The sequence below is a fragment of the Saccostrea cucullata genome, unplaced genomic scaffold (assembly GCF_032062105.1).
Source record: "Saccostrea cucullata isolate Sc308-1 unplaced genomic scaffold, CSIRO_AGI_Scuc_v1 ctg117, whole genome shotgun sequence".
Taxonomy (NCBI): domain Eukaryota; kingdom Metazoa; phylum Mollusca; class Bivalvia; order Ostreida; family Ostreidae; genus Saccostrea; species Saccostrea cuccullata.
This window is the reverse complement of record NW_026932623.1, coordinates 339782-411870: the sequence shown is the minus strand read 5'-3', so window position 1 is coordinate 411870 and position 72089 is coordinate 339782. Positions and strand designations below refer to the sequence as shown.

Genomic DNA, 72089 nt, shown 5'->3' with positions numbered 1-72089 from the left:
AAAGAACTGATTTCTTGCAGACCATATTAGCTATCTCTCAGCAATTTATACATCATTTGTGGCACATTTTTTGCCACTTTATCAATAAGCTGAGGTGGTGGTCCATTCCTGATTACTCAGGTAAAAAACAACGGTGCACTGGCACTGCAGCTCAAGAGCTTCCAACATTTGGCACATCAGGCAGTGCAAGAGCTTTACTTGCTATGAAACCTGGCCGGGTTATATTTCACGGAAAAAATGCATGCAACTTGAATCAAAAGGAGGAGATTTGTATCACGTTTTCGACAAACTTATCAGTAATTGCAGTAACAGACACTGCTAATATAAAACATATTTTGGAGAATTCCTCTAGTTAATGGATTCAAACTTTAATTGGGTGTGTAGAGTTCCAGGCGGGATGTTGATTCTGATTATGAATGAAAACATTGAAGTGATGCCATGTGCTGCAGAGTGATGCTTTCTGATTGGTTACATGTAACGTTTCATTCACTTGTCAATCAATTTCACATTTTCAAGGTGAATAGTTCGTATTTTTGAAGAGGGAAAAATTTAGCAACATTTATCATTGGAAAAACCACAAGGAAGTCTTACTCCAGTTTGAATTTAACCTCGCTTGACAGGATATATCTTGGCAATGGTTTGGAGATGATGGGAATCAATTTTGATAAAACAGCTCACATATTTTCTATCCACATCTTATATCTATATTAATGAAGCGCTGTTGTGGTAAACCGACACAAAAAGAGCAATATAAAAGGTCCTTATGAAAAACTAACCAATTAAAAGAACTACAGCCAACCAATTAAAACAAGCTCTACTTAGACTGGCTTTGTTTATTTGTTCCTAGAATTATATTTTCAGTGTCCTCATCATTTGAAAACATTGGTATCATATATCAAATATAAATGTCTCTGTAAGCTACTATTTCATTTAGTTTTCACCTAATCTATCTTTAGGTTGTAATGTAGACATGAAAATAAAAAAGAAGTGCTATCAATAAGGCGACCTAATGACAGATGAGCTGCTAGTCTCTCACCTGATCAGGTGTGTGTTGTTTGTTTCAGGCTGATGAGGAGAGCAGGAGAAACCAGTTAATGAGGGATATGGCTCAGCTTCGGCTTCAGGTAAACCTCCCCATAAAAAGGGGAACCAGTCCAGTTCTTACACTGAACATCCAGAGGTTGATTATAATATTTAAGAAATAAACAACGTTATTCAGTGAACATGGCGTTATGAATAGCAATTGCTCTGCTGGCATATTCCATGATGCGCGCTAGCGCATCATGGAAAATATGCCAGCAGAGTTATGCTATTCATAATGCCATGTTCACTGAATAATCGTTGTTTATTACTTATATTTGCATTCTTTGATTTTTTTTTCAAGAGTATCAGAGGAAATCCTTACTTACATAACGATGCAGCTTCTTTTCTTCAGTAAAGAAAAACATACGGCTTTAAAATCAGTAAACCTGATTAATGCTCCTTTTCTCTAATAAATCACAAACAATTTATAAAGTATTTCCCTCTCAAACACAGTTATCTGGATACAAGCAGCGCTGTTCATCACATTTTTGTTTTGATGCAGTTGTGACGTCATTGATCAACGTTATTAAAACCCTCTGACAAAAATCAATAATTTAACACTATGATGAAAAATGAGAATGCTGTTATAATGATTATTACTCCAGAATGCTTTTCTATAATTTTTGAGTTGGCTCGCGTAGCGAGCTACTCCCTGTTGACATAGCCGTTTCAGAGCTGTAAAATTTATCACGCATTCATCAAGGTGATCCATATGCCAAATATTATAGTTCTAGCAAAAAATGCTTTGGTTTGAGTGATTGTATAAACTTAAGAGGTGAAAACTGTATAAAATTTTGTACTGTAACATTATTTATGCCTTCATGCTTTTAAAGAAATTTTTGATTCAATATCTGTACGATGTACAATTACTGCGTATGAATATATGTTCAAGCATGTTAGGCGGATCTAATCTTCCCATCTGAAGTTTATTTATAATTGACCTAGAATAATCCTTAACACAAACACCTGCTGCTCTCATTAGCTGCAGCTAGTTGTTGTTGAAAATCTATTTTTAGAATCCAGATTTGCTGTGGGAATCTTTAAACTAATTATTCCATAACACTGACCACTTCAACTAGTGTGCTGAAATTCATTATAGAATCCAGTCAAAATAATACGGAAGCCCATTAGTTCCAACCTGTATTTATAAAGGAAAAGCAATATACACTTTATTTATGAACCGAACATGGATCAGACATATAATATTCAATCTCTTAAGATGCAAAATAAACTGAATATATTAAGGTATGGTGCCCAGATGTATGAAAAAGCTCAATTGACTCGAGCGAGTCAACTCGCAGGCCCTTCAGGCCTTTGTTTTTTTTATAGTTTTTCTATTCATTTTTAATAGCTGAAATCATTCTTGAAATAGATATACTTGTTAAAGAAATTTTCTCTTTCTGAATGTTATTACCCAAGTGTGAAGAGTTATCGTTCTTTGTACAAATATGCATGATTCGAAAAAATAGAAATATAGCAGTTCTCTATAATTTTAAAAAGTTTTATTATACAAGTAAATACATTGACCAAAATTGAATTTTTAAAGATATAAATCAGCAATTTTAAATATTCTGAATTTCCTTTTTTTCAAAGAATATTATTAAAAACTTATTTTTATTCTTCTTATAAAATATTTCATATATATACTTCTCAACTCGTTGTATAAGTGTAGCTGAGATTGTACTACACGAGTGTGATAGAGCAATTGCGCTCATAGTGGAAGCAAGGACTTCTATAGTCCTATGGACGCAATTGAAAACTACATGATCATAATTGGAGAGAGCAGTGGATATGCAAATATATATTTATAACTATGAATATGAATTAGATTATCAGGTGTAACAACAGCAAAATATGTTCTGTAAAATGCATCAAAATACCAGTCAGTTTTTAGCTCTACTGGTCAGAGACCAGAAGAGCTTATGCGATAGTAATGCATCTGTCGTCCGTCCGTCTGTCTGTAAACAATTTTTCTAAATGCTACTCCTCCTACAGTTTTGGTCCAATTTCAATATAACTTGGCACACAAGTAGACTAATTAAGATACATAATTCTGTGCATCAGTTTTTGATTTCGATGAACGGTGTTGCCATGGTTACTAAAAATAGAAATTTCTGTGAAATTCTTTCAAAATGCTACTCCTCCTACAGTTAGTTCTGGTCCGATTTAAGTATAACATGGCACACAAGTAGACTAAACTAAGATACATAATTCTGTGCATTGGTTTTTTTTTCTTCTTTTTTTTCGATGAACGGTGTTGCCATGGTTACTAAGAATAGAAATTTCTGTGAAATTCTTTCAAAATTCTACTCCTCCTACAGTTTTGGTCCGATTTCAGTATAACATGGCACACAAGTAGACTATACTAAGATACATAATTCTGTGCGTTGGTTTTTTTTTTTCGATGAACGGTGTTGCCATGGTTACTAAAAATAGAAATTTCTGTGAAATTCTTTCAAAATGCTACTCCTCCTACAGTTTTGGTCCGATTTCAATATAACTTGGCACACAAGTAGACTACACTAAGATACATAACTCTGTGAATTGGTTTTTGCTTTCGATGAATGGTGTTGCCATGGTTACTAAAAATAGAAATTTCTGTGAAATTCTTTCCAAATGCTACTCAACCTACAGTTCTGGTCCGATTTCAATATAACTTGGCACACAAGTAGACCATACTAAGATACATAATTCTGTGCATGTGTTTTTAGCTCACCTGAGCCAAAGGCTCAAGTGAGCTTTTCTGATCACATTTTGTCCAGCGTCGGTCTGTCTGTCTGTAAACTTTTCACATTTTCGACTTCTTCTCAAGAACCGCTGGGCCAATTTCAACCAAACTTGCCATAAAGCATCCTTGGGTAAAGGGGATTCGAGTTTGTTCAAATGAAGGGCCATGCCCTCATTCAAGTGGAGATAATTGGGAATTAATGAAAATCTGATGGTATGTACAAATATACAATGGCTGACCAAAGTTTTACATAGAAATATATAGGAAAATTCTTTAAAAATCTTCTTCACAAGAATAGCAAAGCCATAATTGATCATAATTATATGGAAGCATCCTCAGGAAGTGTAGAATCAAGTTCCTTCAAATCATGACCCCCGGGGGTAGGGCGGGGCCACAATGGCCGACCAAAGTTTTATATAGAAATATATAGGTCTGGAAAATTATTTAAAAATCTTCTTCTCAAGAATAGCAAAGCCATAATTGATCATAATTATATGGAAGCATCCTCAGGAAGTGTAGATTCAAGTTTGTTCAAATCATGACCCATGGGGGTAAGGCGGGGCCAATATGGCCGACCAAAGTTTTACATAGAAATATATATGAAAATTCTTTAAAAATCTTCTTATCAAGAATTGCAAAGCCATGATTGATCATGTATATATGGAAACATCCTCAGGTAGTGTAGATTGAGGTTTGTTCAAATCATAACCCCCGGGGGTAGGGCGGGGCCAAAATGGCCGACCAAAGTTTTATATAGAAATATATAGGAAAATTCTTTAAAAATCTTTTCAAGAATAACAAAGCCATAATTTATCATATATATAAGGAAGCATCCTCAGGTAGTGTAGATTCAAGTTTGTTCAAATAATGACCCCCAGGGGTAGGGCGGGGCCAAAATGGCCAACCACAGTTTTACATAGAAATATATAGAAAAATTCTTTAAAAATCTTCTTCTCAAGAATAGCAAAGTCATAATTGATCATATATATATGAAAGCATCCTCAGGTAGTGTAGATTCAAGTTTGTTCAAATCATGACCCCGGGGGGTAGGGGCCACAATGGCCGACCAAAGTTTGATATAGAAATATATAGGAAAATTCTTTAAAAATCACCATCTCAAATAAAGCAAAGCCATGATTGGTCATGGGACTACTTTTGGATTTAAACTTTTCAATGATAAACCAATTTTTACTTTTTCCTAGCCACTGTGCTCAGGTTAGCAATGTGGCCCATGGGCCTCTTGTTATCTTGATGAGTGGCAAGGATCATTTTTCTATTCATTGCTGTTTTAAATTTTCAAGTCCCAACTTCTACTTCCTCTTCCTTTGTTTTAAGTATAAACCAATGGAGCTACAGTCTCGACAGAGACTTCTGGTTTTTAATTTATGGTGAAGTGGTTAATACATTAGATGCTATAATAGATTCTGTGTTTATGTACATTTATAAAAAGGGAATTAAAGTTATCACAATTATTCTCAAGTCTAATTAAAATCTGAAACTGCTTTAAGAAAATATATGAGATTTTTTATCATCTCAATTATCAAAATTAATTTCTTGTGTTTAATTTTTAAAATTTCATGATGTTTTTAATACAGATCCCGACCCTTGCTTTATAAATGGCTGCAAATTAACACTTCAAATTAAGGAATCCAATTTGAATCAGCTAAGAGCATGAAGTCAGAAATGACTAATAGCAATTTAAATGTTAATCTTTGTAATGAAATACAAATTTTCAGCAATGAACTAGGCCAGATGGTGATGTGCTTTTAGCATAAAACTGCTCAGATATTACAGTCTAATTTGGTTTTAAACTTCTACTATAGAGGTAAAATAAAATTGGTGAAATTTATTTTAGAAATCAAATTGCATAAATATATATATATATATATATTTGGTCATAATAACAGCCTGGAAAGAAATGTATTTAAAGAACTAAATTTTTTGTTGCACAATTAATATTTTAGAAGGTTTTAGTGGAAATTTTGAATGGATTCAATTAGGTGACACAAGTGATTAAGACATAGGTTACACATATTATACAAGATAAACAATTTTTTATGGAACATTTTGCAAAAAGAAATAAATTATCTGTATTATCAAAATCTTAGATATACTAGCCACCTACTTCCCATTTAAATCTATGTGTTTGAAAAGAATAGCCAAGGAGCTGCAAATTTTTAAAATGTTTAAAATGCTGAAAGCTAAATTTAAATGATCAATTCCTGACAGCAAAGCTTCATTAGTTAAAACTCAATGTTTGGCATGAAATTTCAGTCTTCTGGTTTTCTTTTAATCAGGCTGAAGTCAGTCAGTTAGAGGGATCTCTAGAGGCCTCCGACACCCCACATTTCCCTCCCTATTTGATCCCTGACACAACTTGTCTGTGTGACAGTCTACACCTGGTCAAACAGCTCACCCAGGGAGGAAAAGGCATTCTTATTATCCCTATTTCAGGTAACTTATTCTACAGACTGGTGACATCATATCTATCTCAGGTAACTTATCCTACAGACTGGTGACACCATCCCTATCTCAGGTAACTTATTTTACAGACAGGTGACACCATCCCTATCTCAGGTAACTTATTTTACAGACAGGTAACATCATTCCTATCTCAGGTAACTTATACTAGAGACTCATGACATCATATCTATCTAAGGTAACTTATCCTACAGACTGGTGACACCATCCCTATCTCAATTAACTTATCCTACAGACTGGTGACATCATCTCTATCTTAGGTAACTTATCCCACAGACTGGTGACACCATCCCTATCTCAGGTAACTTATTTTACAGACAGGTGACACCATCCCTATCTCAGGTAACTTATCCTACAGACTGGTGACACCATCCCTATCTCAGGTAACTTATCCTACAGACTGGTGACACCATTGCTATCTCAGGTAACTTATCCTACAGACTGGTGACACCATATCTATCTCAGGTAACTTATCCTACAGACTGATGACACCATCCCTATCTCAGGTAACTTATACTACAGACTGGTGACACCATCCCTATCTCAGGTAACTTATCTTAGAGACTGGTGACACCATCGCTATCTCAGGTAACTTATCCTACAGACTGGTGACATCATATCTATCTCAGGTAACTTATCCTACAGATTGGTGACATCATCCCTATCTCAGGTAACTTATCCTACAGACTGGTGACACCATCCCTATCTCAGGTAACTTAACCTACAGACTGGTGACACCATCCGTATCTCAGGGAACTTATACTACAGACTGGTGACACCATCCCTATCTCAGGTAACTTATCCTACAGACTGGTGACACCATCCCTATCTCAGGTAACTTATCCTACAGACTGGTGACACCATCCCTATCTCAGGTAACTTATACTACAGACTGGTGACACCATCCCTATCTTAGGTAACTTATCCTACAGACTGGTGACACCATCCCTATCTTAGGTAACTTATACTACAGACTGGTGACACCATCCCTATCTCAGGTAACTTATCCTACAGACTTGTGACATCATATCTATCTAAGGTAACTTATCCTACAGACTGGTGACACCATCCCTATCTCAATTAACTTATCCTACAGACTGGTGACATCATCTCTATCTTAGGTAACTTATCCCACAGACTGGTGACATCATCTGTATCTCAGGTAACTTATCCTACAGACTTGTGACATCATATCTATCTCAGGTAACTTATCCTACAGACTCATGATATAATCCCTATCTCAGGTAACTTATCCTACAGACTGATGACATTATATATATCTCAGGTAACTTATTCTACAGACTGGTGACATCATCCCAATCTCAGGTAACTTATCCTACAGACTGATGACATCATCTCTATCTCAGATAGCTATTCTTGATGAATTAATGTATTCCTTGGGTAGTTGTATCCTCCTTTTGGCCTAAAAACAAAAATGCAATATACATGTATCTGTTTAATTAATAAGCACACTCTGTATACATGAAATTATTAATATAAAGTTTAACTTCCATATTTGAACACATATCTTATAATACAATGGATATGTTAAAATTATGTGGAAACCCTAACTGCTTAATCCATAAGTATTTTACCATCAATATCTCAAACCATGGATATCTAAAAGTTTTTTCTTGGTCCTATTGAGTTCAAGATAGTGAGGTTTGACTGTATCTGATTGACACAAAAAGGTTTTGACAGATTTTTCTAGCAGAATCTAAGATGTTATGTAAAACTTTTTTATGGTTTAATATTTTTTGCTATGATTTCTATTACAGCAGTTGACTGACTAAGTTAATTGATCAGGAAGCTTGTTTGATAATTTGCCTACTTTTGTGCTTACAGTGATTGATACACTGGATGTCCTTAAGAAGGAGTCAGTGGGGGCGAGAGAGGCCATCAGGTGGCTGGAGTCCGAATTCAGAAAAGGAAACAGGTAAGTAGATACTAAATCCCGGTAGTAGATAGACAGTGTTTATAAATAGACACTGAATGGGTCTCTGTTGTAGATAGACAGTGTTTATAAATAGACACTGAATGGTCTCTGTTGTAGATAGACATTGTCTTTAAGTAGACACTAAGTGGGTCCTTGTTATAGATGGGCAGTATCTATGAATATACATTGAGTGGGTCCTTGTTATAGATGGGCAGTATCTAGAAATATACACTGAGTGGGTCCTTGTTATAGATGGGCAGTATCTATAAATAGACACTGAATGGGTCTCTGTTGTAGATAGACATTGTCTTGAAATAGACACTGAGTGGGTCCTTGTTATAGATGGGCAGTATCTATAAATAGACACTGAATGGGTCTCTGTTGTAGATAGACAGTTTCTTTAAATAAACACTGAGTGGGTCCTTGTTATAGATGGGCAGTATCTATGAATATACATTGAGTGGGTCCTTGTTATAGATGGGTAGTATCTATAAATAGACACTGAGTGGGTCCTTGTTATAGATGGGCAGTATCTATAAATAGACACTGAATGGGTCTCTGTTGTAGATAGACAGTGTCTTTAAATAGACACTGAGTGGGTCCTTGTCATAGATGGGCAAGATCTATAAATAGACACTGAATGGGTCCTTGTTATAGATGGGCAAGATCTATAAATAGACACTGAATGGGTCCTTGTTATAGATGGGCAAGATCTATAAATAGACACTGAATGGGTCTTTGTTGTAGATAGACAGTGTCTTTAAATAGACACTGAGTGGGTTCTTGTTATAGATGGGCAGTATCTTTAAATAGACAGTGAGTAGGTCCCAGTAATTGAAAGGTAGTATCTATAAATAGACACTGAGTGTGTCCTTGTTATAGATGGGCAGTATCTTTAAATAGACACTGAGTGAGTCCCAGTAATTGAAAGGTAGTATCTATAAATAGACACTGAGGGGGTTCCTGTAAAAGATAGACAGTGTATATAAAAAGAAACTTAGTGGGCCCCTGTAATTGATAGGCAGTATCTAGAAATAGACACTGAGTGGGTCCCAGTAATTGATAGGCAGTATCTATAGATAGACACTGAGTGGGTTCCTGTAAAAGATAGACAGTGTATATAAAAAGAAACTTAGTGGCCCCTGTATTTGATAGGCAGTATCTAGAAATAGACACTGAGTCCCAGTAATTGATAGGCAGTATCTAGAAATAGACACTGAGTGGGTCCCATGTACAGGACTGGGTGACATTGTCTTTAAATGTGTGTAGACACTGAGTTGGTCCTTGCATTGGATGGGTGGTATTTATTGATGGCTGATATCTATAGGTAGACTCTGAGTGGTTCTTTCTATTGGAGGGGCATTATCTAAATGTAGACTCAAAGTGGGACTCAAAAAAAGAACTTGATGAAAATATCTTTACCTATATACATTCTGAGTGGGTAATGTTTTGTGTTACTTGTACTGTTTTCAGTTGGGTCTTTTATTAGGCAATGCTGTGTTATGCTTGTTGTGAACTTTTAGGTACATTGTTATCTGACCATTGTCTAAGTGTTATTTAAAGTAATAGTGGGTCCTATGTGCTGTTGTGTACAATTAGATGCAGTGTGGGTCTGACTTGTCGTTATCTGCTGGTAGACTTTATGGGTCCATGGATGAAACAGGTTTTATACACTGTATAGGATCTGAGTTGGATTCTTATATACCTACATGTATTGGACAAGTGCTGTACACTGTGTGGTCCCTGTATGGGCTAAGACTTTCATGTACTGGCTGGACACTTTGATGGTTTTAACAATGGCTATAATGAGAAGATACTGTGTGATTCCTGTAATGGATTGCTTTGTTCTGGATTTAGATGTGAATATATTCATTGGCAGTCAAATAAGTGTAGCAATGGTTGAAACTTTTGACATATGGTAATCACTTTTTAGTACTTACATTTTGCTGTGGGTGGATTTTCTTTGCTTTTATCTTGATTGATAGATTCTTATTTAGCAAGACAAAGTGAGGATGTATGCATTTCACATCAGGTTGGTTTTGCTATTGAATGATCTTAAGTATTGTTGGTAATGCTAAATAACTGATAATGCTCATGGGCTTATTTTTAAGTGTTAATTGGAATAACTGGTTTAGCTTTGAATTTTCTGTACTATTAAAGAATTAGTTGGCTGGCATTTTATAGTTAGGATTAAGCAATAATTGATAACTATCTTAAAGGTAAATCAAAAACACTGTACACATAAATTTTGTGAAAAACAGAAGAATGTGTGGGTTAGCAGAATAGATGTCAGCAATGTAAAGGCCACACAGTGAGGATCAAATGGTCTTAAAATGTTTAATTTCCTCCGAGCTTTTTTTTTCATGTGTCTTTGGGGACTGCAATCATTGAAAAAAATCTGTGTATGAATAATTGACCAAGTGAAGGTGATAATTTAACTGATGAGACCTTAACAGTTTGTGACACCTGAATGCACACTTTGGAGAAAACCTAATTGATTTGAAACAAAAGATAATTGGTTTTCTCCAGAAAGGATGTGGGAACAGACAAAAAAATCCAAAGCTATGAGTTCCTAGTTTTCAAGTGAGCAGGTACAAGTTCACCATGTAAAGTAAGGAAAAAAAGATAACCCATATTGCTTAATAAGGCTTCCATTAGCATGCATAATTTGTACCTGTTAGTGATGAATGTGTCTGCTCCTTCAATCATGGGGATAGATAAATTATTAATTTACTTCACCATTGACAGACTGGGCCATTAGGGCTATACTGATACTATCTTATTGAGCCAGTTCTCCCTACTGTAGCATTATCAGCCATTACGTGTTTATAGAGGGCAGTAATCATATTGTTTACACACTCATTGTTATAACAATATCTAGTTTGGACTTGGTGTCAAATTGTTTTTTTGTTAAAGGTACATACGAGCACAGAAAAGCAATGAGAAAGTCGCAGAAAATATTCCGAAAAACCTGAAGAAAAGTAATCGAGACTTGTGGTGAGTGTGTATTAAATAAATCGTTTCACTGTATGATTTGTCACGGATACATTTCAGCAACATCATGCAATTTTTTTGTCAGTATTTTTATAATCAATATATCAAGTGTTTTATACTCGGCAAATGTCTATCTTCATATTACACACTGTAAACAAATTAAAATATTACATTACATACACTTCAAGCAAGAAAAACCTCCATTTTATGTTGATATTTTGTTAAGTTTGAATTTAATCACTGGGTGTGAATGAAGATGGTAATATAACATAAAAGAGATATTTCATGGTGTTTATCACTAAACCTGCACCTTATTTTCAAACAGTTGAATCATTATACTATGATGGTTAAGAATTAACTCGTTTTGTAATGTAGACTATAAAAACAGACAGTAAATAAATGATGATAAATCATGACCTACCACAAGTAGATTAAAATTTGATGAACTTTTAAGTATATGTTGAGTAATTATGCCATTTTATGTTCAAGAGTAACAATGTTTGGTTGCAAGCTTTTGAAATTTTGTGAATGACTTTTTGTATCACACTTCTTTTTTCCCTAGCAAGTTTTTGAAATTTTAATATTTAACTCTGCAAAAGTAACTTAGAAAACTGATAAAACTGGAAATTCAATGTAATAATGTTGTCATTAAAATTAGATACTTTTGAATTGTTTTGTATGAAATTGTTTGATGGAATAAAGATAATATTTTTTAGGAATCTGTATGAGATTCTTTCCTGTGCCAGATACCTGGCCCAGCAGGGAGAAAACATCAGCTCTGGTCACATGGTGGCCGTGCTGTCCAGCAGGGAGTTGGTCAGGACATCTGCCCCGCCCACCTTTCACAAGTCTCTGGCCAGCTGTCACAAGGATGGTATGATATTCTGCCCATAGGTGTATTCAAATACTGAACAAGAGGAATATTTAGCAAGATACAAATTCAGCATTTTGTCCTTAAAAATCAATGTATAATTTAAGCAAGAAGTAATTTTAGAGTTTTACCAATGCCTAGCATCATGACATATATGTTGAATGAATTGTAAAGAGTTTTCAATTTTAAGCAATCTAAACATCCTTATAAGATGCCAAAATTGATTCCTTGCTAAGTTTCTGCTTCAACAGTATGGTTAATTACATCTTAGTGATAAAATAAACAATAGCTTATGTTATTTCACTGTTCTTTATAATAGCCTAAATTGCAGCATGAATGTGTAACAATAATAAATAAGAGCCCAATATAAAGTAAACTTGCATACAATAATCAACACGCCCAGTTAAATTTGGGATAAGATGCAGGTAATTGAATAATTAAAATGCTAATTTTTGCAAAGTATCATTACTGCGGTTTCAAGAAGCCCTGAAGTGTCTTCAAATGTGTATACTCTTGATAAAATTAAATAACAAAAAATTATTCAAAATTTAATTAAAAACATAACTTTCATAAGTTCAGGTGTTAATTTAATATGTTTTTGTCTTTCAGGAATTAGCATAGAAAAGATCTCTGCTTTCACCAATAAGTGGTTAGACACATCAAAAAGTAATGGCTGACACAAAGCTGAAACTTGGCATGCATTGCCAGGAGTTCAAATCAAAATGGAAAATGGATTTCCTAATACAGCATATGAAGAATTCACTGGAAAAATCTACTGAATTAAATGTATGTGTGACATTGAAAGGGAATGAAATTCCTCTATTTGAAATGTTTTTATAAAGTGAGTAAATTTCACACACTTTAGAATATTCAAACATATTCAAAATGAGGCTACACACAGAAATGCAACACAGATAACATCCTCAGTTCATATGTGTATCCAATCACACTGTATTGGTTTGTGATTTATTTTATATTTACAATGATAATCCATATACCTATAACTGTTCATCATCTAGACAACCAAATGACCAGAAGAAGTCACTTCCAGGTCCTTGATGTTATTTTCTCTCCTTTTTATTAGCCAATCAATAGTTTTTTTTCTGTTTTTAAGATTGATTGCTCTGCTTCAGAAATCTCTTGTAATGATCTTGCCCTGTTCCTGTAATCTTTCCCTACCTCTTTTTGAGCATTCCACTCTGTGCTTAGGGAAGAAACCCAAACTGCTTTCAAACAATTATGCAAATCACTGTATTTTTTTTTCCAATGTAAAATTCTATAGCCAGAGGTTATCAATGTGTAATCATTATAGAATATAAATAATTCAGACTCCAACAAACAAAGTTTGTTCTGTATAAATCTGTGTTACTAGAATCTGTTAAAAATGATTGCATGTGATTTTGGGAACTGCTAAATAAAAGTGATACTATCTTTTTTTGTTTTGAATTTTTATTTTTTAAGTTCTTAGTTATTTACTCCTGTGAACACAAATCATTAGGATTGTACACACATTGGTATTTACAAAACTTTTACAAATAAAAGGAATTTTAATCAGGGTGCCATTACTATATAAACACTGGTGTGGTAAATAGATTACCCTTATCTCTAGAAAAAAAAGGGGGGCACTGCCCTGGTGTCGTCTGCGACGGTCGGGTGGAGTTTCCCGCTATTTCCTCCATTTACTGTTTCTTTGACAACAAGCATAATTAAGGTTAAATGCTTCCTTTACCCAAATTCCAGTTTAATTGACTGTGATGTTATGCATTTTTTTCCAGCTGCATGTTGGTTGATTTTTTAATATTTATTTATATACATGTATTTAATGTTGATGGGACTTAAAAAATCGATCCGAATTAACAAAAGGAGGGCGGGAAAACCAGAAATGTCCATCAGGTTTGATTGGCATCTCTTTGCTTGGATGGTTAAAGCATTAAGATCACATTATCGACATAAATCTTATCCTACTACTTGAATGGCGCCTGCAGTCATTATTATCTTACATTTCATGCCTCGGTACACGAAAATATGAATAATAATCAATCTAGATTTATCTTGAACCATTACAATTTTTCTATTGTAGCAACGCGCTAGCCGAAGTTTTTTTTTTCGTGTTCATTGTTACTCTTGTTTTCTATTTAAAAATCGATCTTTTTCTCCAACGGAAATACCAGGATGTGCATGCAGTATAGAATTCCACACGCTGTTTATTCTTCTAAGGTTAAGACAGCTGTATTAAGAAGTTCTTTGATGCCGTAATTTAATATTTTTGCTAGGATTTTAAGATAATTGGCACATAGCATCGATCCAGTTTTTCTTTAGGTTATTAATGTAAAACTAGTCCCGGGTCTAGGGATATTATTTATGTTTATAGACATTCATCAAGACACGGTTGCTTGCAGAAAATGAGTACCTATCACCAATGAATACTATTTAGGGGTATTTCTAAATATCTGTGGGGTTTTTTCCGTTTATATACCAGTATATTAGAAATAAAGTGGTATTCGAATAAATGCTCGTAAACTTTTTAACAATACATAAGTATGATCCCACAATGGTCGGTTAAAGACTGTGCAGGTATATAGTTCTGGTTAGCAACATTAATTTATCATTGTTTGTGGTCTACCAACAATAAAACTCTTTATAATTTGTTTTTTGTCACCAAGATCCTCACGTATATATCTATATATAGAACTTTCTAAATTCGACCACGTGTTCTACTACCATATGGCGAATTAATTGGAACCTACAGAATACATTTTATATTTTAAACTTTGGGAGCGTTTTGTGGGTATTAAAAATTTTCATTGTCATGTTTTGATACGTGAAAGATTGACTACTGCATTCTTCAGAATTTTCAATTCCAATCTCCGTTTTTTTTTTCACCATCAGAATGCTACATAAACATTTTGTATACGTTTATTAAACATTGGAGAGGATGAACTGTGTATTTCATAAATCGTTTAGGGAACTCTGTGATAAGTGATTGGCATCATTTCAATGTATTATTTATATTCTTGATTTATTGGATCCAAGATACTTCCTGCAATGTAAATTATTCCACCACATTGCAATTATAGAAGCCAAGAAAAAAGACTCAAAGATTTTTGTGGCTTTCGGCTAATTGCATCGCACTTGTCTTAATTTTTTCGTGAGATATTAATATGTACCATACAAAGATTGTAGATGGCTGTTGTAGTTTGTATTTTCCTCTGAAGCGCCTCTTTGTAAACATTTGTAAAGTATATGTTGAAAAAAATGCTTTTATCATATTCAAGTCTAAAAGAACAAGGTGTGTTTGTTGGCAGCATATAGGATTTGACGTCCTTAAATGCAAGTCAAACTCCAAGGTCTAGGTCAAAATTGTTGGTATCCAAAGTAAGTTTTTGTCATAGGGAGTGTGAAATATGAAAGCCCAGGCCAGTACTAACTGTTCAAAAGTATTGCGAGAAATGTATCAGAATATTTTACATACTAACTGTTCAAAAGTATTGCGAGAAATGTATCAGAATATTTTACACATAGATCAATTTGGTGGGATCACACCCGTTTGTTAAACACGGATGCCCTTGTATGACAGCTTTTGGAGAAGTTTGAAGTTTCTGAAATGCAAGTCATACTCAAGTTCAAGGGAAGCAAAATGTTGTAACCCATAGAAAGGACTTGTCTCGATAAATATACTTTTGAAATATGGAAACCAAAGTACTAACCACTTAAAGATTTGTGCATGGCGAAGGTTAAAGTTTTTAGATGTGGGCCAAACTGCAAGGTCGATGTCAAAGGGTCAAATAGGTATCCAAGGGAAGGTCTTTACATAAGAAACACACATGTATAATATTAGAACCCTAACAGCACTGAAAATTATGGTCATGGGTATAGATTTTCAAAAAGGGCAAAAGGTCTAAATTGTTGGTATCCAAAGGAAGATCACATGGAATACACCTGTAAAGTACCGGTATGAAGGCCCTAGTACTAACTTGAAAATTTTAAGTCCAAGGATGATTTTTAAAGTGCGTCAAACGCATAGGTCAAAGTCAAAGGGTAAAAAAAATATGGTGGTGGAAAGGAATTGTCACAATAAATATGCCTGTGAAATAGGAAAACCCTATAGCACCAATTGTTAAAAAGTTATGGCGAAGATTAAAGTTGGGTAAATTCTTGCAAAATTGGATCAAACTTCAAGGTCAAGAGGTCAAATATGTTGTATCTAAAGAAAAGTCTTGTCACACTGGCTATACTCATAAAATATGAGGGGCATAATGATATAGTTTCAATCCATCAAAACTTATGGGCAATATTTAATTTTTTCGGGCAGACAAACAGCTAGAGAGACGGACGGATAGATCAAAGACTATATACCCCTCGAATCTTTGATTACGAGAGCATAAATTTAAAAATGGAAAATGTTATATTCAAAAAAAAAAAAAAAAAAAAATAGATGACATTATCTCAGATGGTAAAAATATCATTAACTTCACTGATGTGAATGAAAAAAAAATAAGTATTTAAACTCTTGGATAATGAATTATATGTAAGGTATTGTGAAAATTACGATAATGTTGCTAAATAAAAAAAGAAATAATAAAATAAATTGTGCTATTAACTTTTTGTAAAACTACATGAATACTAGTATTCTAGTAGGATTTTTCTCTGTCAGTTTTTGAATTCCTACTTCCTTAATATCCAAAATTACCAAAAAAGTAAGTTTAAGAATTAATTGCCATTCTCTGTAACCACTTAAACTTCGTTGCCACGCATGGTCACCGATTTTGATGAAACTTCACCCATGCTTAGTAATTGACACCAGAAACAAATATCAACAAAATTTCGTTGCTAATGTCTCGGTTGCTATGGCAACAGCCGGAAAAGTTTGAAAAATCGTAATTTTCACCACTTTAAATCTTGACTGTGGCTTAATAAAAACTAGAAAAAGCAAACAAACCATTCTCACAAAAACATGACACCTTAATGTCACTTATACTGTAAGAAACTGTTTAAATATATCTTAATCCAGTGTATATGTACATTTGGAATACATTTAAAATGCTGAAATATGCTGAAAAACACTCCGTATTCACTAATGGTAGGTGTTACATGCTCAAACTCAATCAACGACTTAAGAAAAACAATGAAAATTTTTGACCTTAAATATAAGTATAAGCGATATTATTCTATAAATAACTTTTACCAATGCCAATTGTAACACAGTGTAACCATGCAAAACCAGTAAAAATTATTATATATACTGTCTTGAGGAAAAACATAAAAATTCAAGTCTTTATGATTTAAATTTCAAACCAAAACCAAAAAAAATTGGGTATAATTGCTACTTTGCAGTGTTACCATGGAAACAAAGTACCAGTGCTTAAAAGTGAAATTTTTTCGCTGCATTATGCATTAAATTGCCATATAATCAAGAAACAAATTAAAGGACTCAGCTTGAATAGTACTTATCTGTTAGAACTGAAGTTGAATATCATATATTGTTAAAATTTGATGAAGAAAACAACACTGTAAATGGTTACCAATCAGATTGCAGGAAAATGTTCATTTTGTGAACTTTATATCAATATTATATATGTGCATTTCTGTGCATCCACTTAGAGATTGGATGATAGTTTTAAATTAAAAGTCAGGTTAGCTGTTAATAAATATCAATCATAAAAGATTTGAGATTTTTGGGTACAGCCAAGGAAAGAAAATATTTTTCAGGTTTTTGCGCATATATTTTCTGCTTATTTCCATAGCAACATTATTTAAAGAATCTAATATAATTTTTTATATAAAACTAGTTTCACACCAATATCTTTAAAAATTGATAATTAGTTATGAGGAAATGTGCTTTTTTAAAAGTATATCGGTCATTTAAACATACAGAGTGCTGTTTTGAAGGCTCTCTGTGCGCGCATAATGACCTTGGCAACCATTGCACATCCAAAATACATACCATATTTTGTTCTAAAAAGGTTTTTTTTCAGTATTTGGTCACATTTCAACCTATAATTGCTTTTTATTTTTACGTGTATGACTTTATAAAATTCAATGAATTTTTTTTTTACTTTTGAATACTGTGTTAAAATAGAATATATAATAATAATAAAACATGTTTATCATGCATTTGAAACATCTGACCTTCAACTTTTGGAAACAGTCATTGCCAATTGTTTGCTTTGCCGCAAATATTAACTTGTGCTATTAACTTTTTTTCAAAACTTTAACATGAATACTATGGTAACTATAAAACATAGCAACAATTTTTTGCCTGATTTCAGTTTTTGAATAACTCTTATCATAGAGAGTTTGGAGAAATTAATATCCAAAATTACCAAAAAAAGTAAGTTTAAAAATTAATAATAAGAACTATTAACAGACTCATTTTAGTTATATATCGCTAATATTCTGCTGTTTCCAAAACTATACAAGGTCAATACTCATATTTTGAAAATGTTCTCTGAAGTGGGTTTTGTTAAAATTTCGATTTTTTTTTTATTTGCATGCGTTTCAATTTGAAAAATAATAACTAAGATAAACTTTGTTTATTGAAAAAAATCTTAAAACTAAAGTTTACCATACCTTGTGTAAGAAAAGAAAATTTATGTATTCATATTTCCTACTTTTGTCGAATAGAAAAACCTGAATATTTTCACATTGATCTTACTTTTTAACAATGCTACTAGTATATTTTGTTACTGTTTTAACTTTATAACGGGGCATTGTACTTTATGGCAATCCATTTCTGTCGACGAAATCCCAAGTTTAGACGTCACCATTACAGTTTTTAGTGTTTTTAGCTCACCTGAACTCTTTAAGAATTTTTTATTTCCGATTACCCTGTCCGCCCGTCCGTCTGTAAACTTTACTGTACCTTTTCTTACCAGAATTGGTACACAAGGAGAGAGATAATTAAGAAAAAATAGGTTTCTTTCATTTAAAAAACTTTCATCTCAAGAGCCACTGGACCCCCCCCCCAAAAAAAAGAATATTTATTTGGAAGCTTCCTGGGTTGTGGTTTATAAAATGTTCAATGTTCAAATCGTGACCCTTAGGGGCAGGGTTAGGTCACAAAAAGGAAATCAAATTTTACACTGAAATGTTGAGGGGGATTTTTTTTAAGATCTTCACTAGAACCACAGGGTCAGAAAAGCTGAAACTTATGTGGAAGTTTTCTGAGGTACAGCGTTGATTCAAAATTTTTCAAATCATGGCCCCTGAGGTTAGGACTGGGCCTCATTAGGAAATCAAAGTCTTACATTGAAGAAAAAAAAAACTCAAGAACTTAAGGGCTAAAAAGGCTGGCCTGAAGTTTATGTGAAAACTACGTGAGGTAACTAAGATTATGAAATGATCGAATCATGTCACCTAGGGGTAGGGTGCTGCCACGAATCGGACCTCGGGTACTAGTTTTACCAGGGGAAAATCTTATGAAGAATAGAAGGGCCCAAATAACTCAGGTGAACGTTGTGGACTATAGGCATCTTGATATTTAGAGTTGAGAAATGAATACCAGAATGCAACAGAACCTACCAAAAATTTACTCATCAGGTCTAGAGCAGAGACTACTGAATCCTAACTGTTATATGTGTTATTCAGACTGAAACAACAGGAAAAAGGACTTCTAAAACCCATTTTACTCTGACTATTATATCAAAAACAGCACACAAAATAGGCATGATGGTGAAAAAATGCTATTCTTAATGATAAATAATTTTCCCACATAGAGTGCGCCTATTTGTAATATGCTTGCGGTTTTCTTTATTTATTGCCACCTCTCATAAATGTTCACCAACAAGAACATTTAATTTCCTCCTTATTTTGGCAAGATATAAAGAATAATTCTTCACGCATGAGTGAGTAAAAGTGCCCAAAGTAATTGCCCCTTGACCCAGTGATACTTAAGGCGACACTTTTGAATTCACACAAAACAATCAGAATGCTTCAACTGTCTTCTCAGATTCAGAATAAAGAAACCCGATATTGGCAACCATTATACATGCAAGAGAGATTCAATGTCCCAGTCGGGAGGATAGAGGGCGTTGTACATCTTCGTTTGAATGACATCTCACTTGAACCAATCAAACCTCCAAAAAATCTCTTGTCTGACTCTCGTATTATTTTTTTTAAAAAGTTAAGTTTTAAACTTAAAAAAAATGGGATCGACGAAGCATCATTTTTGCATTGAATTTTTTTAATACATGTGCTTTGACAACAATAGTGAGCATGAAATATGCTCTAGGTAGGTAGAGTGTTCCGATTAATTAAAGGACAGAAACGTTGATACCTCGTGTGATACATTATTATTTCCATGCTGGTGATTCGACATGCATGGCTACACACTCGGAACAAATTAACGTTGTGTCTTATTGCGCCTGTCATTTAAGAAGTAATAAAACCCTTACAAATAACAGATAGTTCTAACTAACATCTGACATTTCATCGGTTCACAGCACATGAATAATTGTATTGTAGGAGACCTCAACACACTGCAAATTAAAAGATTTTTGGAAACAACCGCTTGACGCTTGCTAGAAATCGATTGAACTTGTGCCATAATATTGAGCGCCATTGTTGAGGATGTTGACCCCCCCCCCCCCCCCAAAAAAAAAAAAAACCTCATGCAATGACCATGTGTGAGATGGGATGTTTTATGAAATCTTGGATTCTCATCACGCAATTTCAATTCGCAATCTTATTTTTCTCAAATTTGGTCATGATATAGTACTCAGGAAAATTGTCATCATTTAGGCCATTTTCTTTGTACCAATTCAGAACGGATTGATTTGGGTTGATTTGCATTGAAACCGCCACAATATTCATGGAAAAATATTTCAATACAAGACTCGACGACTTTGAAAATAACATTCCTATTTTCATCCTTCTTATAAACTAAACCAGATTCTTTCTCTTTATGTGGTTACTTTGATCAGGGAAATGAAACCTAGATTAATTGTCCACGCCAGCGAAAAGCAAATGGACAAACGACACAGAAATACCTAGGGAAATCAGGTTAGCCATGCATTTATAATGCTATTTTATTAGTTGATGATATCTGTTGAAGTGCGTGTATTGTCGGGGATTCCATGTCTCTGCTGGTTGAAGCAAAATGAATATTTAATCATCAAGAATTCCAATCGATCACGTTCAGGACGGGTCAAGCCTTTGTTCTCAGTCACACGAACTTCTCTAGAAACCAATGTCTGAGTTAACAAGATTTCACATCCTTATAATATCCTCTCCTATCCAACCCGAGGGCGTGCTAGTTTATTTTAGACAACTGCGTACAAAATACATTTGCAATTCGAATACTTTTGCTACAGCTGGTAGTAATATGTTCCGGAGTTTAAGTTTATGAAAGAGAAATAAGAACAAGCTTTTTTTTGTAAGTGGAACCAAGAATCATTGCCTAAGGTGGATGGTACTTTGCTTCGCCAAAACGTTCTTTGCCCGAAAACAGTTAATAATTTTATTTTTTTTAGTTTTGTTAATTATCAAAATTAACACCAACGAATGTAAATTAGAAAAAAGCTTGTCATCTCATGCCGGATAATCTCGCCAAAGTCGAAGAGTAACGAATGCAAAGTGATGTTATGTCAAAACGTCATAACGGTCAAACATGGCCACTGATCGGTCAAACATTTTATCTAGCCAATTCAAAGAATAATATTGTGGTCCTCGGCTTTCGGTGTCTGGGTTGGATTCCATTACCTAATGACAAATTGTGTCAAATTTAAACAACGCTCTATCATCTGTCATTCAAAAGTAATCACATGAGTTAACATTTTTTGAAAACTGGGTCAAACACGAAGGTCAAGGGTCAAAAATCATAGTGTGATTGGAAACATCTTGTCACAACACCATCATTTCAATCCATGGTTTAGAGTCCGCATATTCCTGGTAACTCTTTTTTACCATGCATGGCTGCTTGATCATATAAAATGTCGTTATCTTGAATATTTACGCCTAGAATGCTGTGACGTCATGTTCAGCCAATGACAATATTATATATTTATCCCCATCGCATTGCAACCACGGCCAGAATGGGAGAAGATCGTACATTTTAGCCGTGGTTTGTGACGATAAGGCAATGTACATGTCAATTATATTATGAAAGCCAAAAATCATAACTCATAAGGAAAGATGACATTTTTGAAAATATCAAGCTTTAAGTTCAAGGTCAAATGGTAAAAAAAAGCATAGTATAGTTACAAAGATTTTGTCACAGGTAATATATATTATATACACATAATATAAAAGCCCTATCTTTTCTATTTCAAAAGTCAAATTTCAAGGTCAAGGTCATTGGGTCATAGTATATTTGGAAAGGTCTTGTCACAGGTAATGTACATTTATCATATTAAAGTCATATTTCCTCTCAAACAAAAGTTAAGATTAAGTTTTTGTGACAGCCGGAGAGACGAATGGGATATAATTCCACAATGATACACAATATTCACTCGCCTTTGCGAATGCGAAACGACTCAGTAAATACAATGGAAACAACAAGATAATTTTTTTGAAACAGTAATGCACTCGTAAGGCAGCTGCGAGTCAAAGTCCAAGGTCAAGGTCAAAATTGTTGGTATTCTTTTGATAAGGAATAAACCTGTGAAATATGAAAGCCCTAGTACTAACTGTTCAAAAGTTAAGACTACATTTAAAATTTTTAAAGGTAGGTCACCTGTTAAGTATGAAAGTTAGCACCTTCTGTGCAAAAGATATGGCCAAGAAACCCTAAATTAAAGTTTGATTTTTTTTTGTAAAAGTGTGTCAACCGCCAAGGTCAAGGACAAAAGGTCAAATTTGGTGGTACTCAAAGAGGTCTTGTCACGAGGAATACATCTGTGAAATATGAAAGCCATAGCCCCATCCATTCAAAAGTTATGGCCAAGGTTAAAGTTTGGAATTTTTCGTTAGAGTTATGCCAAACGGCAACGTCAAGAGGTCAAATATGGTGGTATCCGAAGAAAGATCTTCTCACAAGGAATACATCTGTGAAATATGAAAGCGAAAACCCCAATCCACTCAAAAATTATGGCGAAGATTAAAGTTCTTTGCGGATAAACGGAAAGACAGACGAACGGACCGGACAAAATTATATTCCCCTGAATCTTCTATTTAAAGGGGAATAAAACACACGTGCACGTTTTCAAAGGATATAATTTGTAAAATGGTAGAATAGCATCTTTTACTTCTTTTTTCATATCTACAAGTATAATCTTGATTAGAAAGTTTGCTCATGGGTATTACTGAGCCACGTTAAAAACTAACCACAAGGTATGAATCTATTGGGAGAATGTAGCCACGATACTTTAGCAAATCTTAGTTATTTTACATCCCAGTTAAGGTAAACATATACATCATAAACTGTTCTATCAATAGCAGATTTTAAGACGATTGTTATAGCGTGAATGGAACCAGGTACCGTGACAAGATAAGATTAAAACATCTTATAACAACATTAAAATACTAGACAACCGCGAACACCACAGGCCGATAACATGACAGACTAAAGAGGCAACGCTTCAATAAACCAAACAAAGCCCCGAGTTGTAAAATATACATGGCTAATGCGTGAAGCGAAGCGGCAAAAGTGGACCGCCTTGTCAAATGCATAATTATCAGAGGCGGATCTCGTGTTCTGAAGAGCAACTGATCGTTAAATGCCATGACATGTGTCTGAATTGCTTTCGGGAATTACATATTTCGTAGAAACATATTTTTGAAATATAATCTCCCACACACAAAAATTAAATTCCTCTTAACACTGTAGGTAGCTTTACTATGACAAATGTTGGAAAGAATTTTAAAAGCATTTTGAGCCATTGTCTACATGTGGTTTACCAAGTCAGGCATTAAACAACAGGTTGGTCCCAAGTCTTACAAAAATGATATTGCTTGAGCTGTTGATAGTGACATTTGTTGAGGTGACTCTCTGCCCAATATCAATAACGGGTCAGTTATTCTTTATCATTATAGCATGGCATATTTTTTTCCTCAAATCTTTGATCTCAAACTTGAACTGTGCAATAGACATTTAATTAAGGTAGAATGGTCATTTTAAAGAAAAACTGAAAACTGTGTACCATATTCATATTAAATGTGTAACTTTTTTTCGCAATCTCATTTAAAGACACATGACACAAATTAGCCCAATTTAGCAAGACCAGTTCAGATTGCTGTTAAAAGCACCGTCCTGAATATGAATTCTCCAGCTCTTAACATACGCTGAACATGGGGCAGGTGACAAAGCACTGCAATCCAATGATCATTAATCAAGCCATTTAGATTTTATATTGTCAACGTGCGTGGGATTAAATCCGTCCCTCCAACATTCACACAATAAGGATGCTGGAGTGAGCCAGACTCGGTCTGCAAGAAATCAATGACGAACTCTACTTTTACACAATGCCTTTCGGTGGGAGGAGAGACAAACAAGTAATATGATTGGTCAATTTAAATACGACAAAGATCCATTGGTCTCAGTGAATCGATTTCGACATTCGAACAATTTTATGATGGCTGGTAGAACATTTATGTTTATTCGTTTGCGCCTGACTAGGTGATCACAGAAGAATCCATCCATTATTAAAAGCCAGAAGTTAGCGACAATCCGGGCTTCAAGGGAAACCTCTTTCGAGATGGATGAGCATTTCCAAAAGAACACAGTGGCCTGCTGGTGCTGTCTTTACAAGGGCTCTTTAAGAAAATGAAGCATCATTACAATCCAAAATTCAACTTGTTCTAGATAGTCCTCATCTGAATCTCTGGTTAAAAGATAGTAACTTTATAACAATAGTTATATTGTGTATATATGCGAAGCATGAAAACTTTAAAGATATATTTGATGGTTAATTACTGGTTTTCATTAATTGTTCAAAGTTGAAGAAAACAACTTTTTAATATTTTTATATTAATTTAAATGTAATAAAATTACATAAGTATAACGACAACGAAAAAGAGTTTAAAGATATATATGCCGTATTAGTGTTTTATTGCTAAAGAAATAAATATATGTTGTGTCTCATCAAGTTACATAAGTTATGTAATTTCTGCAATTAAGACAATTCCACTCCATCACTTTCAAAAGTTATGAAATATTATTTTATAAAAATTATTTTCTCTCCGAATCGGATATTAAACCGCCTCTTATTGAAATATTCATGAACACGTTTCCAATCTCGTGAATGAACCGAAAAGCATGATGGTTAACGTTTTCACTACAAACACGTGTTAGGGAATTGTATAGTTCAATTGACGGCTGGAAAGCCAATTTACATTTCTTAAAAAACCTGTTTTAGAAAAATAGGTAGAATAGTTACTAGTTGAGAATTCCCATGCTCACATAAACAAACAAATGCAGTTTTTCATGTTAGCATACTGTATGTTTCGAAGTTGTACACATTGTAAACATTGTCAATACGTTCAGAGTTAGTTGCTTTTTGTACCGAGGAATATATAGTCACGTGAAATTGTCTTTTCACTGTCAGTAGAGCACGGGGAAATTGTAAACAAACGTAGAGTGGGGAAACTCTTATTTTTATCGTTGTTCATTTGTATGCAAATGTTAGCATGGGATTTGTAGATGATAATGTACATAATGCATTTAGCGTGTAAATGCTTGGGAAATGTAGCACGTCTTTCTGAGAGCTATTTAAAAAAAACTAGCCTGTTCGAAAAACACATGAAGTATTTATGTACTGAGTAGTAACCCATAAATGCATTAAATACAACTCATTGAGCTGATTGGTCGATTTGTCAGTCTTGTTGGTTCCTCGCTGAACAGACGTCACAAAAAATAGTTTCCTCGACCTGATGATTCTCGTGATGCTTTTCCCGCACACATGCGCAGATCCAACATAAACGTCAGTCCTTTATAAATATGCATGAGAATATCGTGTTCTTTTCCCGACCAGTACTTTGTTAATACCGAATAATATTTCGTCGAATTTGAGAGAATGCTTTATTTTTGATAGCTTATCATACTTCAGAAATTTTTGTTTGGTTTCAGCTGTGCAAAAATACGGCATACATATCTTTAAAGGTTTGGGAGTCAGCCGCCATATTTGGAGAGTATCTGAGATGAATGCTGCCTCTGCGTGACTTGGCTCCATCAGACCATTGGAGAGTTACAGCAGTTGTGGTGTACACCTCGCATGACATCAGTCCTCCATTACCACCGGAAGCTCCTACCGACTCCGGATCAATATGGATCGGTCAGGGATCGTTTCTGTCGGGTGTAACATATTTGACTGTAATGGTGATTATGAAGCATATACTGTCATCAGGTCAACAACAGGGTGGCTAGTCGCCTTTGCTAGAAAAATCAATATGCAGAGAAATTAATTTTACGCACATGTTAATTTGTCAGTGGGTTTCATATTAATTTGTCAGGTAACGTTCCCCATGTGTTGTAGTGTTCAGTGCAGCAACAAAAGACTAGAAAAAGCCCTGTTTACTTATTCTTTATCAAACGTTTGTCTGTATGTTGTTTAACGTCCTGCTTAAGAATTTTTCATTAATCGTACTATATAGAAAAAGATACTCGTACAATTTGAATTGAAAAAGAAAATATTAATGTTTACTGCAGTATTCATTGAATATTTTTTAAGTCTGCCAAGTCATATTATATAATTGATTTATACATAATTACCACGTATTTAAAAGCAGTTTCTTGTTCAATCACATCCTGGAAATCTGATCCGAGGCAATAATTTCACGCATGGATGAATCGGCACGTGGTCTCCCTGGACCAAGTTCGAATGATGTTCTGTGCATAAACCAGTGGCACGGAAAATGGCAATTACGGTGTGATAAGAAAAAAAAAATCAATCGGACGAAATTCTGATGGTCGTCTGCTCAACTCTTTCTAGTGTAAGGGAGTTTAGCAAATAGCGGAAACATGGACCTACAATTCCGCTGAATACAATATTGGCTTTTGGTTTTAGCTTGAGTATTCGGTACATTTGATGTCTCGTAGTAATGGTTCATCAATCTGAAGGTTTAATGAACGGTTGAGGCACTCTCCGAGGATGCAGCTATTGATTTCAGAGCAGAATGCATACAAAATGCATATTTATTTGGAAAAAATGACATGGAAGACTGTATTTTATGCATTTATTTAACCCCAGCTGCCAGGAACAAGGACTTTTTAACCGTTTACTGAACATTTCGGAAGACAATGTCTAATATTGAACACAGCTTAATCACTTCCGTCGCTGAAACACCGGGTATTTTCCCTTAAATCGCAGCCATGCATTGAGTAAAAAATGATTTACAGATTTTTGTAGACAAACTTCAAAAGCTATTCGTCCACTTATTAAATTCAACCTCTCTCTGAGGTAGGTAGATGGACTTGCTAAGATGTACAAGAGCCAAGTCGTTGCCTTTTGATTTGAGGCACTATCACGAAGCGATAAATTCTACATACGAGGGTTGTTCGAAAAGTTCGTGGACAACTGTCATATCTTTTTTATTTGACGTCATATGTTATCCAAATTTGGTAGAAATATTTTAACAATAAATTCAAATGATTCTTATTAATTTTTTTTTAAATATTACGACTTATTCAAAACTTATTCAGATTTTAAAAATGCAAAAATTGGATCGCGGAGCATGTCAAAATTTAGTAATTTACAGACAATATACTCAATAATATGTGTAGTCATATTCTCTGTAAAATGGAGCAAAAACAAAAAACAACCTAGGAATTCAAATTAAGAATTGTTACATCAATTTGTATACCAATTTATGGCTATATATTTTGCTTTTTTGAAAAGACATCAACTTGAGAAGATAGGTAGTCCTTTATTGAAAACGACAAAAACAATCACGTTTTAGAACGTCACGGAAGAGCAGATTACGATGCAATTTTGTGTTTTACTCAGGAAAAATCCTGAATAAAATATTAATATACTGGAGGAATGAAAAAATATGTCACAAGCGAGTTGTGCACGTGTGTACAAATAGTAGAGGTAGTTTTTGAGTGACAGAGACTTTGTATCAGAAAAGGACAATCTGAGAAGAAACGGTTTAATTGTAAAAATCTTGACAGCAACTTAAACAAGTTGGAACGTAAAGGAAAGACATGTGCGCCTCAGAGTTGCTGAACATGTGAAAGCAGAGTTATTACTTAAAATAAATTAAAACCCTAACAAGGGAAATTATATATCGAAAACAATTGTTAAAAAATAAATGTCAACCATTAGAAAAAGGTTTTTGAATGAGTGGGTTTTGGATATTAGTGTGTGAAATGAATATGGAAAGTATTTTTAAGAAATTCTTGACGCTATGTTTTGACGTTTCATTGCCGTTAAGTGTGCTCCGCGGGTACAAAACATGTTGACTTTAAAATGAAGAAAACTGATTTCTGTTAAATCGAATGGAATGAAACTTTACACATCAACAAAGCAAATATTTTTACATATTATACTGTGCTTATTTTAAATTTCTAGCGAGTAATATAAGGAAGGTTGACACCGTCCACGAACTTTTCGAACAACCCTCGTACATGTACATGTATATAGTTATCTTAGTCGATTTTACGCTTATCTTTAATAACAATACATATGGATACCCTGATACTCCGAATACTTTTCCCGTTTGGCATTGAACAAAAACTGATTTGTGATTTTTTTTATATAATTATGGTGTCCCGATAGGACCATTTGCAAAAGTATAGCAGCGCATTAGGAACAACGCACTACTAGCGCGGAATGACGACAGGCTTGTGCTTTGTTCGCATTTTTTTTCTCTCTCTCCTTTTTTCCAAAAATGATTTATTTTGTACAAAAACAATACAGACCTTGAATATGGCTGCATAACAATCTTATAAAGTGTAAGAAAAATGCGATCAAGGCGGGTCGAATATGCACAACGAAATCGTCGAAAATTCACTAGCTTCCAATGGGCTTCACCTTCTAGGCCCCAAAAAGCACTTCGCCCTGGACCTACCGCCCTAGGGCGGCCTCCAAACTCCCTGCCTATGTCGGGCGTCCATCAAAAGAACCCTGGCTACGCTCCTGATCGGAGCGTTGAAACAACACGCTGGTGCGTTGTTACTTTGTGCTTGCATATTTTCACTTTGCGCTTGCGTGTTTTCACTTTGCGCTAGGTCATTGTTACTTCGCGATAGTGCTATGTTCCTAACGTGCTGGTACAATTTCGCGAATGCCCCTATCGGGATACCATATATAATACTGTAAAATACCACTCGACTCGTAATAAAGTTCCAACAGGCACGTAGCATCGTTTTTGAAAGTGGGGGGGCCAACCAGAGAAAATTTTTTTTTTACTTACCTGAAAAAGTTGACAAGCAAAAAAAAAAAAAAAAACAAAAAATTCAAAGTTGCCCAAACTCGAAAAAATCCTATTTCGTGGGGGGTGGGGGGGGGGGGGTGTAGCGGCCAACTATTTCAAAGCCAACTTACTAACTATCACTTTCAATTTTTCCCTACAATCCTTGATATCACTATACTATGGTTGTAAAGTGGGGGGGGCCAACCATCCTATCATTAAACATTTACTATAGTAAAGGTTATGTTGGGGAAAAAGTGTGTGGGGGGGGGGGCAGGCCCCCCTTGGCCCCCGGTTGCTACGTCCCTGTCCAATGCAAGATGATTGTCTCCTTGCAGCCAAGTTGAAATATTTTAAAATCAAGGAACATATTTTCTTTTATAGCGAAGATAATTTTCTTACAGACTTGGTCGTAAGAATGGAACATTCACAAAATTCAGTTCGTAGATGAAGCATGGATTGAACAGGGAAAATATTTCGGTCTGTAATAAATTTATTTCACATGTATATTCCAAGTAACAAGACCAATAATTTTGACTTTTGACCTTGAAGTTTGACCTACTTTTGATAAAATTGAATCCCTGCTATAACGTTTGAACTGTCGGTGCTAGGGCTATTATATTTCACAGGTATATTAATTAAAACAGGTCCTTTCTTTGAGTAATAACAATTTTGATCTCTTTGACCTTGCAGTTTGACTTTCGCCATAAGCTGATATACGGGGCACGCAACAGAGATTCGCAGTCTTGTTTAATTCTGTGTTTATGAGCTCACGACGAAGTATACGACATAGAATTATGTGACAGGAAGTACTATAGTATATGGCCAGGCTCTTGTATTGGGGATGGGGTCTTTTATGGTACAGTATAAATATATTAAAGAGCACTTCTTTTTTTTCAACTTATTATAAAAGATTTCATATTTTGTCCGTGAAAAATATTCACCTCTGCTTTATTTAAAAGATGTTTAAACAATACGATTATGATGGAATAAAGTTTTCGGATCTTGCAGACCTTGGAGTCATATAATGGATGAAAGATGTTGTCCTGGTAATGAACTTCTCCAGCCCTGCAGCAAGTGACTGAAAAGCTCTTCGGTCTTCTCACGAGATTGATTGCTTTCCCACTTCTAAACTCTTACAAACACAAACCACGTCACCCCTACTTCTGCCTTGTTACTTTGCTGTGATTATCGCTTCAAGTACTCTTTTAGATGCGCAAGTCAACAATGTAGGCTCTTTAGTCGCGGAGGTAAAAATGGTCCTAATTGCCTCCAGTCATCCGCCATCACGGTTTAATTCGAAATGGCGGCCGATTATTAATACTTGAACTATTTCAAGAATAATCCTGACATTGGAACTCATTTAATTGGTTTTAAGGATAAAATGTAAATGACCAACAGAGTCGTCGATGATCAATTTGACAAATGTACATTCAAAATATTCACATGCCATACAAATTTGAAAAAAAAAGTCACTGATTAAAATCCCAATATTTTTTCATTATTTTACTTAGCCAGCAGTAGACAACTGAGACAATATATGTAGACATTTTTATCCTCGTAGTACCATTACAAATTCAAGAATTTCATAATGTGTGTTCAGTTGTGAATAGGGTTAAAATTTGTGTTTCTTGCAGTTTGGTGGGTGGATGTCTTTTTTGACAGATTAATCAAAACTAACACACCATTTGATGTACATTAGAATATGACAAGAAGAAAATCTCGTCTTTTCCATTTTTGATTACCTACATTCAACATTCACTCAGGTGTTTAGCTAACATGACTCATTGTGCAAAAACATTACAGAATTAGTGTATCGTCTAATAGGACATCAGCTGGTTCGTGTAAAACAACCGTTTTAGGTCTAGACTTAATGTAGTTCACATAGAAAAATACCGAACAAGGGTTTTACATAGAGTCGGGGTTAGAACACACATTTTACATAAGTTTGTTTCCAGAAATGGCAATTTGCATGCCAAAGTCGGTGTATCGTTGCAACTCGGGGGTTAACGTGAAATGGCGGTTTGAGACCTTCGGTTTTGTATTAAAAAAGAAAAATCTTTGTTCTTAGCTGTGTTTCCTCGCTTATTTTGTTAGCAAAAATGTTAGATCAAACGAATCGATGTGATGTTAACATACCTTAATTGTACCACGTCAGACAGAAAGTGCATAATTATAGGCCTAAACGGGATTGCATGGCATTATCAAAAGGCCGGTGTGTTGTGGATAATTATCAAATCTAATTAAGTTATAGACAAAAATATATCATTTTATATCAACAAATCACTTAAAGTATTTCATTTATACAGTACTCTTAACAGGACTAAATAAAGAAATTGAGCACTTAATCGACAAATCCTGGTTTTGGATTCTTTTAATCAGCACCTACTGCGACACGGGACCTCGGTTTACATGGTCTCATCAGAAAGATTAGTCCGTCCTGCAAACCCAGAGGGATTCAAACTCGCAATGTAAAGATCAACTCCTTCCTCCGCAAGTGTTCTAACCACTACGCCACTAAGGCAGTTAGCACTGACACAATATGTCTATTTTCTGAGCGGTTGCTGAACTACATTCTGATTATTTCTGTCCTAGTTCTCGTGTTTTTGAGCAATATATCTCCATTTATCAGTTTATTCTTGTTATTATGTAATTGTGAAATTATAAATGCCGCCACCGACAGAACATGTCGAGGTTTACGGCACATATTGTCGCCACCGACAAAACATGTCGAGGTTTACGGCAAATATTGTCGCCACCATTAGAACATGTCGACATATTCTGTCGGAGGCGGCAATATGTTTTATAATTCTCGACCTTTATGAGCGCATAAAGATGTGAATATCAATTATTAATTATTTGCAAAAGAATAAATTTATCCCAATCTCTCTTTGTTTTCTATAAAGAGGTACCCATGGACTGTTTACCAATCACGGGTCAATGACAAGGCACATGGTTTACCAGTCACGGGTCACTGACAAGGCACATTCAAATGGTTTACCAGTCACGAGTCACTAAAAAGGCACATTCAAATGACCCCAGGACGGGTACATATAAGCACTTCTATCATGAAAAGAAAATCACAAGTAAGAACCGATATATATCAAATATTTTATTTGAAATCAAATATGTAGGATATATATAAATATTTATTACTACGTTAATGATAATGACTCAATAATTCTTTTTATTAAATAGCTAATAAATAGTCTCTAATAAAATACTACCAAAAATCTAGAGAATTTTAGCGTTCAATATCTTGACGTTTTATTGAACGCTGAGTTTGTATTACGTATACGAGTATGCCCGAAACATTCCGAATACGAGCGTTCAATATCGAACGCCCCGTTGTAAACAAAAGAAGTCGTCTGGTCAAAATCTCAGAGCTAAATTAAAGAAAGGAAGTGGCATTTAGGTAAGATGTGTTTATTTTTTACACAAAAATGAAATTATCAAATTATTTTGTATGTATTACACCCATTAAAACCTAAATAAGCAAATCATGACGCTCGGTAGGGTCATCGAAATGATGCGATATTCGACACTTACAGGACATGCGTTAATGAAAAATCATTAATTTGAGTTTTTTGGTTGGAATAATTATTATGCACAAAGGCTTGAACAAAATACAAAACGATACAGGCTTACAGGTTTTAACATAATGATAGGAAGAAAATAAAATATTTTAAGTTTATGCAGTATCTTATGAATATTAATGAGAAGTAAATCACGTGGTAGCAATCTCATGAATAAATTGCACACCATTCCTACATATGCGGAATACTGGCACTCGTTGACTCAAAAGCTCGTGCATTTGTACAGCCAACTTGTGCAAATATTCACCAATATAAGTTCATTAGTTCTATAACCCTATAGCATACCATGGTGAAACCTAGCAAAGACAAATGTATATAAAACCATAACTCTACAGATCTGCAGCTAAGTGAAACCGTAGACTAAATATTGTTCAACCCAAAACAGTGTGTTATAGAAAATTAGGGGAAATGGCATAAAAAATTAATGTAATAGGCTGCCATCTTGATTGTATATGAGGGCAACATATGATTTGTTGGACCTGAAGGTGAAAATGTTGCCTGAGGCCGCATTTGAATTATGCAAAAAGTTTCATAATTTGATATCTTCCGAATAACCCTGGTAATGCATGCTGATTTTTTGTCCACGAACATCTGATGGCACTATAATCTTAAAATTAAAAATATATTGAAATATTAGCAGTAAGTAAGGTACCTTGCGTATGTTCTTAAACACAGCAAATAAAGAGTGAAGCAGACACATACCTCTAAAACATCAAAGGTGGGATCAGGAGCCATGGAGGAGTGAGCATCCCATGCCGACCGGTCACATCCGTCGTGAGCTCCTTGTCATTATCAGGAAATAACGGGTAAAACCCCGTCGACAATTCAGAATTTTAAACGAGGCTGTTGAAATTTTTGTTTTGTCAACCTGTTTGTCAATAAATTATCTCGTTTTAGAAATTATTCATGTGATCTTGCGCGTCGAATCAATTGAGAAATATAAACCCCGTATGCAAGTGATAAGGGTATGTTGCCATATCAGTAAGAAAGTTGGCGATTGAAAATTAAAGCTTAAGTCATCAAGTTTATCATAAAGCTTTGTTATTAGGTAACCATTAACGTCTTTTTGTAAATAAAGGTATGTTGCCATATCAGTAAGAAAGTTGGCGATTGAAAATTAAAGTTTAAGTCATCAAGTTTATCATAAAGCTTTGTTATTAGGTAACCATTACCGTCTTTTTGTAATTAAACTATCCAAATACGTAAAAGATGTATCAGACTCTGTGCTCTCTTTCATATCAAGCTCTTTGATATATCGTGTCGCTATATGAATGAAATAACTATGGTTAATATTTCGTCGATATGTACTACATTTAGTACATGTACATGTGTTTATCTAATTGTCGAGTTGAAGGACACAGTGTTTCCTTCTTCTACTGTATGATTTTGAGTGAATCCTGCTTCGTATGAAGACATGAATAGATCTGCTAATAACGGTGCGCAATTGGTACCCATGGAAACCCCAAAAGATAGTAGAAAAATGGTCGCATGACTACATAGATATTGTCAATCGGAAACTCGGGCATCTCTTTAATATAAACTTTAGAGTACTGGTGTGTGCAATCGTTTTTTCATGCCCCCATAAACGAAGTCGTGTCCGTCCGTCTGTCTGTCTGTTTGTCCGCAAAAACTTTATCTTTGCCAATAACTTTTGACTGGGTGGGACTATGGCTTTCATATTTTACAGATACATTTCTTATGACAAGACCTTTCTTTGGGTACCACCAAATATGACCTATTGACCTTGAAGTTTGACACACTTTTACACAAAAATTCCAAACTTTAACCTTGGTCATAACTTTTAAACGGTAAGGGTTAGGGCTTTCAAACTTCACATATGTAATTGACAAGGCCTTTTATTACATGCCAACAAAGTTGACCTTGACCTTGGAGATTGACCTACTTTAAAAAAAACTTTTACCTTGGTCATAACTTTTGAACAGTTAGGGCTAGGGCTTTCATTTTTCACATATGTAATTCAGGTTAAAAGACCTCTCATTGGATACCAACAACCTTGACTTTTTGACCTTGACCTTGGTGATTGACCTACTTTTAAAAAACTTTTACCATGGCCGTAACTTCAGAACGGTAAGGACTGGGGCTTTCATACTTCACGTATGTAATCCTTGTGACAAGACTTCTCATTGGATAATAACACCCTTGAATTTTTTACCTTGACTTTGGAGATTGACCTACTTTAAAAAGAAATTAACCTTGGCAATAACTTAAGAACGGTAAGGCTAGGGCTTTCATTTTTCTCATATATAATCTTTGTGACAAGACTTTTCATTAAATACCAACAATTTTGTTACTTTGACCTTGACCCTGGAGTCTGACCTACTTTTAAAAAACTTTAACCTTGGCAATTAATTTTTGAACGGTAAGGGCTACAGCTTTCTTGCTTTCCATATGTAATCTTTGTGACAAGGCCTTTCTTTAGAAACTATTGACTTTTACCCTTTGACCTTGACCCTGGAGTTTGACCAACCTTTGAAAAACGTTAACTTTAAATTGGCATTAACTTTTCAACAGGTTGTGCTAAGGTTTTATATTTCATATTTGAGTCATTTTTATTTCTTGTGAGAAAACCCTACTTTGGGTATCAGCATGTTTGATCTGCATTTGAGAAAATTTAATCTTCGCTATGTTGCCGTCAGTGTTTCACAAACACATCGTTTTTCTTTAATATTGGAAAAGCTGCTGTCAATGGTGTTAAAAAATTGTCGTGGGGAATGTTCGCATATATAGTTGAAAAGTCTTTGTAGTTTTGATGTTATATTTGGTGAAATTTTATGTTTTCAAATTTTCCAAAAGTTCTTTTGGATTTTTTAGTATTTGGATTTACATCACTTTTCGAATATATTATCGTACAATACTTTTCACCGTTCTTTCCCTGGAACCGGCTGCTATCTTATTCTATCTATGTAAAGATTTTTATGATGTTTCGGAATCCAATTGATATTAAAGTTCAAATTAATTAATTTTGGTTGTTGGGAATATTTAACAAAAAATATTCAAAAGAAAGAGAAATCCCTCCAAATATATTTTCATTTCTAATTTTTGGATGTCAACCAATGCTTGTCTGGCGTCAGAACTCGGTTTTTATACCTACTGACTTTATACAAGTTTGCTTCATTCGTTTAAACATTATGATAAGCAAAAAAGAAGGGTGAACTGTCCGATTCCTATTTGGGGGGGGGGGGGGGTTACTTTTTAATATGTTTCTCTTTTTTCAAATATTGGAATTCTTACAAGCAAAAAGAAGGGGGAATTCCAAATTGTCTTTTTGGGAGGGATACTATTTGGTATTTTTTCTCTTTTTTAATGCTTAAATTTGCCAACACGCAACCTTACCAACGAAAGTGGGAGGGGGTGAGCATCTAAATGAAAATTTACATGTAAAAGCTACAACAGAAGACTATACTCAGAATAAAGACCCCCTCCCTTTCCGCGTTCTATGGAACTGATCCTGAATTGATTAAATGTCATATTTGTTTTTAACGAATATTTGCAAATTTTTCTTCAATATATGGTTAGAAAATTAAAATGTTATAATAACTGACATTCATTAAAAAAACGGTAAACTATTTAGAAAATTTTGGGAATCTAGTATATTATACTAATGTTAGAAATAGTGATTAAACATAAAATTGCATGATTGTAAACTGCTCTATTTTCTTCGGCTTCATAGGTTTTATTTCTTTTTGCGTGATTATAATTTGTGTAAATAAATTTAATATATACCAATGCTCTCAGAATTTTTGACTGACACATCATCGCCCCGCCTCTACAATTACTATTCACAGATTTCCACTTATTATTCACACAGGCTGTAATGTATGCACACTATGCCATTAGGTATTCACACATTCTGAATATTTATTAGATTATTTTGTTAACGCTACAATCCTATTGGTCAGAAGTCAAAGAGAGTGTGCATAAATACTAAACCCACGTGGGTTTTGAGCCGATAAACAGCTGTTGATCTGACCAATCAGTTTGCTCCAAATATGGCTAGCTCTTCTACAGTCTGCTTTGTTAACCGGCAGTCGAAACGTGTGTATATGTGTGTGGTATTTTACAAGGCGTTCACACGAATCTAAGACGTTCGTTTGTGGATTGTTAACTTTTAATTGCAAGTATTTGTTTATTTGGACATTACTAGAGTATTGTCTTTGTCCATTGCACGTGTGTTATGATATATATTGAGTACGGATAGTTTCAATTGGCCAAAACATTTCTATTGTGCTATTTTAGGGGATGTAAAAATTCTATAGGGAGTTATTTTCATGGCGAGATCGATGAGTTGAAGTAAGGAATATTCGTCCGCCGTATCGGGGATGTGACCGTGTATTTTCTCAGGAATTTGTTCTTTTATGGTGTGTGAGTGTTCAATGGTTTGTCTATTTACCTGAAGTTTCAAGGAATTAGGTGACTGAAAACTCGCACACAACTCAAGATGTATCCGAACAGGCACCCGGTAAGTTTCACGTTCTCACGCGCGCCAAAAAATTATAAACATCAACAAAACCCTTGTCTATACTGGCTGCCGTGGAACTCAAAATAATTTAACAAACCTCTGTACCGTTAAAGCACGCCTCAGTGCACATTGGTATCTTTTACGAAACGGGGTCATGTGTGAATTTCTCATGTTAACACACTTGCAGACAAAAACACGTGGAGTTTGTTTCTATAAATTCTATTATGTTGCAGGCTCCACATCAACCAAGCCAGCCTTTTAAGTTCACAGTAGCAGAGTCATGCGATCGAATCAAAGAAGAATTCAGTTTTCTGCAAGCACAATATCACACGTAAGATGTGCTTTATTTTTTTTCTTCGCAGTTCCTGATAAAGTTTATAAATTTCCTCGGTTCAAATTTCATTGAATAAATGAATGCAATTATCATATATTGATGAATATTTATTGAATTAAAAAAAGAAATGGTGAACAGTGTTTTGAATAATGAGATTGATTTTCTCCCTTTTTTCCTTCTCCACAGTTTAAAAATGGAGTGTGAAAAATTAGCCCAAGAGAAAACAGAAATGCAAAGACACTACGTCATGGTGAGTGAAGATCATTTCAAGCGTGACCAAATGTAATGAACGTATTTACCTGTGATCAACAAGCATGTAATTTACACACACAGGTAACCTGTAGTACGCAAAAGTGGAATGCCATTTACAAGTTATGTTATCACTTACTTTGAAATTAGAGAATACAGAGGAACATTTATTACACGTGTTATCCTCATGGCATAAAAAAACAAATTCACAGTTTACCTGAAGAAGGGGATTTTCAAATTGTTTACTTGTAGAGAACATTTCAAATTAAAAGCATTTCGATTGTTTGTTAAAAAAATCACTGAATTTGACGATCCGTGCACCCATCTGAACACAATGGCATAATTACCATACATGTGAAGAGCCCTCATTCTAAGTGTAATTCTAGAACTTGTCGCGTTATTTAAAAGTCTACAAGTTCTTATAGATGTTGTAAGCCGAAGTATTTTGTTAATTGATTTTAAAACCTTGCTGCTTGATACACCGTATACTTATTTTTCCGCAGTGACTAGGTCATAAAATAATTGACAATTTTTTTTCCCCAAGTCTGTATGTTTTTGTCAAGTCCTCTCCTTGAACTTTTCACTGATTGGTCACTATATTCCCTCCAGAATTTTTATTCAGTCTAGTGTAAGCATGGTGTAATTAGGTTGGACATAAGTTTTGATCTTTATCACTAATATCAACCCAGTCTCTAATTAACATAATGGACAGACAGGTTATTAATCAGTTGTTATGTAACTGGGTGTCAAAATAACCACAGGATTCCAAAGGGGATGTACTTTTTCAGTCAGGCATGACTGCACTGAATTATCCTCCCCTTTCCTGAGGAAAGCAAGCATGTAATGTGATTGTAAGTAATAGTGGGGCCAGATAGAAATTTCACCTGCCTGCCACCTTCAGATGTTTATTTATACCTTTGATAAACCCAAGAGCAGTGGGCGTCCAAGAACCCAATATGCGAGATTAGATATGCTAATTGTGTTCAAAGCTGCCAAATTAATGTGCACATTTTTACTGCCATTAGCTAATAAAAAATGAACTATATAAATTTTTTATTTAAAATATTTTCTTGATGAAGCAGATTTTTTTACTTTGTTAGAAGGCTGATTAACAATATGCTTTTGTTTCTTTGTTTTCAGTACTATGAGATGTCCTATGGTCTCAATGTTGAAATGCACAAACAGGTGAGTGTTTTATATCTTCTTGACCCTTGACCTAAAATTTCTCCAGCTAGGGTGTGAAGTCTTCTTCAAGGGGAGACAATTTTGTTAATCAATCATGTGTCATGCCTAACTACTGTGTCACGTAAATTATCACTGTTTATCAAACTCACCACAAGAATTACCCTCATGTGCAGGTGTTACATCAAACATAGACGTAGAGAGCTTGTTGGAAAGATAAACAGAAAATAGAAAATATTAAGCAGAGGTTTTTAGTAGAAACCAGAATTATTTTTAAGGACGGGATGCATCATTGTCACATTACCATATGACCACAAAGCAAGGTATAAATTGACTCATAAGGGAAGCTTGTATCTTGTATTTAAGTGACACATTGAAGTGATAAATAATAAATTATCTAGCCAACTTGTCAAAACATCTTTATAGCAACCATTACTGAATGGACAGGGAAGCTTAAGGGCCAAACTTTTAAAAAAAAATTATGCCCCAACTGTACATCTCTGACAAACAGAAAATCCTATCCTGTTATAAGTCTGCTGATACACTGAAAGCATAACATCCTATTTGCTTTTCTGGAACTAATGCTTTAGGACATTGCTTGCTATAAGAAGTGCCCGGTGTTTGTGGTAATGATTGACAGCAGGTGCCCTGTCTTGTAAGCCTGTTTGACTTGGCTAGCTTGGTAGACACTACATGTTCATTCAGTAGAGTAAATGCTAACCCAGTCTGATTGGTATGATGGGAGATGTTTAGTAAACAATTCACTGTTGAACTCTGTAATGAGTGGGTTTGGCCATGCTTGTGGCCAAGTGCCAGTTGTGTGAGGGGCCATCTCATGTAATTTATACAAATATATCTTAGTGATCAGAGTGATATTTTTCCTCAAGTTTTGCCTTTGACTTTCAAATTCCAGCAATGAATCACTGGTTGATACCTTACATATGTATAGGGAACCAAATTTCAGTGTACTTGGGAGAGAATTTGAGATCAACTTTTTATGGGTACCAGTCAGGAAGACATTTCACATTCTGTAAGGGGGTTTGTTGAGGTGCTATACTGCTGGAGATGTGTGAATATTTGACAATCTCAGTCTTCACAGGCAATTAGTTGACAAATGAAAGAAAACTCTCTCTCTTCTTGGTCTTCAAGACTCTGCATAAAAATCAATTTTGTTTTGGTTAATTTAACTGTTATTAGTCTTGAAATGGGTGTTTCTCTTCTGTATCTATGGAAACAGTCAATTTTTCAGCAGTTTTTTTTTGGGGGGGGTGGGGGGGTTAATTTTTAACATATATTTTTGCAATGGCATTGACCTTCCATGATAAATGTCAAAGGCTCCTAAGGTCTTAACCCTTATAGTTGTCAATTAAACACTGTAGACTCTGTTGTGTAAATTTAAAATGTGTCTCTATTGTGTAAATTAAAATTTATTTGTTGCAATGAACCTTGGAGGTATAGTATTAAATAGTATAATTGATAATTTTCTGTGATATGAGCTATAATTGATAATGAAAAATTTGCACAAAAAATTAAGTTTATCTTTAAATTAAATCAATTGAAAAGAGATGTGTTGATCTAGGCAGTTTCAAAGGGCATACAGTGAGCACTTTTTGGCAGATCCTAGGGTACAGCGTGGAAACACTGATATAGCCCTGAATAAAAGTCTGTCAATCGGAACCAGACAGATATTGAATTATCAAAGGAATGCAAAACAAGGTTTACTTTTTTTGTTTTGTTTTGGTCAATAGCTTTATTTAATGAAACTATAATGGGGAATCGATAATAGTTTATTGCTAATATCTGATGAAGCCTTTTTCTAATATCAACTTGGTATTGTTGACTTGTTTCATATGCAAACACTTGAGATGTTGGAACATGTGAGGGGAGCCGATCAATAGGGAATGGAAAACAATCCTAAAGCTTCATGACGGCCCATAAAGTTTGAGGCTGTGACTGTTTACTCAGTCAATATTTACTTAAGGCCTAAAAACCTATTCAAAAATTGTAACCAGCCTTGTGTGATATTGTCCCATTCAAAAATGTTCATTCCTTCAAAGTGCCCGAAATAAAAGCCTTGTAAAAAAAGGGGGAAGACCTTTAGCTGAGAAATGATTTATTGAAATTGCTCAAACTCATTAGACGGAGCAAATTTGCTGATCAGGATGGAAAAAAAAATCCTAATGGAAACTTGTCTTGTTCAGCACACCTTGAGAGAAATTATCATGTGTATCGACGTGCATCACCAACCATTTGTGAAATACCCAGGTGATTTGACACATAGCATTTAATAATATTATCACATACAGTAGACCAGATGAATGGCCATGATAAGAATTCATAAAACATTCAGAGGGGTGAACACAAGGCTCATAAAACAGGATTAAAAATGACAATTTGACTAAAATTGATTTTTTTCCCAACATTAGAATAGCAGTTTATTATAGCGTTTTCTGTACATTTAATCAAAGCTAGGCTGTGATTATTTGAATTTTAAAAAATGAAATATTGAATTTAGAGGATATGTTGCCCAGACGTGCTTTCCATTTTGTATTGTCTAATGCCATGTGTGACTTGAAGCTTGAGATGTAACAGCTGAAATTCCATCCTCAGCATCCTACCCCAGTACCCCCAACAAAAAAACCCCACACCAGTAATCTAAGATTAAAACACCTCAGTCTGTAGATTTGATGAAGTCTTCATATAGCGTGCAATATATGTTCTACCTGGTTGAGAGATCTTATTGGTTCTCGATTACCTTTGATTGACAAAGTGGGCGGAGCTTGACTGAAATAGATAACCAGCATTTAGTACAGTACAATTTCATCATTGTAAAAGATTTTTAGTGGAGCATTCTTCTGTAAAATAAAAAAATAGATACTTTAAAAGGGTTCGAAGATCTGCTTATATTGAACTGAAAACCAATACTATTTATTTAGTATTAGACATTTAGCTTGTGCATATGAAAGGCAATGCTGCAGGAATGCACAGGGGCACTGTTTAAGAAGGAGGTTTCATTTGAAATAGTGCTTTCTGTAAAACATCTGTTATTTGGTGTGGCTGATTGGTTTCCAGCACAAGATTTTCTTTGTCAATCCAAAGATTATAAGCATGTGTTTTAAAATATAATCAGAGGGAAAATATCCCAACCCTTTCATCATAAATGATTAGCAACCCAATACAACTGAACAAGCCCAGTAAGTCAAGCATTTTCACAGCACCATGCACAACCACAATTTTAAACAAATTGCTTTGCAACAGATGGTAGATATTGGAACAAATTAGTGTACATTACTTTACATTGGGAATTCAAGTCCTTTGGAGTGTCCTTTGTTAATACAATGAGAAGAATTTCTATGTCTGGAAATAAGAAACGGTACATGAATATTGACAGATTTTTTGCTTGACAGAGAGCCTGATCATTGCTTTGATTTAGTTAGGAAGAATATTGGACACTATCTGCATAACAAAGACATATGTTTTATGCATCAAAGATTTGAAAGGCTCATATAGAGCAGGATATTGGGAATAATTATGTTTCAGTCCTATAATTGTAGCTCATCAGAATTCATCTTCGCTCCTCCAAAGCCACAGTTTGAATAATAATTATGTATTGTGTAGACACTAGAAAAAAATTCAAAAAAATATATCCTCCATACAAACAAAGAGACTTCACACCTGAATGAGCAGACATTAAACAAGAGACATCAAAAAGGTGTCAACATACTTGTAAAAATTTGATAACAGCAAGACATGCGATCACATGACTTAGTCTCATGTGACATAAACATCTACTATTGTAACACATTCCAAATTTCATGTTGACATTTGTGATATGGGTGACTTTTTGGTTGTAATCTTGTCTGTTTGACTGTAATAAGTTCAGGAGGCGTTAGGAACAGCTGCCAGTCATTAAGATGATGGAAAAGATACAATCCGCAATGTTTAAACATAATGTTTATTAAATCATTTATTGATTGCTACAAAAATACTAAGAAAAGAATGATGTGAAAAGCTGATAAGTCATGATTGGTACAATAAACTCTAAATACTTGTAAATTAATGTTAATGTATTTTTTAAGAGTTCTGTTTTAAATTTCATTTGCACATTATATTATTAGTATTTTTCCATTTTTTTCCAGACTGAAATTGCCAAGCGATTGAATGCAATATGTGCTCAAGTCATTCCATTTCTCTCTCAGGAGGTAAGTTTTATTAGCAATTCAGTTTCATTAAGCTAATTGCTTCAGCATATTTCAAACCAAATGCCACATAAGAAGTTATTTGGATCGCATTGATGTGGTATTTATTTTTTTATGTTTTAGCATCAACAACAGGTTGCGGCAGCGGTGGAGCGTGCAAAACAGGTCACTATGACAGAACTCAACCAAATCATTGGGGTGGGTAAAACTAGAAATGGCATGTTCTTCTTATTCGATTTAAATGCTGTATGAATACATGTATGTAATTGATATCTTGTGTGAGAGAAATGATGATCATTTGATTATTGGTCGTGGTAAACTTGGCATTTTACAACAAATGTAAGAGTTTGATATCAATTAACAGCATTGCCAGATGAATCAGAGTTAAGTCTTTCAGCGTGTATATGTATGTTTAGGACTGAAAAGTGAAAAGCAATCTGTGAACTGTGGAACCCAGTACATGTTTCATAGTACAATTTAGAGTCTGAAATACAATGTACCCATTTTGTACTGGATAAATACATCAACAATCATTTAACTATTTGAAGATCTAAATGTACTTTGTGTTTTTTCATCCTCAAAACAAAATTTATTAGAATGTAAGTTAATCTGATAAAAGAAAACATAAAATATCTTTTGTAACTAATCTGAGATTTGTCACATACTAATGACAAAGCCCACTTCCTTCTAGCAACAGATGCAGGCAGGCCAACATTTAGCAGGTCACGGCCACGGAGCCCCACCATTCCCAATGCCACCTCACCCCCCGGGGCTTCAACCCCCACTCCCCGTCTCCAGTGCTGCTAGTCTTTTGGCCCTCCAGGGCAGTGGTCTTGGACCCTCACATCTCCTCCAAAAAGAGGACAAAGGTAAATTTAAAAGTGGTGATGCATGAAAAATGGTACATGTAGCACTTGATCTGCATATGGAAGACCTTAGAGGTATATCCTTGTTGCAGGAGATAATTAGTATAATGTCGGATCCCTGTCATGTCATAGATTACCAGTTAATGGTATTTCAGACCAGAAGAGGACATAAAAAAGTAAAAAAAAATTATTATCAGAGTTGAATTTTTGCAATTTTTTTTATTTATCAAGGAAGAAAGATTTCATACAAAAAATTCTTGATTGAAATTTAAAAACGTTAACTTAATATACAGAATAAGGTAATGAACTTTAGGGATGTTGTAGGAGAAAAAAAAACCCAAGCCTATGAATTTTTTGTATTGGTATTTAAGCGACAATGAAGGCAATATTTATGATTGGCAAGTTGAACCATGGCACTTAAAAGAAGGGAAAAAATCATTGGAAAATGCAAGCCATAAATTGTATTATTTGGCTCAAGAGATCAATGAAAGAGATGTATATGTCCTGTAAGGCCTGTTAGATGGAACTAAAATCACCTCATTCATATGACTCAAAACCATGTTATTTTCCACAGATCTGGCTTTAGATTAAGGAATATTGTATTGCATGCAATTTTGTTTGATGATCTCTTCTTGGGGTTGGGAGAAAATACTTCAAGATAAGAGGATTTGGTGTCAAAACCCTGGGAGAAATTTGAATTTATAAAGTGAGAACAGGCCATTATTTGATTTATGTCGCCATCATCCGGACTCCATGCATTTTCAAAGAAAATTGACAGCTTTCCTTCAGTAAATATGCATTAAAATACCCTGGGGTCAAAGTAATTGTTGTGTTTTTGTGATAATTAAAGAATTTCTATGGCTTTCAGGCAGAATTAAATATTTATCTGCTATTGATTTTGTTTCCCTATCATTACGACTCAAATTAACTAAATCATTCACGTTGACTCTTTTTGATCGCAGTAGGGGGAAATAGGCAGTGATTGTTCGATGAACCTATGTCATGGTCCACCAGATTGCACTGCACGTATTCTGGGTCCAAAATTTTTCCCCACAGCAGATTGCTGCCGCCAGTACATGCATAAGGGCTATTTGCAGAACATATTCCTTCATCTCAGTCTTGATATTACTTGATAACTTGCAAAGAAAGAAATTAAAGTCAAAGTTACATGAGCATTTTTTTTTTTTGGTTGTTTAAATCGTTTTTGTAAAATTCTGCATGAATTTATCTTTAGAATGAAATGGTGTGATCAGGATGATGGGCTATAATGACATTGTCAGAGTCAATATCGTTTTAGCCCAGACCATGCAGCGTTTGGTATTGATTATGTCTAGGCGATCAATGATGGTATTTGTGATGATTAATTTGAGTAAATAGGTGAGATGTTTATCTAATTCATGCTTTTTTTTGTATTGTAGAAGACAAACACAACGTAAGTATTCGGTTTTTTGTCGCTTTCTCTGTTTGCTCTATTCAATGACTATACAGAACGTCATCAAAGAAAATCCTAGAGTTTTCATTTTCTATCAGTTGTGGATATAAAAGAGTCTTAATCATGAAAATGTTGATTGATTAATTAATAAATTTATGGTTTCTGGAGTTGACCCAAAGATCTGACACTGAATTGACTTCTTTTTGATGGAGATGTGTTAGAGGCGATTTAATTTAGTGTGGTAATCAGATTAAAGAAAAGCTGTTACTAATTCCTTAATCAGATGTGTTACAGGGTTCTGAAACAGGATTAGTTCATTAATCTTTTGATATCTCTGATAAGAGGTTAGGAATTATGATTTTTAATTATCAGAATTAAGAATTAATGAGTTTTTTGCATATTACAAGTACGAACATGGTAGATTTCTAGACTGTATTTTTTAATGAACTTTACTATCTTATAACCATGAAAGCTTTCACACTGATGTAATAATATATTTTTTTCCTTTAAAAATGATATTTTTAGTACAAGTCAATTATAAATGAAGAAGACAGACTAGAATCCGTAGGGTGAAACTCATATAAAACCTCTAAATATTAGCCATCAAGTTTCATATTTGGCATCACCTTATTTTTTCATCACACTGTGAAATGAGATCACTAGGGACCGCTGGATGATCCGTATTGGAAAATTAGTTTCACAGCTACTTAGAAAATATTGCTTTCTCAGCCGCTTAAGGGATTTGAGAGCTGAATTGAAGTGTGATTATAGATTTTATTCCCATTGTCACACAGGGAGAGAATTTCTCTCTGTTATAAGGAATTTGTAGAGGTAGTAAGAGGATGCATGTATTCTTTTTTCACAAATCTGAAAATGAAATTATTTTTTTTTAAAATTAATTTCGATCATGATAATTTTTTGGTCTTCATTGTTTCTATAAAGTGAAATAAAACAATACATGTAGTAATGTACAGGTTGGATCAAAGAAGGAATACATTTAATTATAAAAATTGAAATATCTTTTTTTTTCTGAGAGATTGAACCTCAGCGTAAATCTGAGATATTACTATAATGCTGATCCCTTCCCCAGAGAAATTTTCTCCATATTTGGTCAAGGGATTAGGCCTCCTTTCTTAAATAGGTTTTTATTTGACTAAGCACTTCTGCTAACAGATTTTACAGCTTATCATGTGGCTAAGTACACCCCTAAAAAGTGGTACAATATTTACTTGTTTTTGGGCTTGTGTCAGCAGGGTTAAAGCTTATTATGGGTAAGCTGATCACATACCACGCTTCACTGGACGTCAATGCCTTAATGTAGGCAGTCAACCGTGATCTATCCAAAGCCAATGAAATCGAAAATGCGCAAATGTCCAGTCAGTAATCAACATTTCTTCATCCAAGAAAAAAGTACAACAGATGAGTTCCTTTTAGCTGATGTGATTTTTTGCCATAAATGGGAAATATTATTTACTGTGACATATGTTTATTAAGAGTCAAGCTTGAGCACTAGTATGATTAATGTAAATAAAGGCAAAAGGTCCCATTTTCAGGACCGCCATCAAATCAGACAGTACACAGCTTAATAAATAAATATCGGAAAAAAAATTCAAAAGAAAGTTTATGATGTGAGAAATGTAAATTTGCTTAGTTCTATATGCCTTGATAGAATATTAGCTACTTGTTGAAGTTACGCACAGACTGTATTGACTTAAGATGATAGTTAGTGTTTGCTTTGGTCTTATGACTGATTATTGGCACACACTGCCATGTTTCAGTGGGGGCACTGAGTAAATATTCAGCACCCCAAATTATATATTTGTTATTTTCCCTTCTTTCTGTTGACGGACTGAGATGATAAAACATTCCTAACTAGTGGTGTTTGGAAATAAAGCCAGATCTCTAGAAATTGACTGAATCGGTCCAAACTTCTTGTGTACCTTTAGCTTGTGTACATTGCACAAATGGATTGCTTTAGGTTTCAAACAAACCCATGTTGACACAGGCTGTGTTTATCTGGCCAAGCTATTTTGAAATTATTGAAGTCTTGTGGAAATAGGGATATACAAAGGTTACAGTTGTTTAATGAGTTTTGACATCCAAGTTTTTATTTTCCAACTAAATTGATCTTTATTCAGCCACCCCCTCTGTTAGATTTATAAAGAAACATTGTATACTAGTAGCTGTTCAAAAGGTTTCAATTTGTCCAAAGTTTTGGTGAAAAAGAAGAGATGATTGAAGTTTGTTGTTATTTGGCCGGGACTACAGGATGTTTTCTCCCTGGGTGTTTACTGTGCTGTATTTGGTTGTCTTAGTCTTGTTTACACTTCTTTTACAAGCCTAATATCAAACAATTAACAATTCAATGGGTTCTAGTCTTACATGCTTCGTTTTAACAGTTAAACATTAATGTCAATGTTTCCTCGAGATCTCAAATTTATCAACTTCACTAAATTCCTGTGTCAACAAGGTTGTCCACATATTTGCACAGGAAAATTGATATTCCTTGCAGGGAAACTTCTATATGTTACCAAAATACACCTTGTCTGTGCAGGAAGATTGGTAAACTGTGTAAAAAATACAATATGGGAATGAGATTCATCAAATTAAGATCCGTTTAATCCCATTTAAATTTATTTTTGTCATGGTTCTGATACACAGTTCGCATTGGTAACCTTTTATCTTTGCTGAGTAGAGCCCCATGTAAATATATGTGTACCTGTGGGGGAAATAAAAGAGAAAAGACTTCTCTAACAGATTATAGACATTGATTCAAAAGGTTGCAAGCTTTCATTTTCCAAATATTTGCTGAAATAAGACCTGCAAGGTGCAATTAAATATCTTATAAACCTTCGTCTAATCTTAATCAGATGTAAATCGGTACATTTTTTTATTACTCAAGTTAACATTGTAGTATCGTGGGGGTTTATGATAGGTCTACTGGACCATCAAATGGGGGGAGGCCAATTCTGGAGGAAGATTGGAAAGATCTAGTCACTTGTCAGAAAAAATACTTCTTTCTCCAGACTGAGATTAGATTTACACTGCATGAACGAGTTAGTCCTGGTCTGATTACTCTGATAGGCTATAAGCCAGATTTTATGATCTGCTGTAATTCGTAATTTTATTAAGGATCTCAATTTTTTGGCAAGGCAGTATAAAAATACCCAGTGAAGAATTTGATCCAATGTAACTGGACATTAACTCCAGGTAATCCATAAATCTGAACAAAAGATACTAAGTCTTCATGGGATCAAAAGAAGATTGGTCCATTTTCTACTGAGACCACTCCCCCCTGAGGTAGATTGATTGGTCTTAAGTGTATAATAAAAGGTAGGTAATATATACCCCCTTCAAGGTTCGTATTAGGAGGAAATAATTCATCAAATACTACACAGGGACTTGGAGAATAGACAATCGGTGTTAAAATGTGAGAAAATTAGGAGAGAGGCTTTAGGACTCACTATCCATTTTTCTTTCCACATTTGATTGTGTTCTGTGTAGGGGTTCAGGGGGAAGGTGGCAGGGATTAGATTCTGCCTGGGAAATCCCATTTAAGCAGTTTAAATTTAATCTACTGAATTAATCTTTTCGATGCAAGCGATTGTAAATGCATCTAATGCTGATCATTTTCCATGGGGAGAAAAATTTATACATTGGTGACAAAACTGAGTCAATATAATTAACGTTTTTGGGATAATATTTTCAATTTTAAATGTCAGATTTTGAGTTCCCAAAAGAGCTGGTAAATCTATAGTAAACATATCAGGAGACATATAATTTATATTTGAATCATAAAATGTTCCTATAGATGACAAACTGAAGATACCATCCAATCATTGAACTTAAAATACATATGAAAAACTAATTATGTTAAATTGTATATTCAACCTTGCCTTCATTGATGAAAAAAGGATAAAGAATTATTCAAAGGTTTTAGTTTTCTTTATGATTATAAAAGTATTTGATTTATTGATTGTACGTTTTGATAACTAAAAGATATCTTTTTGTCAAGGAAACTTTGTAAAATTCTTGAAGGCATTTTGGTTTTCAAATTCCTGTTTGACATAGCAGCAAAACTCTTACAAAAAATACACCCTCTCCATGATGTCAGACACCTGCGAGAAATTTTTCAATTATTCACAAAAATTACTGCCATATGTTTTAGAAGAGTAAATAATCTGTCTATATCTTATCATTTTGTACTTGACTTATAGTAGACTGTACATATTTGTCAAATCTTTAAGGGGGGCATATTGACCTTGGAATAGAATTGTGTGTAAACACCATTTCTTAGCAAAGGACAAGGGCCCTGCTGGACAAATACATATGGAGTATTTGAACACAGAGTCATAAAAACGCTTGACAAGCACTTCAGAGTAGTTCAGTTTATAATATTTGTTATTGTATTACAAGAGTCTTGGTGATAAAGAAGTACCGTCCTTTGTCTCCCACACAGGGTTTGGGAAAGCTCATAGATTAAAGCTTCCATGGTTATATTTTAGGGCCAGGAAATTATCTTTATGTCGATTTAAAAAAGCATTATTGCTATTTATAAAACAGAGTAAACAAGTAAAAGGAAGTTTTCAGTGTCTCTGATGTTTACACTTTATGCAATCGTAGGCTCCTGCACCTAAATGCATTGTTGTTTAACACTTCAATCAAATAAACATTTCTTTATTTGAGGATTAAGTATGTCAATACTAGTATTGCTTGCAAAAACATGCCCACATTTTGGTATCAGTGGTGGCATGCCTTTGTAACTTAAATATTGCATGTATTAGAAGTAATGGAAGTTCAAAACTGTATTTTTTTTTGTTTAAACATATTTTTTATGTAAAATAAATTATTGAATTAGCCAAAAGTTAGTTTCTCCATCTGATTTTTGTGTTAGAGATTAAATATAGGAATAAATTCTAAAACAGATACTGAAAGGAGAAAAAATATAGGTGTATTTGTAATGGGGCACCATGTGAAATACATTTTTTTATTATCCAAATTCTGTTAATAAATGTTCATTGAATGTAAGGCATTACACAGGTTTTATTTACTTTTAGAGATCATCTGCCTCCCCCAGTGAAAGGGAAAGAGAGAGGGAAAAGTTTGAACATAAATTTAGTGAGAAGTATAGTAGTCGGAGTAGGACCCCAGAAGTGAACGAGTCCAAAAAGAGGAGAGTGGAGGAGAAAGAAAGGGTAAGTATTAAAAAAGTAGCATAAAAACACAAGCAAATTCACAAACTTCTAATGGAGATGGATAGAGGTTTTGCCCTGATATCTTAAGATTGTATATATCATCAATGTTCCAAACACCAAAAAGAATTTCAAATGAGAATAACTGTGATGGATGTGTAGAATTCTTCAAATATAGAGGTAGTGTGCATAAAGTGCTCTGAATAACGGATGTGGAGCTATATGTAACAAGAATAAGATAACCACCAAATGCTAAATGGGTTTTAAGTATAATTTCCTGTTGAACATGAGGACCTATTTCCCTGGTACGTATGCAGGGCTCATTGATAATGAGAGGGTCTGCAACTATCACTTCATGGGCAGAACCTGTCCACATTCAAGGGGAGCTTTCCTTGCTAACTTTGGAAATTCCTGATCCATTAAAACTTTCGCATGAGACAGTAAGGAAACAAAAAATGTGGAGAGCTTTTCCTTGAATTTGAAACCACTTGACACTAATACCAAATTTCAGGAATACAATTTGGAAAAAAGAAAAATTGAAATAGAAATTATATATAAAATATAAATTGCATAATTTTTTAGTGTTAGACAATGTACAGATTATATGTAAGAAGAAAATTTCACAGGAAATAAAAATGTTTTATTTATTATTTATTTCTTTTTATTATTTTGAAGGACAGTGAAGGTGAAAAGTCTGATCAGGAGTTGGTGGTTGATGTTGGAGAGGTAAAAAAAGTCTGAATCATTAAAAAAAAAAGTTAGTAGGATTCCAGGAAATTATACTACATGTACAATGAAAGTGTCCCTCAGAAAAAATTCAACCTGAGTTATCTAAAAATTGAAGATGATGGTAAAATAAAAAAAAAACAAGGGCTTGTCTTATTGAATGCTCTGTAAACAAAAGCTCTTTTAGATCCACCACTTGTTATTTCATGATGAAAGAGTGTCAAGATTACAGCAACAAATTACAAGGAAGAAAATGTGCACTATCATGTTTAGGGGGAACACAGATTAGACTTAGTATGCAGCTGTTCTTTGTCGAATGTCGATAACTTCCGATGTTCAAGTAGCCTCTTCATTCTTGGATTGGTTTGAACCCCTCTCTTGTTGCCAGTTCAGGGATATCCGCACTGTTTGTAAAATTGGACAAGATGATTACGCTTTCTGACATCTTATCATAGGTTTTCAGGCCTCGCAACCCTTTTTTGCTGAGGTTCAGGCTTTGATCAATTATAGATAATGCATCCGTTGGAGGCAATTAGAATAAAAAAGTATAAAGTAATAAGGTTAGAAAAAAGAATCATGTCATTATATAAAAACTTTTTATCTAAGTATACGTGTAGAAAAATGAGAGTATCTGCTTTGATCTGCACATACTTTTTATGATTGACACAAAAAATTTAATTTGTAACTGTATTATCTTGGAGGAGGTAGAGTTAGATGATACCAGCCATTGTAAATCTTAGATCTGGTTAGGTTTTCTATCCATGTTGACACAAGCTCTCTCATTTTTAGGACAGTGCACCCATGAATGGGGATCTTTCTCCCAGGGAAAAGGCAAAAGATTTAGCCAGTAAGAAGTCATCAGAAGATCGAATCAGTCCCAGGAGTGACGCTTCATCACATGGCAGTTCAACCTCTACAAAACACAGAGATGTAAAGGACTTTGTTTCTTCACTAATTACTTACACTGCCGTGGGCAATAATTGTAGGACTGAAAGTGATCTAGCATGGAAATCTTAATGTCATTTTCTGTGTTTAATTTATGGCACTAAGGGATAAAATATACTGATTGATTCTCTCTCATATTCTAACACAGTTGATTGCAGCAGAACACGACATAGCTCTTTAATTATTGATTTGATTACATGTGATAGATGGATTTGTGTAAAATGATTACATTTCTATGTGTGTTTTTTTTTTTATTCCAGTCAATTCCTAATGAAAAAGCTTCTACCCCTGTATCAAAGCCAGCAACCCCCACAAGTTCAGGGAACACCACCCCGGGGCCATCCAGTGGGAGTGGCGGGGCAATCAAGCCAGGTGTGAAGTACCCCCTGGCAGGTGAGTGGGAGAGCGCCCCCTGGAGACAAGTTTGTTGATTGATACTAATGCCACCTGTCACTTCCTGTTTTGTTTGGTGATGGTGCACTTTGATAGACATCTTGAACTGTTAAAAGGGGAAATCCCATGAAACATTGAACTTACAGAGATAAATTCCTTCACTATATAACTGCCTCTCAAATGCATAATTTGTTCATTTATGAAATAATTTCAATAAGAGATACTTGAAAAAAAGTCACTCTGCTCTCAGTATTGCTTAACAGTTAAGGTCCACCAAAATATGGCACTCTTGTATAACAAAATAGGAAACCTTGAGAAAATTTCAAATATTTTTGGTGACAGGTTCCCCTTTTTACACAGAAACAGATAGGGGTTTGGAGTGTATAATTATCTAATAGAATGAGTGCATACTTAGATGAATGCAAACTAGGGCATTTAATTAGAAAATAAGTAGGGACTCTTAAGTTTACAGTGATCCTCTCTTTAGCAGAAGTGCCTTGTATGTAGGGATAAAAATAAAACCACAGTGAGAAGTTTCTTCATGATGTCTTGCTCATGTATAACAAAATAGCATGTTTGATAGGGAAGTACACAGACACAGGACTGTTATAAATGGCCTAAGCAGTACTTCCTCCACAGTGAATTGTTTTATTCATCATCTCAAGGGTCTTTTGAATGACTGAAATTTGTTCACAAGTGGGCAAGCCATTGAAGATATAAGTGAGAGAATGAAGTTGTTACATCCCCAATCTTGCACAGGCATCAACAAAGTCTAGCCCAGCTCTCTCTCACTCCTCTCCAGTCTCCGATATTATCTTAATACACTCGGTGTTTAAATGTTAAAGAATTCTAACCATAAATCATCAGGCAACATAATTTTCATGTAATCTCATCAGATACTGTAATTGTTAAAAATGTTATGTAATTTAAAATAATGATTTCAACAGACAAGTAATTGAATAAAGATTTATGTTTTAGATGCTATAGTATGGATCTTTGTAACGAAGTGTACGTTATTTTTCAGGAACATATCCTCCTTTTCTGCCCCCAAATCATGGCATGCCTGCTGATATTTCAACAAGTTACAGCAATGGAATTGGGGCCCTTCATAACAATATATCACCTAACAACATTACCTTCAACCACCGAAATTTATTCCAAGGTGATCCCCATGGCAACCCCGCCCATGCAGCTCATATACGACCAGCCCTAGGAAACTCGGCAGGAGGAAAGCCGTAAGTTAACTTCAGTTTTTGCAGAAGTTGACCTTTGTCTTGGTATAAGTTGACTTAAATCTCAGCATAAGTTGACCTTAGTCTAAGCATAAGTTGACTTTAGTCTGGCCATAAATTGACCTTAGTCTTGACATGATTTGACCTTAATTAAGGTCTTGGTGTTGACCTTAGTCTTAGCATAAGTTTACCTTAATCTTGGCATAAGTTGAACTTAGTCATAGCATAAGTTGACTTTGATCTTGGCATAAATTGTCTTTGGGTTTGGCATAAGTTGACCTTAGTTTTGGCAAAAGTTTACCTTTGTCTTTGCATAGTTGACCTTAGTCATGACATTTTTTTGCTGCTTTTTTGTTGAAGATGAATTAGTTGAGGCATAAGTCAGCCTGCATAATTAATCTTCTAAGTATACAGAGATCCAAGTTCAAACACTTCATGTTTTATTTAATGAGAACAACTGTTACACTTTTTCAATTGTTTTTTGATTACAGTTCTTAAAGGAAGGAAAAGAGAATTAAGTGCATTTTAAAACATGATTAGCAATTAACTTTTTAACTGAAAATGAAATTTAAAATTTTGCACCTGTACCAAATTAATAAAGTGGATTACAGAAATAAATTTTGAGTGTCGGAGAGCATAATTTTTGATGATTTAACGATGTATAATTTTTAGTGCCTACTCGTTCCATGTGAGTGCTGATGGACAAATGCAGCCGGTGCCATTTCCACCGGATGCTCTGATTGGTCCTGGGATTCCTCGTCATGCCCGACAAATAAACACACTAAACCACGGGGAAGTTGTGTGTGCTGTTACCATAAGTAATCCTACAAGACATGTCTATACTGGTGGAAAGGTAAATTTGTCCTGAATTAGGGATAATGGTACATTATATCACAGCACACGAAGTAAATACAGCCTCTTCTTAAACCTTTTTCCTGATTATTATTTCCCGTGAAATGTGTTCTGATGAAAACATTGACAACATGAATAATCTATGTTGTTAAATAGTTGTTGACCTTTATTAAGTAAAATTTTGAGCTAAAATATTGAGCCATCCTGTACAACATTACACTAGAAATTTGGATTTCTACGTCTGATTTGGAAAATAAAATCTGTAAAACCCCTAGAATTCAGAATTTTGAAATGTGAATAATAGTAATCTGTCAAATTAATATTAGAATTATTGCCATATTCACCATAATGCCATACCAGCATTTTGTCAGAATTTTTTTCAAAAATATAAATATTTTATTAAAGTGTTAAATTAGAATGCTGCCACCAATTACTCTCCTTTTCAGAAGAAATAATTTCAGTGTGTACAATAAATATCTTTAATAATCAGTGAATCAGAATGTAAATTCAATCTTATGCTATATTCTCAATGACGCCTTATTTTCAAAATCGCACAAGACAGCATTGTCATGAAAAATTAATTGTATTCTTAAAGAAAGTATCTGAAAGTAGAATAAATTGCTTTAGAAATTGATTTTAATATGCTTTATAAAAAGATGAATAGGAAGAGATACTTTATGAATTTTAACTGAATGTAAAAAATCAGAATTTTTAAAATTTCTGTTGGAAACCAGTTATCACATGATCACTTGGTGATAAAGACACACACATGTACTATTTGTAAAAGACACTTATAATCAGATGTTTAAATTTGTTACAGGGTTGTGTAAAAGTTTGGGACATCAGTCAGCCAGGAAACAAGAGCCCTATCTCTCAGTTGGACTGTCTGGTATGTAAGAGTTAATTATCACCAAATTAACAACAGATATTAACAATAACAATGAGAAAATTAACTCACAGCTTCCTCCCTGGCTTTCTTGTTTGTTTGTCTCTACATAATATGCCAGCATACACTTCTAATTAGTCAAATCATGAAGAGTGTTAAAGTCAATTAGATTTTCTCTGGGGATTAATCTACGTGTTTCTTGGGAATATTAAAATTTCACTGTCAGAAACATTGGCATGACTAGGCAGTGGAATGTTTAGAAGTTTAAGAAAATGTGGAGTAATGACGAATCCTTGACAATATTTCCTATGCCGATTTTTTTCTGCATTTAGGTAAAGGTAAAAGATACGTAAATAAATGCAGATATCTGCGAAAAAGTAATATTTTATTTCGCAAGTCATGGTAATGAGAAAAAATTGATTTTATTCTCTTTGGTAAACAAGAGTTTATTAGCACTTATGTCAGTTAAACCGTGTTTGGTATTTATGATTCATATGATATTATTTTTATTTTTGTGCTGGTTGTGGTATTTGTTAATAATTGGATTCCATTTTTCTCATTTCTAACATGGTGTGGGATGTACAGAAAATTTGCAATTTCCGTTGTTTTATGAACAGACTCCATTTGTCTGCATGCAAAAATAGAAAAATGTCCTGTGATTATAATGTTTTTGTGACATATCCCTTTGGTGATTTACATCTTAAAAGCTGATTACATTTTTTTGTATACTTTTAGTGACTTTTAATAATAGAAAGGATCTAGAAAAAAGAACAAAAGATTTTATAAAGGCTGAAAATAAATTTCTGGGATAAAACATTCTGTACAATACATCACCGTAGTAAGGAGTACACTGTATACTGGAGACGAGAGTACTTATTGCCCTCTCTCTAGTCTTATTACAGGAACATGATTTAGTCTTTGGCATGATCATATCTATTACAAAACTCTGTAGAATTTATCATAATGGTCTGATTCTGATGGAATCTGTCTTACCTTACGTGTACTTAATTTGTACAAGTCAATGTCCTACTTAAGTCAGTCAGGATTAAGCTGGAAAAATGAGTACCTCGCAGATAACAGAAAAAAATAGGGAATTATTGATGAGAATATAGGTTATTTGGAAAGTCAGAAATATAAGTTAATAACCAGGACTATTACAAGTATAGATTTAACCGACCGGCACCAAGAAATCTATGTAATTTACTTCCATATTATTTTTGTTTAAAGAAGTGTAACAATATAGACACTTTTTAGCTGTCTAGTGGCTATTACTACCTAAGTAAAAGAATGATATGATATTCTGATGTATAATTTTACTAAAGGATTTATTTGATCCTCTTTACAGCAAAGAGACAACTACATCCGATCAATCAAGTTACTACAGGATGGGAGGACCCTAATTGTGGGAGGAGAGGCCAGCACTCTGTCTATATGGGATCTCGCAGCTGTAAGTGTTTATAGCAGCATTAACGGCAATATTTAAGTAAAGAGTTATATATAAGTTCTCTGAAGTGTTGAACCAACCTGGTCCCATCATTTCTAGGCTTTTTAAACAATAAAAATAGCTTTTAAGCTCTCTCTATAATGTATCAGTGTTGTTAGGTGCACCAAAAAGAGAACACTTTAACTATAATGTAGTTCATTGTACAAATTTTTATTTGTGCAGAGTGTATACATACATGTATTAGTGCAAGCTTTATGTATATGAGTTTTTGTCATTTTATAGTAATTCTATAAAGTGTTCAATTTGTCAATAAATTTATGTAGTGTACTATTCCTCAGTACATTGTATATGGTACCTTATTTTGTTGCTATTTAACAGTATTGGTACCTGTATAAAGTGTATATACATTAGCAAATGATACTTGTATTTAGCTTACTATACATAAGTATGTGATTCTTCAATGTATTTGGTATACTTTTCATCTGTATGTGATACTTGCTCATTTATTTAGTGTGCTATGGTTAGTACACAGTACATGTATATAGTGTATTATTTGTTAGTACACAGTACTGTACAATACTTTGGCTGTAGCTGATACTTCTTTGTTTGTCCTCAAATGACTCCACTTACTGGGAGAGTCTGTGTTGATGTAGAACCTAATGGTTGTCGACAAATGACTGCTAGGAAACCATTATAGCTTGGAATCAATCCATTGGCTTCAGGCATTTTCTGTCTGACTTTTCCTGTCTTTTCGTCAGTACAAGTGTTTGGACAATCATACTTATTCATTAGACATCATTTAGGATGCAGATTTAGCTTAATGGATGTCAAACATAGAGGCTTTCCAGTTTATGACTGAAAGGCATAAAAGTTGATTTTTTACCTCTGAAATAAAAGTAGATTAGGAATGAGGGAGAGTATGAAACATGTGGATTGGTTCAGTGTGACAGTGATTATTTCAAAAGACCATAATGATAGGCTTTGATCTGGATTACATGGTTGTCTGTGTTATTTTATAAAATAAATGGTAAAAAGGGCTGGAGGGGATGGGAAGGGAATTCTTTGTGATCAGAAAGATCTGCTACGAGGGCTTTTTGTATGTCATGATCTCTTTCACTTCCTCCTCCAAGCACTTAAATGCAAGTTATTATATAATGCTGTTTTGATGGTTGTTACCTTAGACAAAAAATGTGGTTAATGAAGCTATTTTCATTATGTAGCCCACTCCACGCATAAAGGCAGAGCTGACTTCAAGTGCTCCAGCGTGCTATGCTTTAGCAATCAGCCCCGATTCCAAAGTTTGCTTCAGCTGTTGTAGTGATGGTAACATTGCGGTTTGGGACCTCCACAACCAGACATTGGTGCGACAGTTCCAGGGACATACGGACGGTGCCAGTTGTATCGACATCTCACCTGACGGCACCAAGTTATGGACGGGTGGACTGGACAATACAGTCCGGTCATGGGATCTCAGAGAGGTACAAAAGAATTCAAATAAATGTGTAAAATGAAAGTATAAACTAACGACATTTAAAAAACAGAATATTTTGATTTGTGAATGATATAAATCATATTTTACTCTGCTACACAGACAGACAATAATATAATTTAGAAAGGAATAGAATATTTTGTCATATTTTAAAAATCAACTGTTTGGATCTAAAAAAGAAAGCAAATCTAATGGGATATATGTCATCTCCCAGGAAGTTTCTCTCTCTCCAGTTTACCAGCCCTAATCAAAATGTCAGCCATATTTTTTTCCCCACAACTTACACCAAGGTTCTGAAATTACAATTCCCTAGAAGATCCTTGCTGATACTGTTGAGTATTTACGATTGAGTGAGAGCTGTCTGTTGTCTGCAGTAGCAGAGAGTATATGATGAGTGACTACGTCCTCTGTATCAGTGTTTGGATGATGCCTTATTGATTTCTCTTTATCTCAAACCCACAGGGAAGGCAGTTAAAGCAACATGACTTCAGTTCTCAGATCTTCTCCCTTGGCTACTGTCCAACTGGCGAATGGTTAGCCGTGGGGTAAGTGTGAGCATTGCCATGTCCCCGAAATCCCAGGAAACTTGTATTAATTCATTCTATTGGTCTTTGTGGATGATTGTCTCGTTGTTATGGGAAAGCACATTTATGGATTAGCTTATTGTACCTAGTTAGTGAATTGTAAATACTATTGTCTGCTAACAAAATATTGTCAGGGCTGTTGTAATTATGTTCGTTTTGCTTTGAACTCATACTCAATTCAATTAAATAAGATAGCACTATAAAAATATATAATACAAAAATTGTAAAATTTAGATGCTAAAAACCACATGACCAATAGAACTATATAGAGTAGATACCAGAACAGTACAGGATATTTATTTCTAATTTAGAATCCAAAATAGGTAAAATATGAAATGATTACAATCATAAATAAGGAAAAGTGAGCCCATGGATAGTTTAACAATTAGTACATGATATTTCTCATTTTAATAATGATATATTATGATATCTGTTGATAAGACAAAATATATAGTGATCATTATGTAAAAGTACGAGTCTGATTTGAATTGATATATGGGTATTTTACAGGATGGAGAGTAGTAATGTGGAGGTGCTCCACTGCAGTAAGCCAGACAAATATCAGCTCCACCTCCACGAGAGCTGTGTCCTGTCCCTCAAGTTTGCCTACTGTGGCAAGTGGTTTGTCAGCACAGGCAAGGACAACCTCCTCAATGCCTGGAGGACTCCTTATGGTGCCAGCATATTCCAGGTCAGGCATTCTTCTATGGCTTAATGCTTTGTCACCAAGTTGTGAAATGGATGTCAGATTTATTTCATGACATGGCTTAATCATTTGCAAGGTTAAGTAAAAACTGTCAAGTGAAATTTCAATTTATAAATTACTTTTAATCTTTATAGTAGATTTTAAAAATAACCAAAAGGACACACTAGTGTGTCTGCATTATTTGATAGATTAAGTGCCAGATTTATATATTGTCTCTGGTTGAATTTTTGTGCTTTATGATTTTCCCTTGCACATTGGCTTATGATTTATAAATACAGAGTTCTTTGATTTTTTCCTTTCATTGTATCCAGAGATTTATTGTATTTTCCTGCTTTATTTTCCAGTCCAAAGAGTCCTCTTCAGTGCTAAGCTGTGACATTTCCACTGATGATAAATACATAGTCACTGGCTCTGGCGACAAGAAGGCAACACTGTATGAAGTCATCTTTTAATCCAGACTAGCGGGGTAAAAAAAAAAAACTGTTTACGTTTTTTGTTTTCCCTTGAAGAACTAATCCATTGTCTACTACAGAACTATTAGAATGGCAGAACAATGTGAAAAATGGCGAAATCATGTAGCGATCTTAAGAAATCCAGAAAAAAATATGCAGAGCAATCATACTATAGGATGTGTATTTATCTTCCGAATGATTTGGAAATGACTGCTGCAAAAATAAGCTGCCATCTTGGTTTATGCTTGAGTAGGATAGATTACCATGTCAAATGAAATGGATATTTGGTGCATAATTATAATTATCAAAGAGTTGGATGAGAGAAGAAGAGCGTAATGAGTTCCTGCTGGTAGGGAGAGGAGAGCGTGTTTAATTAAGCCAACCTGAGGTTGTGTGTACCAGACATTTGCAGATAGTGAAAAAAAGAACTTGGGAATTGTTGTTCAGACAAAAGCTACAGAGTTTTCTCCATGAGAATTTCTGGCATTTATTGCGTAGCGACCAAAGTGTGGTTTGAAATGTGCAAGAGGAAGGTTGCTTGTGACACGAAGTCAAGAGAAAGGATTTACTGTTAGCTTATTCTTTGGATGTGTCGGACAGATGCTTGTAATTATCTGAATTGCACAGATAAAATATACAAGTAAAACAAACATTTATCTGATGCAGATCTCAGAAGGTAGTGCTATTATACAGTGAAGAGAGAGATTTCTTGTGTATACCGTAGCAGGAAGAGAAGAGTATACGATGGCTTGTACAAATATGTGATTAGTTTTTTAAAAAATTTCTTGCCCCCCATTCGTAGTAGTCCCTGTGATTTTTCTAAATAAAAAAAAGAAAATGTGTGACAAATTTAGTATTTTTTGAAAAAGTTTATGTTAATGCATTTTTTTCTTTTGATTATGAAATACTCGTGAATGTGCTGTTGTGAATATGAACTAATTCTAGTTGTAAAATTGTCTGGTATTATGAATATTGGACACACCGTGGCAATTTATGTCTGAGACAGCTTTCTCCATTCTAGTATATGGCAAGTGTAATGCTGTTTCCTTGTTGAAAAGGAGCTGTGTCAAATCTAGTTGATGTAAGCATTTAACATTTAATAAATCCATGATTGTGAAAGTGTCTTGATGATTTTGAAAAAAAAGCTGATTGTCGTGTTGTGAATGTAGTTAGACATTCAGGTGAATGCATGTTACATGTAGTGCTTTAGAAAATTTTTCTTTGATCAGTGAGAATGAGAGAGACAAGTATATTTTGTATGTGTAAAGTACCATTTTCAAACTCCCATGTTTTCATAGTTCATTAAAGGAAATAAGACCAAACATTTTTTTCTTCAATTTTAATGAATACTGGGAAAATTCAATAATTATATAAATTTCTACCAAAAAAAGGATGCAAACTGTTGTTTGACATCAGGATGAAATACCAAAATCAAGGAATAGCCAGCATGAATTGGAATGTGATAGTTAAAAATTGTGGCTTTATAATTATTTAGTCACTGTTTTTAGTCAAAATCTATCTTAAAGGTGTATGCATACTTCTATTACCCCAAAAGATTTGGGAAAGAAAAACTTGTAAGCACCGCAAGAAAGAAAATCTCCATTTATATTAAATAAATATTTTGACTCTCCATTTGATTGTATACAGTAAAATCTGTGTTCCAATTTTCCGGGGGGAGCATAAAATGTAAACTGAAGACGTTAGTGTTTTTAAACTGTGTAGACCAACTGGATTGGAGGTCTATGGAACACTCATACAAGCTTGAGCAGATATACCAAAGATATTGAACGTTATTTCAGATTTTTTTTTTGTTGTTCATTCTGCTAAATATGTCATTTTGCAATTTTATTACTTTTTTCTCAGATTTCACAAACTGTCGCAGCACAAGAGCAGATAGCGATATTAAACTCATATTTTTTATTGATAAAAGATCAAATCACTCTCTTTGGTAAAGTTATAGCGAAAGTCAGAATTCGGATACATCTATAACAATCAGCTCTCTATGATGATATTTTCCTTGATCCCTGTTCTGGATATGGTATTTCAGTTGCCTGCCATCTTCGTAAATGATGTATTACACTGTAGTCGTGTTATTGTTAACTTTTCTCTATTTTTGTAATTAAACAAATTTAAATATTTGGACTATGTCTTGTTCTGGCGGTCATCTGGCATTTGTCAATTTAGCATTCATTTCTTGTCACTTCTCTCATTTCTGACAATGTTATATAAAAATAATGACCAACAGAAGGGATGTGACCATACAGAAATTAAAATTTGGTTTGCATTCTTATTCTTTGTGAAGTAACTCTCAATTAAAAAAAAAGGGAGTTGATTTTCTGTGAGTTATTATACGTAAAACACGTCCAAGTTCTTGTTAAAAACTATTAGAAATTATTAAAGTGTGTAAATTTTAAATTGCCAAAATCTTAAAGACGATGATAATGCAATTAGAGAACTTATTTGATTATTATATACAAACTAAACTACCATGCAGTCAAATGTTTTTGTTTTCTGTACCTGTGAATACAATATAAACTTAATTAATTTTTTTTAGAGATTTACACGTTACAGTGAGACAACTTGATCAAATCAGAAGAGTGTAAACAAACATGATTACTGTGTAAAATGTCTTCCTTTGGACTTTGACCGATGACTCAGAGAAAGAGATTGTTATTTACATAATCCTGCAGAAATCTGTGCAATATATTCATTATTTTTTTTTAAGATAATAGAAATTTTGCTTTTGTCCATTGTTGTCTCTGATCCGACACATATTTTGGGTTTCCCATTGCAACCCATGGACATTGCCATTCTTTCTATAATACTGACGTGAAACATATGGAGATAACGAATAGTATTCAAGATGAAAAGTCCATAAAACAATACAAAATAGGAGGAGAGCTAAACGTAGAGGTGGGATCAGGTGCCATGGAGGAATAAGCATACCCTGCCGACCAGTCACACCCCTCGTGTGCTCCTTGTCATGATCGTGAAATAACAGCTCTCTAATGGTGTATATTTTCCAATTAGTATGAAAAATGCCAGTCACAAGATTTTACCAAAATCAACAGCTTAAAACACTAAATGAGTTTTCAATTTTATACACAACTATTCCCCACGATAAATTAAAGTCCAGCCTTTTCGATATCATTAACAGCTGCTTTTTCAATAAAAATGGAACTTGAAAATTTACTTAACTTTTCTTGGTCATAAAATTTTTTGTTAAAAACAAATTTAAATATTTGGACTGTGTCTTAGTTTCTGATTGACAATATCTATGTCCTTTTTGTAGACTAGTTCTTCAACATTCTTTTGGAATTCCCATGGGTACCACATTGTGCCCCGTTATTAGCAGATCTATTTTTGTATTCATATGAAGCAAAAAATCTTATGCGTGAAAAGAAGAAAACACTTGCTGTGGCCTTCAACTCGACATTTAGATATATCGATGACGTACTGTCAATTAACAATGTTTTTTTTTCTAATCTTATGTAGATACGATATATCCTGGTGAGCTTGAGATAAGAGATACCACAGAGTTTGACACACCTGTTTCATATTTAGATGTTTTACTTGGAAAAGACGCTAATGGTAATCTAACAATCAAGTTGTATGATAAACGTGATGACTTTAACTTTTCTAGAAATTACTTACTTATGCAGCAATATAATTTGATCACCTGCATACAGTTTACATATCTCAGTTTATTAGATACGCAAGAGCATGCTGTACGTATGAACAATTTTTACAAGGAGGTAAATTAATGACAAACAAGTTGATGAAACAAGAATTTCAGCAGCAGGCTCGTTTAAAGTCATAATTTCGTAAGTTCTATGGTCGATACAATGACCTTATCAACAAATAAAATTTATCATTAAGTCAAATGCTGGCTGACATTTTTCATACTAATTGTTAGTCCATTATTTATACACTGACATTGTGTACTTCCTATTTCATTTTTTGGCCTGACACTTATTTCGGGTCTCTCAAAGTAAAACGTGGATTTTACCATTATAATCATATAGGAGGCGGGGGTATCATTTAGTGAGCTCAGTGCTCACAATATAGTACCTCTAGATTCATTTACAAAAAAAGAGATTGTAAAAATAAACATAGGTAATCAAAGATTCGAAGCTCACCTCGACGAATATTATCAGTGTAAGTAATGCAAATCTCACATCATATTTTCTTAATATCTAGTATTTATCCCAACAACAATATTCTTGCAAGTTGTGTTTAACCTCTTGCAGGGCATATACACATTTCTACTCATGTAGCGTGAAAACATGTATAGTGTAAACAAATATCCATCAATTTGTTAATACTGCAGATATCAAGGTTCAAGTTCATTGGGATTAATCTGTTCCCAAAACTTTAACCTGGTCTCTTGTATGAAAAATATAGGTCAGATCCAGCATCCCAAGCAAGTCTGGTAGTGTCCATCCCTAGATGCATCATCCATGCAAGTTTGGTTCGGGTATTTATAATTCCTTGATATAAGATTAGCATCCGATCTGGTATGTCCATCCCTAGATGCATCATCTATGCAAGATTGGTTCAGGTAGGGCTTATAGTTACTTGGGAATGAAAATGTAGGTCAGATCAAGCATCTGAAGCAAGTCTGGTAGTGTCCATCCCTAGATGCATCATCCCTGCAAGTTTGGTTCAGGTAGGTCTTATAGTTCCTTGGGAATGAAAATGTAGGTCAGATCCAGCATCCGAAGCAAGTCTGGTAGTGTCCATCCCTAGATGCATCATCCATGCAAGTTTGATTTGCGTAGGTCTTATAGTTCCTTGGGAATGAAAATGTAGGTCAGATCCAGCATCCGAAGCAAGTCTGGTAGTGTCCATCCCTAGATGCATCATCCATGCAAGTTTGGTTTGGGTACTGCCATTCTTGGACCTGCTCCAAAAACTTTAACCTGGTCACTCATCTGGAAAATGTAGGTCAGGGTAGCAACCAAGTATGGTAGTGTCCATTCCTAGATGCATCATCCATGCAAGTTTGGTCTGGGTAGGGCTTATACTTAATTGGGAATGGACCTGCTCCAAAAACTTTAACCTGGTCACTCATCCTGGGAATGGACCTGCTCCAAAAACTTTAACCTGGTCACTCATCTTGTATCACACAAGTCTGGTAGTGCCATCCCTGTGTCATCCATGCAAGTCTGGTCCGGGTAGGGCTTATTGTTTTTGGACCTGCTCCAAAAACCTTAACCTTGTCACTCTCTCAAAATGTAAAGATCCAGCATCCGAAGCAAGTCTGGTAGTGTACATCCCTAGATGCATCATCCATGCAAGTTCTGGTTCAGGTAGGGCTTATAGTTACTTAGGAATGGACTTGCTCCTAAAACTTTAACCTAGATTCATTTACAAACGCCGGGGGTAAAAAAACTTCGTAAAAATAAAAAGTAAAAGATGTAAATTGACCGTGTTCTCGGGCAAAGTGTATTTTGTGAACATGTGTGCTTTCTACCTGACTTCTCTTAGGCAGTATGCGTGGATTACTGGGTTCGACAACAGGTCCTCTTTCATGACAGCATACGAGCATGATATACATCTTAGTCTTCAATATTAAACTACTGTAATAGTGCTAAACACTAATTAAGTTCTTACAAAATGAGCATGATTGAAAAAAAAAGCTGACGTACGCTGTCCAAGTCCTTGGGACAGTACGCTAGAATTATAATAAATACAGGTCGGTTGTAGTCCTCAATATAGAATGCGTGGAACAATTCAAGACACAATATATACCAGACAGTGTGGGTAGTAATTTATATATAAAAAAACAACACTGTAGAAGACAAAGACCTGAAATGGAATTCTCTGTCTTTCCTAAAGACAGAATTTGCGAAGAAAACAGGACTTTCCATGTCCTTGAATCATTATGCTTGACTCAATAATATATCACAAATTGTCTGCAAAACAGTATGCGTCCATGGATAACAAAGAAATTGGAGAAATACAGAGAAGTTCTGAAAACGGAATGAATATGTATGAAGAATATAACTCACTAAGCCAAAAGAAAGTAAACATGATTTACCTAAACAGGTAACTAGAAAGGCCACATGACAGTTTGCAGCAAAAATTCTTGAGATGAAATGCGTGAAAAATGAAAAGCGTGCTTTATGTTCCTCAGTCCACACACAAGCTTGAACCACAATTATGCAGGATAGTGTCAACTGTACCAATATTGTAGTCATCATACAAGACATAATCAAAACATCACAGGATCCTCTTAATTTTTTAGGACAATAAACACGTGAGTTGCACATAACGACGCGATTTAAAAACAGCTTCCATGGATAAATACAGGGACAAATGGAAGATATCAGGCCTCAATACAATAGACGAATAGTGTGCGTAAATGCTACAGTGTTCTCGCCAGGTTATACGAGACAGGAAGCATGAATCTTTTTTTAAAAGGACACAGTGGCAGTGGAGAGTCCTATATTTTTCATGTTCAAACTGGTTAAAAGAAAATTGTCTCCAAATGTTTATTTTTGCCAGCCCTGACTTGAACATGTCAAGGGATTGGGCTTTTATGAGTCATGTGGTTAGGTGTTCCACAGGCGGATCTCAGTTGGTAAAAAAAAGATCCCTTAAAAGTGTCTTTTCTGGCATAAGGGATCTGCAGTCGGTGTTGCTGGTCTCTAATAGCAGCACCAATAGGATGGAAGAGGTTACAATGGAGTGCAAGATCTAGTCAACACCGCTTTTGCTGCTTGTCTGCGTTGTTGTATTGGTTCCAATCCCAGCTGCTGAATCATTGTAGTCTGGTAATCAGCAAGCAATTACCTTCAAGCATTGTACACTTTCCAACTTCTTAATGTTGCTCTGGGTAAAGCCATATAGTACAATATTTCACTGTTTAGCAAATCCCCTTGGTTTTCAAGGGACATGATTTAATTATTTCTCTGGAGAAAGGTTGTGGTGAAGTTTGTCTTCTTACACACCTGGTCTGTGTGGTAGTTTCAACTTAGTTTGTTGGTTATGGTTACATCCAGGTACTTGGGTTTGCTGGTGAAATTTATGACCTGGTTGCGTACATGTTCTTTCCCATGATGATTTTCCTTTTCCATGTGAGATGATTGACCCTGCATTTTCCAGGATTCAATTCCATTAACTAATTTCTTTCCCATTCTTGGATACTTTCTATGTCTTTTTTTAACACTGCTGTGGCTTATCCTGATATAGGAGGCAGTCATCTGCAAAACGGGCTTTTAACTTTACTTGTGCAAGTAAGTCGTTTATATACACAAGGATTGCAATAACATGGTCCCTTGAAGTACTCCAGAAGTTAATGGTGCTGATTGTGGCACCATTCATTCAGCTACAACACACTGGGATCTCATGATAAGGAGTGACTCTATCCAAGACAAAGTTGGGCAACGGATTCCGTAGTAGTGTATTAGCCAGCCACTAGTGTGAAACTTTATTGAATGCCTTAGAGAAGTCAAGGAGTACACCATCTACTAGGATGTTGTCTTCTAGCCGTTTTGCCGGGACTTCCATGGTGAAAATAGGTTGATTTGCAAGATCGTGAATTGTGGAACCCATGCTGCGTATCAGATGTGGAGATAACGAACATCGTTCGAGCTAAAAGTCCATTATAACTGTATATTAACCAATAAGAGCGGAACAAACACGGAACTCCAAAACCTCAGAAGGTGGATCAGGTGCAATAGAGGAATGAGCATCCCCTGCGACTGGTCATACACGCTCCTTGTCAGGTTCGAAAAACTCCCCGAAAAAATCCGTAGACAACTCAGTGTGTACATAATGGCCTAACAATCAGTGTGTAAAAGCCAGCCAGAATATAAGTTATTGTGTTTCATTAAAAACAAGATAGAGTTGTGTATAAAATGTTTTTGGTCCTTGCAGCATACCATGTTAAAGACACAAAAAGACAGTTCGATGGTTAGCTCTCATCTCCCCTCTTAAAGATACGTTTAATTGTTGCTGTATTAGTCTTTGGGGTTCTGCCTTGGTGTACTGAAGCCTGATAGACAAGTGTGATTGCAAGTGTGATTAAGTCATTTAGAAAAATAAAAATTCATTTCCTTCTCAGAGTAATTCTCAAGCGGGATTTTTGTAAGAATTGTTTTATGACCTGTGATTGCAGGTGTGATTAAGTCTCTTGCCTTATGAAGGTTCAGGCTGAATAATAGCTTTCAAATACCCTCTCTCATAATGGATATGTTTGACATGTCTTAATTGGTACCAAGGTCATGAAGTCTCTAGTGAAAACAGAAGAAAACTGGTTGTCCAGTATATTTCTGTCTTTTCTTTGGATCAAACCTTGGAAGAATTTCATCTTGAGTTGTGAGATGCCACTGCTATCACACTTCCAGTCCTTAACCAAGATAAACAACTTTTGTTGCACCCACTAAGTTCCCAATCTTGGAATTTAAGGCCTTCCTACACTCTGCTTGGGATGACTTCTGATGTCTGGGTAGGTTTTGCCAATCTTTTTCTTTTTAGTCTACTTGGCCTTCCTGAAGACTCTCTGTTTCTGGCGGGATAACTGTTTAATTTTTAAAATATGTTGTACAATACTAGTAACTGGCTATATACCGTTGTGAAGTCTTCTTGGTTGACGTGTGCTTCTAAAGTGAACGCACTTTATCTTAAAAAAAGGAACTGGTGAGTCAGTATACTTTGGTTGCCCGTGAACTCGGTTGAAAACTTGTTAAGGTCTGTTCTCATGCCATCAAGATTGCTCGTTTCCCAAGTGGTTGATTTGTTTAACTGGTTGTCCAGCTGGTATGATGTTTGAGTTGATCAATATATATATAGCATCGTGATCACCTAAACCTGGGATGTTGACACAATTGTTTATAATAGGTTAAATGATATAGTGATATTGATGTCCGATATTTTTTCATTGCAGGTGATATACATTTATTGACTGAGTTTGAGGGGAACATGCGTTTTGGTGGACTCAAGAACCAAAATGTTACTTTGGTTCGAGGGTTGACAAAACGTATTTGCCCGAGAACAGAGTCAATAAATGTTTTGTTATACATGTACCTATTATTTTGATATTTTTTGACATACATGTATCATGAACTGTCTTCCGTGATGTAATTCCAGGTTCAGCACTGTTGAACACCAACGAATGCAAATGATCAGCCCACTGTGTGGCGAAAGCGATCCAACATCTCATCGACAGGTCCAACATCTCACTAAACGGTAAACATCAATTTTTATTATGCCCGATCAGCAAAACATCAGAAATGTTATACTTTTTTCGTATAGATTTGTATAGGAACAATTTTTTTTATAGTATAGCAAAGGCTTTTACATGTCAATCGTACATGTGTCTAGATATGGAACATGCATATACAAAGTCCAAACTGATGAGATTGTAGCGTAACTTAACAATACACTGAATACAGTGATGTATACATATAATTGTAGTATACTGCATGGGCACCATACCACATTTTGAAGATTATTTGTTGTCGATTAATAGAGCAACAGGAATAAAACGTACAATATTTCAGGACTGGCTCTATTTTAACTGGTAAATATAATAATGCACATATACATGTATGTATATACACCTTTGGAAACTATAGGGCACAACTTCCATTTCTGGACTTATAGATATATGGACATCTACATGTATGTCCGAAAAGATATGTGTATGCATGTGAAATGTGCTATAGCTGGCGCACAATTTCTCCTGTCACTTGTTTGTGCACAAGAGCACATGAACTGATCAACTCGCTATAACATTTAGATTTGACTTTCATACCTGGAAAATATCTCATCTGATAAACGTATCAACAGGTTGCTTACGCGAGGGGATTCACAATTATCCAATCCAACCTATTGGTTCACTGTATTTGTTTTTTCGTTCATGTATACTTTTCCAGCTCTATTGCCCGTTAAGTAAGCCAGGTAACACACACTTAACCGCATTTACCAAACCTTCTTTTGTCTCCAGGCAACCTTAGATTTAATTCATTATTGGTACGTATGCTGACAAGGCTTTCAAAACTTGAATCAACGTCCAACAAAGTGTTCTGGTAGAGGTTTAGCTCCAGCCTTTATTTGTCTTTATTTATCACAGTCAAACACATAAACGAAACAGTTGGAGAAAACTGTCGAATCTGTTAAAGGTTAGGTAATACATGGTCCTATAACTCCGTATCTGTTTTTGCGTCAGTTTTCCTTCCGGTTTGTTAATCTGCTGTTGATGTTTTTTTGTATTAAAAACATCGCAATTGTTTTCTTGAATTAGTACTCTCACTTTAGCGAAACATAAGCCTCTGTTTGCTCCAACTTCGTAACATATTGCTGTGAGACTATTGCTTGGATCTTGCAGTACTTCCACACATAGAAGTAAGTCGTTTGTCATTTTGTTTCCGTTGGCCCTGTCTAGGCTTCAGAAGCAAAAGCACTGCATTGTTACAAAAGACATAGGGATCACCGAACTGTGTGTTACTTAATTACAGTTTGTTATTGAAAAAAAAATGTAACACCAACTTGTAATAGCCGTAAACCGGACAAGATCACCAGACCATTCAAGATCGCGCCAATCAGATAGCCGGTAACTCTAGCTCCAGTTACACCGAACTTATTAAACTGTAACAGTTGCTATAGGTAACAAGGGAATGATACCAGCTGATGCCACCAGATTAAGGAGGTGATGGAGATAATTCACCATCAGGGGACTGTTTCTCTTACTATCCTGCCATAAATAATAAAACGCAAGCGTTATAAATGCATGTGAACTTATGTGAAATTGCATTTCTTCTAAAGGAGCTCTTGGGAAAAAACAACCAATGTACATACATTCCACTTGAAGCCATCTGACATAATTCTTTTCGTAAGTGGAGTTATTTGTATAGGCTTTGTAAAGTGAAGGCGTTGTTCAGACTACTTAGAGTTTTCCCGACCTCGTCTAGTTTGGTGAGCTTTTTCTCTGTAAGCTCCTTATGTTATTCCGTGGTATATGGGGGGACCACTTGAGCGGGCGATCCGATGTAGATTTCATCAGGTCGTTATCATTTTTATACGATAAATTACGAAGTTTTATAATCAGAGGATTATAAATGTTTCAAATATTTCGTATTCTTGTCATAGTCCTGAGATTCCCAGCGTTCCAGATCAAAAACACAAATATTTTTATTAATAATTGCTAGATATTCATTAGACATGTATAGAATGCAAATCACGTAATACTTTCACCTGCGTACATAAACGTGTTCCTGATTAACGGTCCGTATACAGGTGGATAATGATTCCGTATTCTGATGGGAATTCAAGCAGGGCTCATTTAAAATGCAGATCTGGGGTCAGATGTTCCTCAATTTCTCGAAATGATTTTTTATCCCCGGAAGCAGACGTGAGGCCGTCTGTTACGTTTGAAGTGTGTTATTTAGAAAGCCTTCGATAGGTATGGCACGCCAAATCCACAAAAATGAGCAAAACATAGTTTCACAGTCGATAAACTAGGT

The 72089-nt window shown here is 34.7% G+C and overlaps 2 protein-coding genes across 5 annotated transcripts in view; both read left to right on the top strand.

Annotated features, from left to right (window-relative positions):
• Positions 1 to 13527, top strand: part of LOC134235644 (nonsense-mediated mRNA decay factor SMG5-like) — a 38616-nt gene extending 25089 nt beyond the window's left edge. For both annotated transcript variants that reach the window (XM_062717782.1, XM_062717781.1), the window contains exons 21-26: positions 1065 to 1124; positions 6109 to 6265; positions 8138 to 8228; positions 11145 to 11225; positions 11939 to 12096; positions 12703 to 13527. In XM_062717782.1, coding sequence (XP_062573766.1) covers positions 1065 to 1124; positions 6109 to 6265; positions 8138 to 8228; positions 11145 to 11225; positions 11939 to 12096; positions 12703 to 12770 — 615 coding nt within the window. In that variant the 3' untranslated portion in view covers positions 12771 to 13527. The remainder of the gene's footprint in view (positions 1 to 1064; positions 1125 to 6108; positions 6266 to 8137; positions 8229 to 11144; positions 11226 to 11938; positions 12097 to 12702) is intronic.
• Positions 13528 to 37000: 23473 nt separating this feature from the next.
• LOC134235642 (transducin-like enhancer protein 4) lies at positions 37001 to 62760 on the top strand. Of its 3 annotated transcripts, none has more exons than XM_062717779.1 (20): positions 37001 to 37455; positions 37689 to 37786; positions 37976 to 38039; positions 39179 to 39223; positions 43360 to 43422; positions 43543 to 43617; positions 44117 to 44288; positions 45704 to 45717; positions 50775 to 50912; positions 51585 to 51635; positions 52425 to 52565; positions 52841 to 52973; positions 53998 to 54208; positions 54878 to 55058; positions 55878 to 55946; positions 57289 to 57390; positions 58608 to 58865; positions 59339 to 59421; positions 59971 to 60151; positions 60511 to 62760. In XM_062717779.1, the coding sequence occupies exons 1-20, from the start codon at positions 37435 to 37437 to the stop codon at positions 60616 to 60618; spliced, it is 2208 nt and encodes a 735-aa protein (XP_062573763.1). In that variant the 5' UTR covers positions 37001 to 37434; the 3' UTR covers positions 60619 to 62760. The 3 variants fall into 3 exon arrangements, with proteins under 3 accessions (XP_062573763.1, XP_062573764.1, XP_062573762.1); XM_062717780.1 differs by having other exon boundaries at positions 44111 to 44288; positions 52841 to 52952; XM_062717778.1 differs by having other exon boundaries at positions 44111 to 44288.
• Positions 62761 to 72089: the final 9329 nt, after the last annotated feature.

What these genes read in the sequence shown, in the direction of transcription:
- LOC134235642 (XM_062717778.1), top strand. Translation starts at nt 37,435, where the DNA reads ATGTATCCGAACAGGCACCCG. An exon ending in AACTCAACCAAATCATTGGG is followed by an intron (nt 43,618 to 44,110) that starts GTGGGTAAAACT and finishes ACTTCCTTCTAG; the next exon opens with CAACAGATGCAGGCAGGCCA. An exon ending in GGTCATGGGATCTCAGAGAG is followed by an intron (nt 58,866 to 59,338) that starts GTACAAAAGAAT and finishes TCAAACCCACAG; the next exon opens with GGAAGGCAGTTAAAGCAACA.